Source organism: Salmo trutta, unplaced genomic scaffold (genome assembly GCF_901001165.1).
Source record: "Salmo trutta unplaced genomic scaffold, fSalTru1.1, whole genome shotgun sequence".
In the NCBI taxonomy this organism is placed as follows: Eukaryota; Metazoa; Chordata; class Actinopteri; order Salmoniformes; family Salmonidae; genus Salmo; species Salmo trutta.
In genome coordinates, this window is record NW_021822711.1 from 172,733 (window position 1) to 244,821 (window position 72,089).

The 72,089-nt window shown below is 46.3% G+C and overlaps 1 protein-coding gene across 1 annotated transcript; it reads right to left on the bottom strand.

The window, feature by feature from the left end:
- Positions 1-8,838: 8,838 nt before the first annotated feature.
- On the bottom strand, positions 8,839-58,459 carry gars1 (glycyl-tRNA synthetase 1). Its single transcript, XM_029744956.1, has 16 exons — positions 58,166-58,459; positions 50,160-50,261; positions 49,833-49,935; positions 22,275-22,416; positions 15,790-15,878; positions 14,820-14,896; positions 14,519-14,664; positions 14,211-14,360; positions 13,304-13,466; positions 13,063-13,227; positions 10,871-11,124; positions 10,651-10,736; positions 10,412-10,521; positions 10,216-10,309; positions 9,544-9,734; positions 8,839-9,438 (listed from the first exon to the last, which is right to left on the bottom strand). Exons 1-16 carry the CDS (start codon positions 58,412-58,414, stop codon positions 9,313-9,315), a joined length of 2,247 nt encoding a protein of 748 aa, XP_029600816.1. The 5' UTR covers positions 58,415-58,459; the 3' UTR covers positions 8,839-9,312.
- Between the last annotated feature and the right edge of the window lie 13,630 nt (positions 58,460-72,089).

The following is a 72,089-nucleotide window of genomic DNA, read 5'->3' on the forward strand; positions in this document are numbered from 1 at the left end:
ATATAAATACATTTGATTTGATGATTTGATTTGATTCTCAGGTTTTTGCCTGCCATATGAGTTTTGCTATACTCACAGACACCATTCAAACAGTTTTAGAAACTTTAGGGTGTTTTCTATCCAAAGCCAATAATTATATGCATATTCTAGTTACTGGGCAGGAGTAGTAACCAGATTAAATCGGGTACGTTTTTTATCCGGCCGTGCAAATACTGCCCCCTATCCCCAACAGGTAACCTGTTAGGGCTAGGGGGCAGTATTGACACGGCCGGATAAAAAAACGTACCCGAGTTAATCTGGTTACTACTCCTGCCCAGTAACTAGAATATGCATATAATTTTTGGCTTTGGATAGAAAACACCCTAAAGTTTCTAAAAAACTGTTTGAATGGTGTCTGTGAGTATAACAGAACTCATATGGCAGGCAAAACCCTGAGACAAATCCTGACAGGAAACTGAAATCTGATGTGTGGATATCACTTCAAACATTTGCCATTGAAACACACAGGGGCTTGTGGATCATTTAGCACTTCCTATGGCTTCCACTAGATGTCCCCAGTCTTTACAAAGTGGTTTGAGTCTCCTACTATCAAAATTGACTGAAAGAGAGCCTGTTTATCTTGGTCACAGGGGATGGGCCATTACCATTGTGACGTCGGCGCCCATGGGTACTCTCCCTTTTCGAAACGTTTTGAAAGACAATGCAACCGTCCCAATGGAATATTATTGAAGCCCTGGTTGAAAAAGCCCCTAAAGATTTATGTTATACAACGTTTGACATGTTTGAACGAACTTAAATATATATTTTTTGCTCATTCCTGATGACAAGTCAGACGCACACGGTACATTTTCACTAGCCTTCGGAGCGCACTAACACTATTGGGACATAAATTATTAACTTTTTTGAACAAAACTACATTTGTTATGGACCTGGGATCCCTAGAAGTGCCTTCTGATAAAGGTAATCAAAGGTATGGGATTATTTACAATAGTATTTTTGATGGTTGATCGTTCCAAGATGGCTTTTTTTCTGGGCATACCACATCGTTTATTGCAAAGTGTGATTTCCCAGTAAAGTTATTTTTAAATCTGGCAAAGAGATGGCATTCAAGACATGTTAATCTATAAGTCTTTGAATTACAATATACATTTTAACAATGTTTTCGAATAGTAATTTTGTAAATTGTAGCGCTAATAAACCGGAAGCATTTGAGGCAAAAGATTTTCTGAACGTCATGCGCCGATGTAAAATGCTGTTTTTATATATAAATATGAACTTTATCGAACAAAAAATGCATGTGTTGTGTAACATGATGTCCTAGGAGTGTCATCTGAGGTTGTCAAAGGTTAGTGCTGCATTTAGCTGTGTTTTGGGTATTTGTGATGCATGCTAGTTGCTTTGAAAATGGCTGTGTGATTATTTCTGGCTGGGTACTCTGCTGACATAATCTAATGTTTTGCTTTTGCTGTAAAGCCTTTTTGAAATCGGACAACATGGTTCGATTCAGGAGAGGTGCATCTATAAAACGGTGTAAAATAGTCACATGTTTGAGAAATTGAAGTTATAGCATTTATGAGGTTTTGCATTTAGCGCGACGCGATTCCACTGGCTGTTGATTAGGGTGGGACGCAAGCGTCCCACTGGCCCAGAGGTTAACTACAAAACTATTTGCCTAAGCATGCCTGATAGACAGACATGGCCATAGCTAGACACTGTCTACCTACCTAGGTACATTTGTACAATCTGGTCACTGCAAAGGTTGATGGTCATGCCATATTTATTTCTATTAGGCTAGATATTGTTCTAAATGTAATCTCATTGCTGTGTACATGTATGCATGTTCAACTATTCTAACCTAATGTTGATGTTATGCTGGCACAATTCAAGTGTCGTTCAAACTGTTCAATAGAGTAAATGTATCATTTTTTGTCTTCCAGACAATACTTTGTGGTGCCTGGGCTTCTTCCTGGAGTGGATTCTAGATACTGAAACAGAATTCCTTTGTGAGCGTGTGTCATTGTAGCAGAACTGTATCCAGTGAAGTGTATTCCTCTCGAGGGATTGGACATTATGCTGGATTTCAAGCAGATGACTCATGAGGAGCTCAATGGCAGTTTGATCATGACAACACTCCTCCCACAGCTCTGCAAGTATTCCCTGAACTTAGTGTGTTCCTTTGTGAATGGCAGTTTCATCATGACCACCTCTCCCATCATCTGCTGATCACCAGTTCTCTTAGCCACAGACTGTTACACCAGTTAGTGTGATTTAACCACAGATTGTTGGTCTCCATTACTGGAAGTTAAATGATAGGTACTGTTTGGTGTAGCATAGAGAATTTTCAACCAACCTCAGCAACGCAGTCTTCATCCTCGATATGTGGAAACAGGAGTCCAATAAAATGTCCATGTCCAGTTGCAGGGCATCAGTTTTAATTTAGAAAATGCTCTGTTATTATAATAAAAAATAATCGAGGAAGTAAACATACAACACTTTAGGATGGACGCCCTGTAATGAGGAACCATCATAACATCTAAACTCAGCAAAAAAAGAAACATCGCTTTTTCAGGACCCTGTCTTTCAAAGTTAATTCGTAAAAATCCAAATAACTTCACATATCTTCATTGTAAAGGGTTTAAACACTGTTTCCCATGCTTGTTCAATGAACCATAAACAATTAATGAACATGCACTTGTGGAATGGTCGTTAAGACACTAACAGCTTACAGACGGTAGGCAATTAAGGTCACAGCTATGAACTCTTAGGACACTAAAGAGGCCTTTCTACTGAGTCTGAAAAACACCAAAAGAAAGATGCCTAGGGTCCCTGCTCATCTGCGTGAATGTGCCTTAGGCATGAGGACTGCAGATGTGGCCAGGGCAATAAATTGCCATGTCTGTACTGTGAGACGCCTAAGACAGCGCTACAGGGAGACAGGACGGACAGCGGATCGTCCTCGCAGTGGCAGACCACGTGTAACAACACCTGCACAGGATCAGTACATCCGAACATCACACCCGAGGGACAGGTACAGGATGGCAACAACAACTGCCCGTGTTACACCAGGAACGCAAAATCCCTCCATCAGTGCTAAGGCTGTCCCCAATAGGCTGAGAGAGACTGGACTGAGGACTTGTAGGCCTGTTGTAAAGCAGGTACTCACCAGATATCACTGGCAACAACGTCACCTATGGGCACAAACCCACTGTCGCTGGACCAGACAGGACTGGCAAAAAGTGCTCTTCACTGGCGAGTCGCGGTTTTGTCTCACTAGGGGTGATGGTCAGATTCGCGTTTATCGTCAAAGGAATGAGCGTTACACCGAGGCCTGTACTCTGGAGCGGGATCGAGGTGGAGGGTCCGTCATGGTCTGGGGCGGTGTGTCACGACATCATCGGACTGAGCTTGTTGTCATTGCAGGCAATCTCAACATTGTACGTTACAGGGAAAACATCCACCTCCCTCACGTGGTACCCTTCCTGCAGGCTCATCCTGACATGACCCTCCATCATGACAATGCCACAAGCCATACTGCTCGTTTTGTGCGTGATTTCCTGCAAGACAGGAGTGTCAGTGTTCTGCCATGGCCAGCGAAGAGCCCGGATCTCAAACCCATTGAGCACATCTGGGACCTGTTGGATCGGAGGGTGAGGGCTAGGGCCATTCCTCCCAGAAATGTCCAGGAACTTGCAGGTGCTTGGTGGAAGAGTGGGGTAACATCTCACAGAAAGAACTGGCAAATCTGGTGCAGTCCATTAGGAGATGCACTGCAGTACTTAATGCAGCTGGTGGCCACACCCGATACTGACTGTTACTTTTGATTTTGTCCCCCCCCCCCTTTGTTCAGGGACACATTATTCAATTTCTGTTAGTCACATGTCTGTGGAACTTGTCTCAGTTGTTGAATCTTGTTATGGTCATACAAGTATTTACAAGTTTGCTGAAAACCAACGCAGTTGACAGTGAGAGGACGTTACTTGTTTTTGCTGAGTTTAGAAGCCCTGCCCAGTCTGATGACCATCAAAAGATCTAGAAGCCCTGTCCATGAGGACCATCAGATCTTCTAGAAGGCCTGCCCAGTCTGATGACCATCATAACATCTAGAAGCCCTGTCCATGAGGACCATCATAACATCTAGAAGCCCTGCCCATGAGGACCATCAGATCTTCTAGAAGCCCTGTCCATGAGGACCATCAGATCTTCTAGAAGCCCTGCCCAGTCTGATGACCATCATAACATCTAGAAGCCCTGCCCATGAGGACCATCAGAACTTCTAGAAACCCTGCCCATGAGGATCATCAGAACTTCTAGAAGCCCTGCGACTGTGTGGCTGAGGACAGCAATATTTTTCAGTCACACAAATAATAATTTGAAAGAACAATGACAGCTGCAAGGTCAAGGCTTTTCTGATTCCTTCCAGATCAGTTTGTCTTATGTCGCTCACTTCTAGATACAGTGCATTTGGAAAGTATTCAAACCCCTTCCCACATTTTGTTACGTTAAAGCCTTATTCTAAAATGAATTAAATCAATATTTTTCCTCATCAATCTACACACAGTACCCCATAATGACAAAGCAAAAACAGGGTTAGAATTAAAATGTATAAAAAACAGATACCTTATTTACGTAAGTATTCAGACCCTTTGCTATGAGACTCGAAATTGAGCTCAGGTGCATCCTGTTTCCATTGATCATCCTTGAGATGTTTCTACAACTTGATTGGAGTCCACCTGTGGTAAATTCAATTGATTGGACATGATTTGGAAAGGCACACACCTGTCTATATAAGGTCCCACAGTTGACTGTGCATGTCAGAGAAAGAACCAAGCCATGAGGTCGAAGGAATTGTCCGTAAAGCTCCGAGACATGATTGTGTTGAGGCACAGATCTGGGGAAGGGCACCAAAACATGCCTGCAGCAAGAACACAGTGGCCTCCATAATTCTAAACCTGTTTTCGCTAGTCTTCCCTGTGGCTCAGTTGGTAGAGCATGGTGTTTGCAACGCCAGCATGGTGTGTGCAATGCCAGGGTTGTGGGTTCGATTCCCACGGGGGGCCAGTACAATTTTTTTTTTAAATGTATGAAATGTATGCATTCACTACTGTAAGTCACTCTGGATAAGAGCGTCTGCTAAATGACTAAAATGTAAAATGATCATTCTTAAATGGAAGAAGTTTGGATGCACCAAGACACTTCCTAGAGCTGGCTGCCTGCCCAAACTGAACAATCGGGGGAGAAGGACCAAGAACCCGATGGTCACTCTGACAGAGGTTCAGAGTTCCTCTGTGGACATGGGAGAATCTTCCAGAAGGACAACCATCTCTGCAGCACTCCACCAATCAGGCCTTTATGGTACTGTTGCCAGACGGAAGCCACTCCTCAGTAAAAGACATGACAGTCCGCTTCAATTTTGCCAAAAGGCACCTAAAGGACTCTCAGACCATGAGAAATAAGATTATCTGGTATGATGAAACCAAGATTGAACTCTTTGGCCTGAATGTAAAGTGTAACGACTGGAGGAAACCTGGCACCATCCCTATGGTGAAGCATGGTGGAGGCGTGGGGATGTTTCTCAGCGGTAGGGACTGGGAGACTAGTCAGGATCGAGGGAAATATGAGCGGAGCAAAGTACAGAGAGATCCTTGATGAAAACCTGCTCCAGAAGGTTCACCTTCCAACAGGACAACGACTCTAAGCACACAGCCAAGACAATGTTGGAGTGGCTTCAGGACAAGTCTCTGTATGTCCTTGAGTGGCCCAGCCAGAGCCTGGACTTGAACCCAATCAAACATCTCTGGAGAGATCTGAAAATAGCTGTGCAGCAATGCTCCCCATCCAACCTGACAGAGCTTGAGAGGATCTGCAGAGAAGAAATTCCCCAAATACAAGCTTGTAGCGTCATACCCAAGAAGACTCCTCACACCATTAGCAGCTGGAATTGCTGCCAAAGGTGCTTCAACAAAGTACTGATTAAAGGGTGTGATTACTTATGTATATGTGATATCAGTTTTATTTTTAATACATTTGCAAAAATTTCTAAAAACCTGTTTTTGCTTCATCATTGTGGGGTATTGTGTGTCAATTGATTAGAGAAAAAAAACATTTAATACATTTTAGAATAAGGTTGTAACGTAACAAAAGGTGGGAAAAGGGATACTGAATACTTTCCGAATGCACTGTATGTTAGTTCACTGTTGAAATTGCCATGGACAACCATGTCACTTGTAAAGTATTTGACCAGAGTATTTAAGTGAGAATGAGTGCAGAGGTTGTTGCATTTCTATGAGACTGCACACAGCATTAGTGTCGCGTTCCCTTGCTCAGATGTTGTATGGAACGGTTGCGTGCCACGTCATGGACTGCAGTCGGGCACCAGACTGCTATAATATATGTGGTTAGCTGATACGTAGAGAATACCTTTCCCTGCCTTGTAAGATCAGGCGTCAGAAACGTCTGAGCATGGGAACATAACCAATGTAATGTCTCCTTCCCCACCCATAGTAATGGAACACAGACCACTAGAATAGTAGTGTCGTTTCCCTTTGGAGGGGAAATAGAAAATACCTAAATTACAGGGTGAACATGTCTCTTGTCTCGAGCACAAATTCATTTGTTGTAAAGAAAACTGTCATTCTGCCCTCTGGTGGACAGTTGTAATACAATATGAGTTCCAAAATCGCACCCTATTCACCATATAGTGTCTAGGGCAGTGGTTCTCAAACCGCTCCTCTGGGACCCCCAGACATTCCATGTACTTGATCTATTCCAGAGCCATCACACCTGGTCAACTAATCATCAATCCTTTGACTAGGTAAATCAGATGAGCTAGTTCAGGGCTACAATAAAAATGGTGAAACGTCTGGGGTTGACCAAGGAGAGGTTTGAGAAACACTGGTCTAGGACAATTTATTTTAACAAGGCAAGTCAGCTAGGGGCCTGGTCCAAAAGCAGTGAGGCTAGGGGCCTGGTCTAAAGCAGTGATGCTAGGGGCCTGGTCCTAAAGCAGTGAGGCTAGGGGCCTGGTCCTAAAGCAGTGAGGCTAGGGGCCTGGTCCTAAAGCAGTGAGGCTAGGGGCCTGGTCCTAAAGCAGTGAGGCTAGGGGCCTGGTCCTAAAGCAGTGAGGCTAGGGGCCTGGTCCTAAAGCAGTGAGGCTAGGGGCCTGGTCCTAAAGCAGTGAGGCTAGGGTCCTGGTCCTAAAGCAGTGACGCTAGGGGCCTGGTCCTAAAGCAGTGACGCTAGGGGCCTGGTCCTAAAGCAGTGACGCTAGGGGCCTGGTCCTAAAGCAGTGACGCTAGGGGCCTGGTCTAAAGCAGTGACGCTAGGGGCCTGGTCTAAAGCAGTGACGCTAGGGGCCTGGTCTAAAGCAGTGACGCTAGGGGCCTGGTCTAAAGCAGTGACGCTAGGGGCCTGGTCTAAAGCAGTGACGCTAGGGGCCTGGTCTAAAGCAGTGACGCTAGGGGCCTGGTCTAAAGCAGTGACGCTAGGGGCCTGGTCTAAAACAGTGACGCTAGGGGCCTGGTCTAAAGCAGTGACGCTAGGGGCCTGGTCTAAAGCAGTGACGCTAGGGGCCTGGTCTAAAGCAGTGACGCTAGGGGCCTGGTCTAAAGCAGTGACGCTAGGGGCCTGGTCTAAAGCAGTGACGCTAGGGGCCTGGTCCTAAAGTAATGCAGGCTAGGGGCCTGGTCTAAAGCAGTGATGCTAGGGGCCCGGTCTAAAGCAATGCAGGCTAGGGGCCCGGTCTAAAGCAATGCAGGCTAGGGGCCCGGTCTAAAGCAATGCAGGCTAGGGGCCTGGTCTAAAGCAATGCAGGCTAGGGGCCTGGTCTAAAGCAGTGATGCTAGGGGCCTGGTCTAAAGCAGTGAGGCTAGGGGCCTGGTCTAAAGCAGTCAGGCTAGGGGCCTGGTCTAAAGCAGTGACGCTAGGGGCCTGGTCTAAAGCAGTGAGGCTAGGGGCCTGGTCTAAAGCAGTGAGGCTAGGGGCCTGGTCTAAAGCAGTGAGGCTAGGGGCCTGGTCTAAAGCAGTGAGGCTAGGGGCCTGGTCTAAAGCAGTGAGGCTAGGGGCCTGGTCTAAAGCAGTGAGGCTAGGGGCCTGGTCTAAAGCAGTGAGGCTAGGGGCCTGGTCTAAAGCAGTGAGGCTAGGGGCCTGGTCTAAAGCAGTGAGGCTAGGGGCCTGGTCTAAAGCAGTGAGGCTAGGGGCCTGGTCTAAAGCAGTGACGCTAGGGGCCTGGTCTAAAGCAGTGACGCTAGGGGCCTGGTCTAAAGCAGTGACGCTAGGGGCCTGGTCTAAAGCAGTGACGCTAGGGGCCTGATCTAAAGCAGTGACGCTAGGGGCCTGGTCTAAAGCAGTGACGCTAGGGGCCTGGTCTAAAGCAGTGACGCTAGGGGCCTGGTCTAAAGCAGTGACGCTAGGGGCCTGGTCTAAAGTAATGCAGGCTAGGGGCCTGGTCTAAAGTAATGCAGGCTAGGGGCCTGGTCTAAAGCAGTGACGCTAGTGGCCTGGTCTAAAGTAATGCAGGCTAGGGGCCTGGTCTAAAGCAGTGACGCTAGGGGCCCGGTCTAAAGCAGTGACGCTAGGGGCCTGGTCTAAAGTAATGCAGGCTAGGGGCCTGGTCTAAAGTAATGCAGGCTAGGGGCCTGGTCTAAAGCAGTGATGCTAGGGGCCTGGTCTAAAGCAGTGATGCTAGGGGCCTGGTCTAAAGCAGTGATGCTAGGGGCCTGGTCTAAAGCAGTGATGCTAGGGGCCTGGTCTAAAGCAGTGATGCTAGGGGCCTGGTCCTAAAGTAGGGCAGCATAAAGGGAATCAGGTTATTTTTCAGTCATTGACACAGACACAGGCTGGTTCCAGTAAGAACAGGCTCACTTTATTGAACCAGAGACCTTTTCCATTTAATCAGTCCTGAAACTGGAAGCCTCTCTTCTCTTCCCACACAAGACTGACAACATCTCTCTTTTTATACCAGGCTGAGATCTCTCTTCCCCCCCTTTCTCCCTCACATCCCTCTCTTTCTCTCCACCCCATCCCCCTCTCCCCCCTCCAACTCTGAGCAGATTCCAGTACACAGGTGAATATTTACCAGAACAGGGTCAAATTATTACTCTGTCACCCTGTTTATAATTGTTCGGTACAATGATTATATAACATTTATTTAGAAGTTTAATTTAAGTGGTTGCAGTTGGGTGTTAGGACACCGTGAGGACTGACTGCTTCCCGAATTACAGTTGCAGTAAAATCGTCCCTATGGATGCAGAAATGTAAAAATGTCTGTGGGCGTTTCATAGGAGTGACTGACAGACATACTGAGTAAGATTAAGTTCATTCCTCGGACGTGTCCTTCTTGCTGGTCTCCTGTCCCTCAAAGATGGGGTACTTGCTTTCCACTTCGGCCCAAGTCATGACACCGTTTGCCAGATCACGGATGATTCCTGGCAACTCGCTAACCTGGAGAGGTAACAGGAAACAGTCCAGTTCATTAACATTACCTTTCAGTTCATCACTTCCAGTACAGAGCAGTACGTTGACATGTAGGAAGTAAAGATGTCGTACCTCGGCCCTGATCTGCCTCATGGAGTCGCGGTCCCTCAGAGTGGCGGTGTGAGGCGTCTTGTTCACCGTGTCAAAGTCGATGGTGATGCCGAACGCCACTCCGATCTCGTCTGTCCTGGCATAGCGCCTCCCAATGGATCCTGACGAGTCGTCCACCTTATGGGACACGCCCTGTTTGGTCATCGCTTCAGCTGCAGGGAGGGAGGAGAAAGGGTGGGGGGAGGGAGGAGAAAGGGTGGGGGAGGGAGGAGAAAGGGTGGGGGAGGGAGACGGGTAGGGGAGGAGAAAGGGTGGGGGAGGGAGGAGAAAGGGTGGGGGGAGGGAGGAGAAAGGGTGGGGGGAGGGAGGAGAAAGGGTGGGGGGAGGGAGGAGAAAGGGTGGGGGAGGGAGGAGAAAGGGTGGGGGAGGGAGGAGAAAGGGTGGGGGAGGGAGGAGAAAGGGTGGGGGGAGGGAGGAGAAAGGGTGGGGGGAGGGAGGAGAAAGGGTGGGGGAGGGAGGAGAAAGGGTGGGGGAGGGAGACGGGTGGGAGACGGGTAGGGGAGGAGAAAGGGTGGGGGAGGGAGACAGTACAAGTTAGTTAAATAACGTATGTAGCATCTGACAATGAACTGTCAAACGTTTGTTCTGAAATAATAAGACTTGTTTTAAATGGAGCGTGGAAGGAGAACTTACAGAGTTCCTTCACAAAAGGCATGAATTCCTGGTTTTGGCTCAAAGGAAGGACGGAGCATTTATATGGAGCTACAGTGGTAGGGAAGCTGAAGAACTGGAGACAGAGACATTTCAAAACCATTATTACACTGTAAAAACCATTCTAACAGCCCAGTCAGTGCATGTACAGTCGTTGTAACATCTGATGCCTCCATACCGTTCTCTGCTCGTCTCCCTCTCTGACTTGGAATGTGTGCTCGAAGATTGAGTACATGATTCTACCGATGCCAAAGGAGGGTTCGATGACGTTAGGGACCACCTCCTCCACTGTAGTGAAGCAGAAACACATTCTGAATCAGTTAAAGTACAGTTGTCTGCTGTCTTCCTGCATGGCTTCCATCCAGTAGAAAGAGGATGTCATTCAACAAGCTCCTCTAGCTGTCTAGGTTGTCTCACCATGCAGGGTCTTCTGAAACCGCTTCACGCTGACCATGTCCTTGGTGAGTTTAAAAGTCTTTCCCTCCGTCTCTATGGTGAACTCCCTGTGGGGGGGGGAAAGAGGTTACCATTAGGTTTAGCATTGTCAAAGAGACTGGAATAATGCGTAATATTACGGAGGCTAAAGTATTAAATCTATTAATTCTGTCACATATGACCTATGACCTTCACTACTTACCCGCTGCTGTTGAGTAGCATCTCCTGTTCAGTGATGAAACACTCGTCACAGACAGCTAGGTACTCCATCGCTAGTTTGGCGTCCTTCTTATAGGCTTTACCGATGGCTCCCTTACTGGGCTCAAACTGGACGATATCTACTACTTTGGGTTCTTTAAGAGGCTTCTCGGCCACTAGAGGGACCTTGGTAGCCCGGGCGTGGCACAGCAGGTCAAAACAGGAGCGGTCAGCACAGCCCACTATCTCGATCCAGCCCTGCAGGAAACAGAAGGAACAGAGGGTTATTATGGGGTTAAGGTTAAATCAACACAAGATAAGAACTTCAAATTGTAGACCCAGCTAGCAGTGGAGGGTGGGACCTAGGTAGGATGTTTTGGTCTCTGCATCCCAGCAGTCACAGGCATAGTGGGTTAACCTCTCTAGGGTAGGGGGCAGTATTTTCACGGCCGGATGAAAAACGTACCCAAATTAAATGGCCTACTACTCGGGCCCAGGACCTAGAATATGCATATTATTAGCATATTTGGATAGAAAACACTCTGAAGTTTCTAAAACTGTTTGAATGATGTCTGTGAGTATAACAGAACTCATATGGCAGGAAAAAACCTGAGAAAAAGCTAACCAGGAAGTGAGAATTCTGGTGCTTGTAGTCCTTTCAAGTCATTGCCAATCGAACACAGTGAGTTAGGGTTCATTTGACACTTCCTAAGGCTTCCACTAGATGTCTAGATGCTGCTCTGGCACCCCAATGGTGGAACAAGCTCCCTCACGACACCAGGACAGCGGAGTCAATCACCACCTTCCGGAGACACCTGAAACCCCACCTCTTTAAGGAATACCTGGGATAGGATAAAGTAATCCTTCTAACCCCCCCCCTAAAATACTTAGATGCACTATTGTAAAGTGGTTGTTCCACTGGATATTATAAGGTGAATGCACCAATTTGTAAGTCGCTCTGGATAAGAGCATCTGCTAAATGACTTAAATGTAAATGTTAAATGTAAATGTCAACAGTCTTTAGAAAGTTGTTTGAGGCGTCTATGATGAACAGAGACCGAACAAGAAGGCTGGGAAGTTGTAGACCCATCAGTTCATTGGTGCGCGTTCACGTGAGGAGGTAGCTGTGTTCCAAAACGTTTTTCAAGACACTGGAACCGTCCGGTTGGAATATTACTGAAGTTTCATGTTCTAAAGGCCCTAAAGACTGATGCTTTACAACGTTTGACATGTTTGAACGAACGTAAATATAACTTTCTTTTTTTTTTTACTTTTCTTCGTGACATTTTCGGCGCACTTCCTACATTTGGAGTAGCTGAACTGAACGCGCGAACAACAAGGAGCTATTTGGACATAAATTATGGACTTTATCGAACAAAACAACATTTATTGTGGACCTGGGATTCCTGGAAGTGCCTTCTGATGAAGATCATCAAAGGTAAGTGAATATTTCTAATGCTATTTAATATTTTAGATGACTCCAAAATGGCGGGTATCTGTATTGCCTAGTGTATTTTTCTGAGCGCAGTACTCAGATTATTGCAGTGTGCTTTCCCAGTAAAGTTATTTTGAAATCTTTCACAGTGTTAGCATAAAGGAGATGTTCATCTATAATGCTTTGAATGACAGTTTAATATTTTATCAACGTTTATGATGAATATTTTTGTAAATTGTAGTGCTGATTCCCTGGCAGTATTGGAGGCTAAATATTTTCTGAACGTCACGCGCCAATGTAAAATGGTGTTTTTAGATATAAATATGAACTTCATTGAACAAAACATGCATGTATTGTATAACAATGTCCTAGGAGTGTCATCTGATGAAGATCGTCAAAGGTTAGTGCTTCATTTAGCTGTGTTTTGGGTATTTGTGATGCATGCTAGTTGCTTTGAAAATGGCAGGTGATTATTTTTGGCTGGGTACTCTCCTAACATAATCTAATGTTTTGCTTTCGCTGTAAAGCCTTTTTGAAATCGGACAACGCGGTTCGATTCAGGAGAAGTGTATCTATAAAATGGTGTAAAATAGTCCTATGTTTGAGAACTTTGAATTATGACATTTTGTGGTTTTGAATTTGGCCTCCCCTAGAGAGGTTAAGGTTAGGGGTCATGGAGGACCTACATAGGATGTTTTGGTCTCTGCGTCCCAGCAGTCACAGGCATAGTGGGTTAAGGTTAGGGGTCATGGAGGACCTACGTAGGATGTTTTGGTCTCTGCGTCCCAGCAGTCACAGGCGTAGTGGGCCATCTCGTTGTCCATGTGCTGACGGAAGCGAAGCTTGTCTTTGGCCACACCCACTTTAGTGAGGTAGAGGTAGATTCTCCCAATGAAATATCCCAGGACGGAGTTATTGATCACCCCCTGAGAGAGACAAAGTTATCAATATGACTCTGGTATTGGTTACTTCCTCACTGAAGCTACTGCTATAGCATCCTACCTGCTCCACAGCATCCCCCAGCCTCATGATGTGAGCAGACTGGCCGCTGGTCTGGGCCTTGGAGGAGTACAGGATGATCTCCAGGTCAGCCACGTTAGGGAACTTGGGGTGGAACTTCTCAGTCGGGTCCACAAAGTGCTCAATCTCAGCCATGGTGAACTCTCTGGAAGCACCAGGACAACCATTACTCTCCCAACAGACCCTCTAACACCCCAGACTGACTGACAGGTAGAAACTAACACCCCAGACTGACTGACAGGTAGAAACTAACACCCCAGACTGACTGACAGGTAGAAACTAACACCCCAGACTGACTGACAGGTAGAAACTAACACCCCAGACAGACTGACAGGTAGAAACTAACACCCCAGACAGACTGACAGGTAGAAACTAACACCCCAGACAGACTGACAGGTAGAAACTAACACCACAGACAGACTGACAGGTAGAAACTAACACCACAGACAGACTGACAGGTAGAAACTAACACCCCAGACTGACTGACAGGTAGAAACTAACACCCCAGACTGACTGACAGGTAGAAACTAACACCCCAGACAGACTGACAGGTAGAAACTAACACCCCAGACAGACTGACAGGTAGAAACTAACACCCCAGACAGACTGACAGGTAGAAACTAACACCACAGACAGACTGACAGGTAGAAACTAACACCACAGACAGACTGACAGGTAGAAACTAACACCACAGACAGACTGACTGGTAGAAACTAACACCACAGACAGACTGACTGGTAGAAACTAACACCACAGACAGACTGACTGGTAGAAACTAACACCACAGACAGACAGGTAGAAACTAACACCACAGACAGACAGGTAGAAACTAACACCACAGACAGACTGGTAGACACTAACACAGCTTCATCTCCAGACTAGAACTCACCTGACACGGATGAGTCCTGAGCGAGGTGAGATCTCGTTCCTGAAGGAGTTGCCGATCTGAGCAGCGGCGAAGGGAAGCTTTCCCTGGTTGAATTCCAACAGACGCTTGAAGTTGAGGAAGATTCCCTGAGCAGTTTCAGGCCTCAAGTAGCTGCAGAACACAGACAGACTCAGTAAAACACTGGTACCGGTCCACAACTAACGGAGATAATCGGAACTCTGTTCAAAGGCAAAACTACCAATGGCAGCATTGGAAACCCCTACAGTACAACCAACATCTGGGTACAGAGTGAGTAATAACTTCATTACCCTGTCATGTTTCCCCCCGGTCCGATAGACGTCTGGAACATCAGGTTGAAGAGATGAGGGGCTGAAAGGTCATTTCCTGTGGTGGGGGACTTGACACTGTATTTCACAAAGAGGTCGGTCAACTCCTGTTGGGTGTAGTTGTCCATCTGGAGACCCATGAAAACACTTGTCAGTCTCTTGTTGACATAAACAACTTTGAGCTCCATTTCTGCAGTCTGGGATTGCTGAAGGTATAGTCTATATCTATTCTAGGTTATCTGCTGCATGTCTCTAAACCACCGTATGTCCATCACTTCCTAACCTGAGTGACCACTTCCTCCATCTCTGCCTTATTCTCCGCAGGACACTTCTTATCAGACATCAGCTTCTGGAGGTGAGCTGAGTGGGACAGAGAAACACAGGGTCACAGTCACATCTACTGGGACAGAGAAACACGGGGTCACATCTACTGGGACAGAGAAACACGGGGTCACATCTACTGGGACAGAGAAACACGGGGTCACATCTACTGGGACAGAGAAACACGGGGTCACATCTACTGGGACAGAGAAACACAGGGTCACAGTCACATCTACAGTACTGACAGGCCTCAGCCCACTGATGCAGAGGGACAGCGCGGTGCTGATGCAGAGGGACAGCGCGGTGCTGATGCAGAGGGACAGCGCGGTGCTGATGCAGAGGGACAGCGCGGTGCTGATGCAGAGGGACAGCGCGGTGCTGATGCAGAGGGACAGCGCGGTGCTGATGCAGAGGGACAGCGCGGTGCTGATGCAGAGGGACAGCGCGGTGCTGATGCAGAGGGACAGCGCGGTGCTGATGCAGAGGGACAGCACAGTGCTGATGCAGAGGGACAGCACAGTGCTGATGCAGAGGGACAGCACAGTGCTGATGCAGAGGGACAGCACAGTGCTGATGCAGAGGGACAGCACAGTGCTGATGCAGAGGGACAGCACAGTGCTGATGCAGAGGGACAGCACAGTGCTGATGCAGAGGGACAACACAGTGCTGATGCAGAGGGACAACACAGTGCTGATGCAGAGGGACAACACAGTACTGATGCAGAGGGACAACACAGTACTGATGCAGAGGGGACAACACAGTACTGATGCAGAGGGACAACACAGTACTGATGCAGAGGGACAACACAGTGCACTGAACAAAGGTTTGACCACTGTACTGTCAGGGCTCAATTCTATTACATTGATGCCGAGGGAAATACCAGTGGATCGGGCATTTCTCTTTTTCAAACCATGTCAAGAGTATAGACTAACCTTTGAGGAGGTGGTCTGCCCTGAAACACTCTCCATTCTTCACGTCTTTCACCATGTAGTCTGCAAACTTGTCCACGTGTCCAGACGTCCTGTAGACATAATAGCACATTATACCCAAATATTCTGATTGGAACAGAGCAGTCAGCTGTACTAAGACTCTAAGAACCACCAGGCAACCCCCGTCTGTCTGTCTGTAGGAACCCCCGTCTGTCCGTCCGTCTGTCTGTAGGAACCCCCGTCTGTCTGTCTGTCTGTAGGAACCCCCGTCTGTCTGTCTGTAGGAACCCCCGTCTGTCTGTCTGTCTGTAGGAACCCCCGTCTGTCTGTCTGTAGGAACCCCCGTCTGTCTGTCTGTAGGAACCCCCGTCTGTCTGTCTGTCTGTCTGTAGGAACCCCCGTCTGTCTGTCTGTCTGTAGGAACCCCCGTCTATCTGTCTGTCTGTCTGTCTGTCTGTAGGAACCCCCCGTCTGTCTGTCTGTCTGTCTGTCTGTAGGAACCCCCGTCTGTCTGTCTGTCTGTAGGAAACCCCCGTCTGTCTGTCTGTCTGTCTGTCTGTAGGAACCCCCGTCTGTCTGTCTGTCTGTCTGTAGGAACCCCCGTCTGTCTGTCTGTCTGTCTGTCTGTCTGTCTGTAGGAACCCCCGTCTGTCTGTCTGTCTGTCTGTCTGTCTGTCTGTCTGTCTGTAGGAACCCCCGTTTGTCTGTCTGTCTGTCTGTCTGTCTGTAGGAACCCCCCGTCAGTCTGTAGGAACCCCCGTCTGTCTGTCTGTAGGAACCCCCGTCTGTCTGTCTGTCTGTCTGTAGGAACCCCCGTCTGTCTGTCTGTCTGTAGGAACCCCCGTCTATCTGTCTGTCTGTCTGTCTGTCTGTCTGTAGGAACCCCCGTCTGTCTGTCTGTCTGTCTGTCTGTCTGTAGGAACCCCCGTCTGTCTGTCTGTCTGTAGGACCCCCCGTCTGTCTGTCTGTCTGTAGGAACCCCCGTCTGTCTGTCTGTCTGTAGGAACCCCCGTCTGTCTGTCTGTCTGTAGGAACCCCCGTCTGTCTGTCTGTCTGTCTGTCTGTCTGTCTGTAGGAACCCCCGTCTGTCTGTCTGTCTGTCTGTCTGTCTGTCTGTCTGTAGGAACCCCCGTCTGTCTGTCTGTCTGTCTGTGTCTGTAGGAACCCCCGTCTGTCTGTCTGTCTGTCTGTCTGTCTGTAGGAACCCCCGTCTGTCTGTCTGTCTGTAGGAACCCCCGTCTGTCTGTCTGTCTGTCTGTAGGAACCCCCTTCTGTCTGTCTGTCTGTAGGAACCCCCGTCTGTCTGTCTGTAGGAACCCCGTCTGTCTGTCTGTAGGAACCCCCGTCTGTCTGTCTGTCTGTCTGTCTGTCTGTAGGAACCCCCTGTCTGTCTGTCTGTCTGTCTGTCTGAAGGAACCCCCGTCTGTCTGTCTGTCTGTCTGTAGGAACCCCCGTCTGTCTGTCTGTCTGTCTGTAGGAACCCCCGTCTGTCTGTCTGTCTGTCTGTCTGTCTGTCTGTAGGAACCCCCGTCTGTCTGTCTGTCTCTGTCTGTCTGTCTGTCTGTCTGTAGGAACCCCCGTCTGTCTGTCTGTCTGTCTGTCTGTAGGAACCCCCGTCTGTCTGTCTGTCTGTCTGTCTGTCTGTAGGAACCCCCGTCTGTCTGTCTGTCTGTCTGTCTGTCTGTCTGTCTGTCTGTCTGTCTGTAGGAACCCCCCGTCTGTCTGTCTGTCTGTCTGTCTGTAGGAACCCCCGTCTGTCTGTCTGTAGGAACCCCCCGTCAGTCTGTAGGAACCCCCGTCTGTCTGTAGGAACCCCCGTCTGTCTGTAGGAACCCCCGTCTGTCTGTAGGAACCCCCGTCTGTCTGTAGGAACCCCCGTCTGTCTGTAGGAACCCCCGTCTGTCTGTAGGAACCCCCGTCTGTCTGTCTGTCTGTCTGTAGGAACCCCCGTCTGCCTGTCTGTCGGAACCCCCGTCTGTCTGTAGGAACCCCCGTCTGTCTGTCTGTCTGTAGGAACACCCGTCTGTCTGTCTGTCTGTAGGAACCCCCGTCTGTCTGTCTGTCTGTAGGAACCCCCGTCTGTCTGTCTGTCTGTAGGAACCCCCGTCTGTCTGTCTGTAGGAACCCCCGTCTGTCTGTCTGTCTGTCTGTCTGTCTGTCTGTCTGTCTGTCTGTAGGAACCCCCGTCTGTCTGTCTGTCTGTCTGTCTGTCTGTCTGTAGGAACCCCCGTCTGTCTGTCTGTCTGTCTGTCTGTAGGAACCCCCGTCTGTCTGTCTGTCTGTCTGTCTGTCTGTCTGTAGGAACCCCGTTTGTCTGTCTGTCTGTCTGTCTGTCTGTAGGAACCCCCCGTCAGTCTGTAGGAACCCCCGTCAGTCTGTAGGAACCCCCGTCTGTCTGTAGGAACCCCCGTCTGTCTGTCTGTCTGTCTGTAGGAACCCCCGTCTGCCTGTCTGTCGGAACCCCCGTCTGTCTGTAGGAACCCCCGTCTGTCTGTCTGTCTGTAGGAACACCCGTCTGTCTGTCTGTCTGTAGGAACCCCCGTCTGTCTGTCTGTCTGTAGGAACCCCGTCTGTCTGTCTGTCTGTAGGAACCCCCGTCTGTCTGTAGGAACCCCCGTCTGTCTGTCTGTAGGAACACCCGTCTGTCTGTCTGTCTGTCTGTAGGAACCCCCGTCTGTCTGTCTGTCTGTAGGAACCCCCGTCTGTCTGTCTGTCTGTAGGAATCCCCGTCTGTCTGTCTGTCTGTAGGAATCCCCGTCTGTCTGTCTGTCTGTAGGAATCCCCGTCTGTCTGTCTGTCTGTAGGAACCCCCGTCTGTCTGTCTGTCTGTAGGGAACCCCCGTCTGTCTGTCTGTAGGAACCCCCGTCTGTCTGTCTGTCTGTCTGTAGGAACCCCCGTCTGTCTGTCTGTAGGAACCCCGTCTGTCTGTCTGTCTGTAGGAACCCCCGTCTGTCTGTCTGTCTGTCTGTCGGAACCCCTGTCTGTCTGTCTGTCTGTCTGTCGGAACCCCTTTCTGTCTGTCTGTCTGTCTGTCTGTCTGTAGGAACCCCCGTCTGTCTGTCTGTCTGTAGGAACCCCCGTCTGTCTGTAGGAACCCCCGTCTGTCTGTAGGAACCCCCGTCTGTCTGTAGGAACCCCCGTCTGTCTGTAGGAACCCCCGTCTGTCTGTCTGTCTGTCTGTAGGAACCCCCGTCTGTCTGTCTGTCTGTCTGTAGGAACCCCCGTCTGTCTGTCTGTCTGTAGGAACCCCCGTCTGTCTGTAGGAACCCCCGTCTGTCTGTAGGACCCCTCTGTCTGTCTGTCTGTCTGTAGGAACCCCCGTCTGTCTGTCTGTCTGTCTGTAGGAACCCCCCGTCTGTCTGTCTGTCTGTCTGTAGGAACCCCCGTCTGTCTGTCGGTAGGAACCCCCGTCTGTCTGTCTGTAGGAACCCCCGTCTGTCTGTCTGTCTGTCTGTAGGAACCCCAATCTGTCTGTCTTTAGGAACCCCCGTCTGTCTGTCTGTAGGAACCCCCGTCTGTCTGTCTGTCTGTCTGTCTGTCTGTCTGTCTGTCTGTAGGAACCCCCCGTCTGTCTGTCTGTCTGTAGGAACCCCCGTCTGTCTGTCTGTAGGAACCCCCGTCTGTCTGTCTGTCTGTCTGTAGGAACCCCCGTCTGCCTGTCTGTCTGTAGGAACCCCCGTCTGTCTGCCTGTCTGTCTGTCGGAACCCCCGTCTGTCTGTAGGAACCCCCGTCTGTCTGTCTGTCTGTCTGTAGGAACCCCCGTCTGCCTGTCTGTCTGTCTGTAGGAACCCCCGTCTGCCTGTCTGTCTGTAGGAACCCCCGTCTGTCTGTCTGTCTGTCTGTCTGTAGGAACCCCCGTCTGTCTGTCTGTCTGTCTGTCTGTAGGAACCCCCGTCTGTCTGTCTGTCTGTCTGTCTGTAGGAACCCCCGTCTGTCTGTCTGTCTGTCTGTAGGAACCCCCGTCTGTCTGTCTGTCTGTCTGTAGGAACCCCCGTCTGTCTGTCTGTCTGTAGGAACCCCCGTCTGTCTGTCTGTCTGTAGGAACCCCCGTCTGTCTGTCTGTCTGTAGGAACCCCCGTCTGTCTGTCTGTCTGTCGGAACCCCCGTCTGTCTGTAGGAACCCCCGTCTGTCTGTCTGTCTGTCGGAACCCCCGTCTGTCTGTAGGAACCCCCGTCTGTCTGTCTGTCTGTCTGTCTGTCTGTAGGAACCCCCGTCTGCCTGTCTGTCTGTCTGTCTGTCTGTAGGAACCCCCGTCTGCCTGTCTGTCTGTCTGTCTTTCAGTTACTGGCCCAGCGCTCTAACCACAGTTTGAGCAGGCATTCTAGAGTTTGTAGCAGATATGCAACTTTTGAACATTATTTGATTAAAATCGTGATAATTATCGAATAAATAAATATATTAGAGGTCAACCGATTATGATTTTTCAACGCCGAGACCGATTATTGGAGGACCAAAAAAAGTCGATACCGATTAATCTGCTGATTTTTTATTGTAATAATAACAATTACAACAATACTGAATGAAGACTTATTTTAAGTTAATATAATACATAAATAAAATCAGTTTAGCCTCAAATAAATAATGAAACAATTTCAATTTGGTTTAAATAATGCAAAAACAAAGTGTTGGAGAAGAAAGTAAAAGTGCAATATGTGCCATGTAAAAAAGCTAACGTTTAAGTTCCTTGCTCAGAACATGAGAACATATGAAAGCTGGTGGTTCCTTTTAACATGAGTCTTCAATATTCCCAGGTAAGAAGTTTTAGGTTGTAGTTATTATAGGAATTGTAGGACTATTTCTCTCTATACGATTTGTATTTCATATACCTTTGACTATTGGATGTTCTTATAGGCACTTTGGTATTGCCAGTGTAACAGTATAGCTTCCGTCCCTCTCCTCGCTCCTACCTGGGCTCGAACCAGGAACACATCGACAACAGCCACCCTCGAAGCAGCGTTACCCATGTAGAGGAAGGGAAAAAACTACTCCAAGTCTCAGAGCGAGTGACGTTTGAAACGCTATTAGCGCGCACCCGCTAACTAGCTAGCCATTTCACATCGGTTACACCAGCCTCATCTTGGGAGTTGATAGGCTCTAAGTCATAAACAGCGCAATGCTTGAAGCACAGTGAGGAGCTGCTGGCAAAACGCACGAAAGTGCTGTTTGAATGAATGCTTACGAGCCTGCTGCTGCCTACCACCGCTCAGTCAGACTGCTCTATCAAATCATAGACTTAATTATATCATAATAACACACAGAAATACGAGCCTTTGGTCATTAATATGGTCGAATCAGGAAACTATCATCTCGAAAACAAAAAGATTTTCCTTTCAGTGAAATACGGAACCGTTCCGTATTTTATGTAACGGGTGTCATCCCTAAGTCTAAATATTCCTGTTACATTGCACAACCTTCAATGGTATGTCATAATTACGTAAAATTCTGTCAAATTAGTTCGCAACGAGCCAGGCAATGAACGCAAGAGCAGTGACACAATTTCATGTTAGCAGGCAATATTAACTAAATATGCAGGTTTAAAAATATATACTTGTGTATTGATTTTAAAGAAAGGCATTGATGTTTATGGTTAGGTACATTGGTGCAACGACAGTGCTTTTTTCGCAAATGCGCTTGTTAAATCATCACCCGTTTGTCGAAGTAGGCTGTGATTCGATGAGAAATTAACAGGCACCGCATCGATTATATGCAACGCAGGACACGTTAGATAAACTAGTAATATCAACCACCATGTGTAGTTAACTAGTGATTATGTTAAGATTGATAGTTTTTTATAAGTTTAATGCTAGCTAGCAACTTACCTTGGCTCCTCGCTGCCCTCGCGTAACAGGTAGTCAGCCTGCCATGCAGGCTCCTCGTGGAGTGCAATGTAAGGCAGGTGGTTAGAGCATTGGACTAGTAACAGAAGGTTGCAAAAACGAATCCCCGAACAAGGCAGTTAACCACCGTTCCTAGGCCGTCATTGAAAATAAGAATGTGTTCCTAATCTGACTTGCCTAGTTAAATAAAGGTGTAAAAAAAAAAAATTATAATAATAAAACATTTACAAATAAAAATCGGCGGCCAAAAATACCGATTACCGATTCATTCCTACTTAGATTTGTGTATATGTTGTGTAATTAGTTAGATATTACAGCACTGTCGGAGCTAGAAGCACAAGCATTTCACTACACCCACAATAACATCTGGTAATCACGTGTTTGTGAACAATAAAATGTGATTTGTCTGCCTCTAGGACCCACCAGGAACCCCCGTCTGAATGTAGGACCCACCAGGAACTCCCTTCCTATACAGATATCTAACCACATACCACTATATCAGCACTCCAACTCTACATGTCCATAGTGCAATAACAGAAGTCTGATGGACACTGGCTCCTACAGTCCAGTCCCTCCCTTTGTATCAGCACCCTGATAACCACCATGTTAGTAAAGCTAGGCTAATAGCAGTGTAGCATCAGGACCCACTTGAGAACGGGCTCCGGGGTGAGCATGGTGCAGTCGATCTCTAGGATCTGCTCCTCCTGGATGAAGTGCTGCCTCCAGGCCTGCAAGATGTTGTTCTTCAGGGCACAGCCCACAGGGCCAAAGTCATACAGACCACTCACACCTGTAGAGGGAACATTACAGACCACTCAAACCTGTAGAGGGAACGTTACAGACATACAGACCACTCACACCTGTAGAGGGAACGTTACAGACCACTCACACCTTTAGAGGGAACGTTACAGACATACAGACCACTTACACCTTTAGAGGGAACGTTACAGACCACTCACACAGGTAGAGGGAACATTACAGACATACAGACCACTCACACCTGTAGAGGGAACGTTACACACCACTCACACCTGTAGAGGGAACATTACAGACATACAGACCACTTACACCTGTAGAGGGAACGTTACAGACATACAGACCACTCACACCTGTAGAGGGAACATCACAGACCACTCACACCTGTAGAGGGAACGTTACAGACCACTCACACCTGTAGAGGGAACGTTACAGAAATACAGACCACTCACACCTGTAGAGGGAACATTACAGACCACTCACACCTGTAGAGGGAACATTACAGACATACAGACCACTCACACCTGTAGAGGGAACATTACAGTCATACAGACCACTCACACCTGTAGAGGGAACGTTACAGACATACAGACCACTCACACCTGTAGAGGGAACGTTACAGACATACAGACCACTCACACCTGTAGAGGGAACATTACAGACCTACAGACCACTCACACCTGTAGAGGGAACATTACAGACCACTCACACCTGTAGAGGGAACGTTACAGACCACTCACACCTGTAGAGGGAACATTACAGACATACAGACCACTCACACCTGTAGAGGGAACGTTACAGACATAGACCACTCACACCTGTAGAGGGAACATTACAGACCTACAGACCACTCACACCTGTAGAGGGAACATTACAGACCACTCACACCTGTAGAGGGAACGTTACAGACCACTCACACCTGTAGAGGGAACATTACAGACCACTCACACCTGTAGAGGGAACGTTACAGTCATACAGACCACTCACACCTGTAGAGGGAACATTACAGACCACTCACACCTGTAGAGGGAACATTACAGACATACAGACCACTCACACCTGTAGAGGGAACGTTACAGACATACAGACCACTCACACCTGTAGAGGGAACATTACAAACCACTCACACCTGTAGAGGGAACATTACAGTCATACAGACCACTCACACCTGTAGAGGGAACATTACAGACATACAGACCACTCACACCTGTAGAGGGAACGTTACAGACATACAGACCACTCACACCTGTAGAGGGAACATTACAGACCACTCACACCTGTAGAGGGAACGTTACAGACATACAGACCACTCACACCTGTAGAGGGAAAGTTACAGACCACTCACACCTGTAGAGGGAACGTTACAGACATACAGACCACTCACACCTGTAGAGGGAACATTACAGACCTACAGACCACTCACACCTGTAGAGGGAACATTACAGACCACTCACACCTGTAGAGGGAACGTTACAGACCACTCACACCTGTAGAGGGAACATTACAGACCACTCACACCTGTAGAGGGAACGTTACAGTCATACAGACCACTCACACCTGTAGAGGGAACATTACAGACCACTCACACCTGTAGAGGGAACATTACAGACATACAGACCACTCACACCTGTAGAGGGAACGTTACAGACATACAGACCAATCACACCTGTAGAGGGAACATTACAAACCACTCACACCTGTAGAGGGAACGTTACAGTCATACAGACCACTCACACCTGTAGAGGGAACATTACAGACCACTCACACAGGTAGAGGGAACATTACAGACATACAGACCACTCACACCTGTAGAGGGAACGTTACACACCACTCACACCTGTAGAGGGAACATTACAGACATACAGACCACTTACACCTGTAGAGGGAACGTTACAGACATACAGACCACTCACACCTGTAGAGGGAACATCACAGACATACAGACCACTCACACCTGTAGAGGGAACATTACAGACCACTCACACCTGTAGAGGGAACGTTACAGACCACTCACACCTGTAGAGGGAACGTTACAGAAATACAGACCACTCACACCTGTAGAGGGAACATTACAGACATACAGACCACTCACACCTGTAGAGGGAACATTACAGACTACTCACACCTGTAGAGGGAACGTTACAGACCACTCACACCTGTAGAGGGAACGTTACAGACATACAGACCACTCACACCTGTAGAGGGAACATTACAGACCACTCACACCTGTAGAGGGAACATTACAGACATACAGACCACTCACACCTGTAGAGGGAACATTACAGTCATACAGACCACTCACACCTGTAGAGGGAACATTACAGACATACAGACCACTCACACCTGTAGAGGGAACGTTACAGACATACAGACCATTCACACCTGTAGAGGGAACATTACAGACCACTCACACCTGTAGAGGGAACGTTACAGACCACTCACACCTGTAGAGGGAACATTACAGACCACTCACACAGGTAGAGGGAACATTACAGACATACAGACCACTCACACCTGTAGAGGGAACGTTACACACCACTCACACCTGTAGAGGGAACATTACAGACATACAGACCACTTACACCTGTAGAGGGAACGTTACAGACATACAGACCACTCACACCTGTAGAGGGAACATTACAGACCACTCACACCTGTAGAGGGAACGTTACAGACCACTCACACCTGTAGAGGGAACGTTACAGAAATACAGACTACTCACACCTGTAGAGGGAACGTTACAGACATACAGACCACTCACACCTGTAGAGGGAACATTACAGACCACTCACACCTGTAGAGGGAACATTACAGACATACAGACCACTCACACCTGTAGACGGAACGTTACAGACCACTCACACCTGTAGAGGGAACGTTACAGACATACAGACCACTCACACCTGTAGACGGAACGTTACAGTCATACAGACCACTCACACCTGTAGAGGGAACATTACAGACATACAGACCACTCACACCTGTAGAGGGAACGTTACAGACATACAGACCACTCACACCTGTAGAGGGAACATTACAGACCACTCACACCTGTAGAGGGAACGTTACAGACATACAGACCACTCACACCTGTAGACGGAACGTTACAGACCACTCACACCTGTAGAGGGAACGTTACAGACATACAGACCACTCACACCTGTAGAGGGAACGTTACAGTCATACAGACCACTCACACCTGTAGAGGGAACATTACAGACCACTCACACCTGTAGAGGGAACATTACAGACATACAGACCACTCACACCTGTAGAGGGAAGGTTACAGACATAAAGACCACTAACACCTGTAGAGGGAACATCACAGACATACAGACCACTCACACCTGTAGAGGGAACATTACAGACCACTCACACCTGTAGAGGGAACGTTACAGACCACTCACACCTGTAGAGGGAACGTTACAGACATACAGACCACTCACACCTGTAGAGGGAACATTACAGACCTACAGACCACTCACACCTGTAGAGGGAACATTACAGACCACTCACACCTGTAGAGGGAACGTTACAGACCACTCACACCTGTAGAGGGAACATTACAGACCACTCACACCTGTAGAGGGAACGTTACAGTCATACAGACCACTCACACCTGTAGAGGGAACATTACAGACCACTCACACCTGTAGAGGGAACATTACAGACATACAGACCACTCACACCTGTAGAGGGAACGTTACAGACATACAGACCACTCACACCTGTAGAGGGAACATTACAAACCACTCACACCTGTAGAGGGAACGTTACAGTCATACAGACCACTCACACCTGTAGAGGGAACATTACAGACCACTCACACAGGTAGAGGGAACATTACAGACATACAGACCACTCACACCTGTAGAGGGAACGTTACACACCACTCACACCTGTAGAGGGAACATTACAGACATACAGACCACTTACACCTGTAGAGGGAACGTTACAGACATACAGACCACTCACACCTGTAGAGGGAACATCACAGACATACAGACCACTCACACCTGTAGAGGGAACATTACAGACCACTCACACCTGTAGAGGGAACGTTACAGAAATACAGACCACTCACACCTGTAGAGGGAACATTACAGACATACAGACCACTCACACCTGTAGAGGGAACATTACAGACTACTCACACCTGTAGAGGGAACGTTACAGACCACTCACACCTGTAGAGGGAACGTTACAGACATACAGACCACTCACACCTGTAGAGGGAACATTACAGACCACTCACACCTGTAGAGGGAACATTACAGACATACAGACCACTCACACCTGTAGAGGGAACATTACAGTCATACAGACCACTCACACCTGTAGAGGGAACATTACAGACATACAGACCACTCACACCTGTAGAGGGAACGTTACAGACATACAGACCACTCACACCTGTAGAGGGAACATTACAGACCACTCACACCTGTAGAGGGAACGTTACAGACATACAGACCACTCACACCTGTAGAGGGAACGTTACAGACCACTCACACCTGTAGAGGGAACGTTACAGACATACAGACCACTCACACCGGACCACTACCTGTAGAGGAACATTACAGACCTACAGACCACTCACACCTGTAGAGGGAACATTACAGACCACTCACACCTGTAGAGGGAACGTTACAGACCACACACCTGTAGAGGGAACATTACAGACCACTCACACCTGTAGAGGGAACGTTACAGACCACACACCTGTAGAGGGAACATTACAGACCACTCACACCTGTAGAAGGAACGTTACAGTCATACAGACCACTCACACCTGTAGAGGGAACATTACAGACCACTCACACCTGTAGAGGGAACATTACAGACATACAGACCACTCACACCTGTAGAGGGAACGTTACAGACATACAGACCACTCACACCTGTAGAGGGAACGTTACAGTCATACAGACCACTCACACCTGTAGAGGGAACATTACAGACCACTCACACCTGTAGAGGGAACATTACAGACATACAGACCACTCACACCTGTAGAGGGAACGTTACAGACATACAGACCACTAACACCTGTAGAGGGAACATCACAGACATACAGACCACTCACACCTGTAGAGGGAACATTACAGACCACTCACACCTGTAGAGGGAACGTTACAGACCACTCACACCTGTAGAGGGAACGTTACAGAAATACAGACCACTCACACCTGTAGAGGGAACATTACAGACATACAGACCACTCACACCTGTAGAGGGAACATTACAGACCACTCACACCTGTAGAGGGAACGTTACAGACCACTCACACCTGTAGAGGGAACGTTACAGACATACAGACCACTCACACCTGTAGAGGGAACATCACAGACATACAGACCACTCACACCTGTAGAGGCTCTTCAGTAGGTCCTATGATTAAGTATAGTCTGGCCCAGGAGTGTGAAGGTGAACGGAAAGGCTGGAGCAACGAACCGCCCTTGCTGTCTCTGCCTTGTCGGTTCCCCTCTTCCCACTGGGATTCTCTGCCTCTAACCCTTTTACAGGGGCTGAGTCACTGACTTACTGGTGTTCTTCCATGCCGTCCATGGGAGGGGTGCGTCACTTGAGTAGGTTGAGCCACTGACGTGGTCTTCCTGTCTGGGTTGGCGCCCCCCCCTTGGGTTGTGCCGTGGCGGACATCTTTGTGGGCTATACTCGGCCTTGTCTTCGGACGGTAAGTTGGTGGTTGTAGATATCCCTCTAGTGGTGTGGGGGCTGTGCTTTGGCAAAGTGGGTGGGGTTATATCCTGCCTGTTTGGCCCTGTCCGGGGGTATCATCGGATGGGGCCACAGTGTCTTCTGATCCCTCCTGTCTCAGCCTCCAGTATTTATGCTGCAGTAGTTTATGTGTCGGGGGGCTAGGGTCAGTCTGTTACATCTGGAGTATTCTCTTGTCTTATCCGGTGTCCTGTGTGAATGTAAATATGCTCTCTCTAATTCTCTCTTTCTTTCTTTCTTTCTCTCGGAGGACCTGAGCCCTAGGACTACCTGGCATGATGACTCCTTGCTGTCCCCAGTCCACCTGGCCATGCTGCTGCTCCAGTTTCAACTGTTCTGCCTGCGGCTACGGAACCCTGACCTGTTCACCGGACGTGCTTGTTGCACCCTCGACAATTACTATGATTATTATTATTTGACCATGCTGGTCATTTACGAACATTTTAACATCTTGACCATGTTCTGTTATAATATCCACCCGGCACAGCCAGAAGAGGACTGGCCACCCCTCATAGCCTGGTTCCTCTCTAGGTTTCTTCCTAGGTTTTTGGCCTTTCTCAGGAGTTTTTCCTAGGGAGTTTTTCCCAGCCACCGTGCTTCTTTCACATGCATTGCTTGCTGTTTGGGGTTTTAGGCTGGGTTTCTGTACAGCACTTTGAGATTTCAGCTGATGTACGAAGGGCTATATAAATAAATTTGATTTGATTTGATTTGATTTAGAGGGAACGTTACAGACCACTCACACCTGTAGAGGGAACGTTACAGAAATACAGACCACTCACACCTGTAGAGGGAACATCACAGACATACAGACCACTCACACCTGTAGAGGAAACATTACAGACCACTCACACCTGTAGAGGGAACGTTACAGACCACTCACACCTGTAGAGGGAACGTTACAGAAATACAGACCACTCACACCTGTAGAGGGAACATTACAGTCATACAGACCACTCACACCTGTAGAGGGAACATTACAGACCACTCACACCTGTAGAGGGAACATTACAGACATACAGACCACTCACACCTGTAGAGGGAACATTACAGACATACAGACCACTCACACCTGTAGAGGGAACATTACAAACCACTCACACCTGTAGAGGGAACGTTACAGTCATACAGACCACTCACACCTGTAGAGGGAACATTACAGACCACTCACACCTGTAGAGGGAACATTACAGACATACAGACCACTCACACCTGTAGAGGGAACGTTACAGACATACAGACCACTAACACCTGTAGAGGGAACATCACAGACATACAGACCACTCACACCTGTAGAGGGAACATTACAGACCACTCACACCTGTAGAGGGAACGTTACAGACCACTCACACCTGTAGAGGGAACGTTACAGAAATACAGACCACTCACACCTGTAGAGGGAACATTACAGACATACAGACCACTCACACCTGTAGAGGGAACATTACAGACCACTCACACCTGTAGAGGGAACGTTACAGACCACTCACACCTGTAGAGGGAACGTTACAGACATACAGACCACTCACACCTGTAGAGGGAACATCACAGACATACAGACCACTCACACCTGTAGAGGGAACATTACAGACCACTCACACCTGTAGAGGGAACGTTACAGAAATACAGACCACTCACACCTGTAGAGGGAACATTACAGACCACTCACACCTGTAGAGGGAACATTACAGACATACAGACCACTCACACCTGTAGAGGGAACATTACAGTCATACAGACCACTCACACCTGTAGAGGGAACATTACAGACATACAGACCACTCACACCTGTAGAGGGAACGTTACAGACATACAGACCACTCACACCTGTAGAGGGAACGTTACAGACCACTCACACCTGTAGAGGGAACGTTACAGACATACAGACCACTCACACCTGTAGAGGGAACGTTACAGACCTACAGACCACTCACACCTGTAGAGGGAACATTACAGACCTACAGACCACTCACACCTGTAGAGGGAACATTACAGACCACTCACACCTGTAGAGGGAACGTTACAGACCACTCACACCTGTAGAGGGAACATTACAGACCACTCACACCTGTAGAGGGAACATTACAGACATACAGACCACTCACACCTGTAGAGGGAACATTACAGACCACTCACACCTGTAGAGGGAACGTTACAGACCACTCACACCTGTAGAGGGAACGTTACAGACATACAGACCACTCACACCTGTAGAGGGAACATTACAGACCACTCACACCTGTAGAGGGAACATTACAGACATACAGACCACTCACACCTGTAGAGGGAACATTACAGACATACAGACCACTCACACCTGTAGAGGGAACATTAATGACCACTCACACCTGTAGAGGGAACATTACAGACATACAGACCACTCACACCTGTAGAGGGAACATTACAGACCACTCACACCTGTAGAGGGAACGTTACAGACATACAGACCACTCACACCTGTAGAGGGAACGTTACAGACATACAGACCACTCACACCTGTAGAGGGAACATTACAGACCACTCACACCTGTAGAGGGAACGTTACAGACCACTCACACCTGTAGAGGGAACATTACAGACCACTCACACCTGTAGAGGGAACGTTACAGTCATACAGACCACTCACACCTGTAGAGGGAACATTACAGACCACTCACACCTGTAGAGGGAACATTACAGACATACAGACCACTCACACGTGTAGAGGGAACGTTACAGACATACAGACCACTCACACCTGTAGAGGGAACGTTACAGACCACTCACACCTGTAGAGGGAACGTTACAGACATACAGACCACTCACACCTGTAGAGGGAACATTACAGACCACTCACACCTGTAGAGGGAACGTTACAGACCACTCACACCTGTAGAGGGAACGTTACAGACCACTCACACCTGTAGAGGGAACGTTACAGAAATACAGACCACTCACACCTGTAGAGGGAACATTACAGACATACAGACCACTCACACCTGTAGAGGGAACATTACAGACCACTCACACCTGTAGAGGGAACGTTACAGACCACTCACACCTGTAGAGGGAACGTTACAGACATACAGACCACTCACACCTGTAGAGGGAACATCACAGACATACAGACCACTCACACCTGTAGAGGGAACGTTACAGACCACTCACACCTGTAGAGGGAACGTTACAGAAATACAGACCACTCACACCTGTAGAGGGAACATTACAGACCACTCACACCTGTAGAGGGAACGTTACAGACCACTCACACCTGTAGAGGGAACGTTACAGAAATACAGACCACTCACACCTGTAGAGGGAACATTACAGACCACTCACACCTGTAGAGGGAACGTTACAGACCACTCACACCTGTAGAGGGAACGTTACAGTCATACAGACCACTCACACCTGTAGAGGGAACATTACAGACATACAGACCACTCACACCTGTAGAGGGAACGTTACAGACATACAGACCACTCACACCTGTAGAGGGAACATTACAGACCACTCACACCTGTAGAGGGAACGTTACAGACATACAGACCACTCACACCTGTAGAGGGAACGTTACAGACCACTCACACCTGTAGAGGGAACGTTACAGACATACTGACCACTCACACCTGTAGAGGGAACATTACAGACCTACAGACCACTCAAACCTGTAGAGGGAACATTACAGACCACTCACACCTGTAGAGGGAACATTACAGACCACTCACACCTGTAGAGGGAACGTTACAGTCATACAGACCACTCACACCTGTAGAGGGAACGTTACAGACCACTCACACCTGTAGAGGGAACATTACAGACATACAGACCACTCACACCTGTAGAGGGAACGTTACAGACATACAGACCACTCACACCTGTAGAGGGAACATTACAAACCACTCACACCTGTAGAGGGAACGTTACAGTCATACAGACCACTCACACCTGTAGAGGGAACGTTACACACCACTCACACCTGTAGAGGGAACATTACAGACATACAGACAACTTACACCTGTAGAGGGAACGTTACAGACATACAGACCACTCACACCTGTAGAGGGAACGTTACAGACCACTCACACCTGTAGAGGGAACGTTACAGAAATACAGACCACTCACACCTGTAGAGGGAACGTTACAGACCACTCACACCTGTAGAGGGAACGTTACAGAAATACAGACCACTCACACCTGTAGAGGGAACATTACAGACATACAGACCACTCACACCTGTAGAGGGAACATTACAGACCACTCACACCTGTAGAGGGAATGTTACAGACCACTCACACCTGTAGAGGGAACGTTACAGACATACAGACCACTCACACCTGTAGAGGGAACATTACAGACATACAGACCACTCACACCTGTAGAGGGAACATTACAGACATACAGACCACTCACACCTGTAGAGGGAACATTACAGACCACTCACACCTGTAGAGGGAACATTACAGACATACAGACCACTCACACCTGTAGAGGGAACATTACAAACCACTCACACCTGTAGAGGGAACATTACAGACATACAGACCACTCACACCTGTAGAGGGAACGTTACAGACATACAGACCACTCACACCTGTAGAGGGAACATTACAGACCACTCACACCTGTAGAGGGAACATTACAGACCACTCACACCTGTAGAGGGAACGTTACAGACCACTCACACCTGTAGAGGGAACGTTACAGACCACTCACACCTGTAGAGGGAACGTTACAGACATACAGACCACTCACACCTGTAGAGGGAACGTTACAGACCACTCACACCTGTAGAGGGAACATTACAGACCACTCACACCTGTAGAGGGAACATTACAGACCACTCACACCTGTAGAGGTAACATTACAGACCACTCACACCTGTAGAGGGAACATTACAGACCACTCACACCTGTAGAGGGAACATTACAGACCACTCACACCTGTAGAGGGAACATTACAGACCACTCACACCTGTAGAGGGAACAATACAGACCACTCACACCTGTAGAGGGAACATTACAGACATACAGACCACTCACACCTGTAGAGGGAACGTTACAGACCACTCACACCTGTAGAGGGAACGTTACAGAAATACAGACCACTCACACCTGTAGAGGGAACGTTACAGACCACTCACACCTGTAGAGGGAACGTTACAGAAATACAGACCACTCACACCTGTAGAGGGAACATTACAGACATACAGACCACTCACACCTGTAGAGGGAACATTACAGACCACTCACACCTGTAGAGGGAATGTTACAGACCACTCACACCTGTAGAGGGAACGTTACAGACATACAGACCACTCACACCTGTAGAGGGAACATTACAGACATACAGACCACTCACACCTGTAGAGGGAACATTACAGACATACAGACCACTCACACCTGTAGAGGGAACATTACAGTCATACAGACCACTCACACCTGTAGAGGGAACATTACAGACCACTCACACCTGTAGAGGGAACATTACAGACATACAGACCACTCACACCTGTAGAGGGAACATTACAAACCACTCACACCTGTAGAGGGAACATTACAGACATACAGACCACTCACACCTGTAGAGGGAACGTTACAGACATACAGACCACTCACACCTGTAGAGGGAACATTACAGACCACTCACACCTGTAGAGGGAACATTACAGACCACTCACACCTGTAGAGGGAACGTTACAGACCACTCACACCTGTAGAGGGAACGTTACAGACCACTCACACCTGTAGAGGGAACGTTACAGACATACAGACCACTCACACCTGTAGAGGGAACGTTACAGACCACTCACACCTGTAGAGGGAACATTACAGACCACTCACACCTGTAGAGGGAACATTACAGACCACTCACACCTGTAGAGGTAACATTACAGACCACTCACACCTGTAGAGGGAACATTACAGACCACTCACACCTGTAGAGGGAACATTACAGACCACTCACACCTGTAGAGGGAACATTACAGACCACTCACACCTGTAGAGGGAACAATACAGACCACTCACACCTGTAGAGGGAACATTACAGACATACAGACCACTCACAGCTGTAGAGGGAACATTACAGACATACAGACAACTCACACCTGTAGAGGGAACGTTACAGACCACTCACACCTGTAGAGGGAACGTTACAGACCACTCACACCTGTAGAGGGAACGTTACAGACCACTCACACCTGTAGAGGGAACGTTACAGACATACAGACCACTCACACCTGTAGAGGGAACGTTACAGACATACAGACCACTCACACCTGTAGAGGGAACGTTACAGACCACTCACACCTGTAGAGGGAACGTTACAGACCACTCACACCTGTAGAGGGAACGTTACAGACCACTCACACCTGTAGAGGGAACGTTACAGACCACTCACACCTGTAGAGGGAACGTTACAGACCACTCACACCTGTAGAGGGAACGTTACAGACCACTCACACCTGTAGAGGGAACGTTACAGACCACTCACACCTGTAGAAGGAACATTACAGACCACTCACACCTGTAGAGGGAACATTACAGACCACTCACACCTGTAGAGGGAACGTTACAGTCATACAGACCACTCACACCTGTAGAGGGAACGTTACAGTCATACAGACCTCTCACACCTGTAGAGGGAACATTACAGACCACTCACACCTGTAGAGGGAACATTACAGACATACAGACCACTCACACCTGTAGAGGGAACGTTACAGACATACAGACCACTCACACCTGTAGAGGGAACGTTACAGACATACAGACCACTCACACCTGTAGAGGGAACGTTACAGACATACAGACCACTCACACCTGTAGAGGGAACGTTACAGTCATACAGACCACTCACACCTGTAGAGGGAACATTACAGACCACTCACACCTGTAGAGGGAACATTACAGACATACAGACCACTCACACCTGTAGAGGGAACATTACAGACATACAGACCACTCACACCTGTAGAGGGAACATTACAGACCACTCACACCTGTAGAGGGAACGTTACAGACCACTCACACCTGTAGAGGGAACGTTACAGACATACAGACCACTCACACCTGTAGAGGGAACATTACAGACCACTCACACCTGTAGAGGGAACATTACAGACATACAGACCACTCACACCTGTAGAGGGAACGTTACAGACATACAGACCACTCACACCTGTAGAGGGAACGTTACAGACATACAGACCACTCACACCTGTAGAGGGAACATTACAGACATACAGACCACTCACACCTGTAGAGGGAACGTTACAGACATACAGACCACTCACACCTGTAGAGGGAACGTTACAGACATACAGACCACTCACACCTGTAGAGGGAACGTTACAGACATACAGACCACTCACACCTGTAGAGGGAACGTTACAGACATACAGACCACTCACACCTGTAGAGGGAACGTTACAGACATACAGACCACTCACACCTGTAGAGGGAACATTACAGACCACTCACACCTGTAGAGGGAACATTACAGACCACTCACACCTGTAGAGGGAACAATACAGACCACTCACACCTGTAGAGGGAACATTACAGACATACAGACCACTCACAGCTGTAGAGGGAACATTACAGACCACTCACACCTGTAGAGGGAACATTACAGACATACAGACAACTCACACCTGTAGAGGGAACGTTACAGACCACTCACACCTGTAGAGTGAACGTTACAGACCACTCACACCTGTAGAGGGAACGTTACAGACCACTCACACCTGTAGAGGGAACGTTACAGACCACTCACACCTGTAGAGGGAACGTTACAGACATACAAACCACTCACACCTGTAGAGGGAACGTTACAGACATACAGACCACTCACACCTGTAGAGGGAACGTTACAGACCACTCACACCTGTAGAGGGAACGTTACAGACCACTCACACCTGTAGAGGGAACGTTACAGACCACTCACACCTGTAGAGGGAACGTTACAGACCACTCACACCTGTAGAGGGAACATTACAGACCACTCACACCTGTAGAAGGAACATTACAGACCACTCACACCTGTAGAGGGAACATTACAGACCACTCACACCTGTAGAGGGAACGTTACAGTCATACAGACCTCTCACACCTGTAGAGGGAACATTACAGACCACTCACACCTGTAGAGGGAACATTACAGACATACAGACCACTCACACCTGTAGAGGGAACGTTACAGACATACAGACCACTCATACCTGTAGAGGGAACGTTACAGACATACAGACCACTCACACCTGTAGAGGGAACATTACAGACCACTCACACCTGTAGAGGGAACGTTACAGTCATACAGACCACTCACACCTGTAGAGGGAACATTACAGACCACTCACACCTGTAGAGGGAACATTACAGACATACAGACCACTCACACCTGTAGAGGGAACATTACAGACATACAGACCACTCACACCTGTAGAGGGAACATTACAGACCACTCACACCTGTAGAGGGAACGTTACAGACCACTCACACCTGTAGAGGGAACGTTACAGACATACAGACCACTCACACCTGTAGAGGGAACATTACAGACATACAGACCACTCACACCTGTAGAGGGAACATTACAGACATACAGACCACTCACACCTGTAGAGGGAACGTTACAGACATACAGACCACTCACACCTGTAGAGGGAACGTTACAGACATACAGACCACTCACACCTGTAGAGGGAACGTTACAGACATACAGACCACTCACACCTGTAGAGGGAACGTTACAGACATACAGACCACTCACACCTGTAGAGGGAACGTTACAGACATACAGACCACTCACACCTGTAGAGGGAACATTACAGACCACTCACACCTGTAGAGGGAACATTACAGACCACTCACACCTGTAGAGGGAACGTTACAGACCACTCACACCTGTAGAGGGAACGTTACAGACCACTCACACCTGTAGAGGGAACATTACAGACCACTCACACCTGTAGAGGGAACATTACAGACCACTCACACCTGTAGAGGGAACGTTACAGACCACTCACACCTGTAGAGGGAACGTTACAGACCACTCACACCTGTAGAGGGAACGTTACAGACCACTCACACCTGTAGAGGGAACGTTACAGACCACTCACACCTGTAGAGGGAACGTTACAGACCACTCACACCTGTAGAGGGAACATTACAGACCACTCACACCTGTAGAGGGAACGTTACAGACCACTCACACCTGTAGAGGGAACGTTACAGACCACTCACACCTGTAGAGGGAACGTTACAGACCACTCACACCTGTAGAGGGAACATTACAGACCACTCACACCTGTAGAGGGAACATTACAGACCACTCACACCTGTAGAGGGAACATTACAGACCACTCACACCTGTAGAGGGAACATTACAGACCACTCACACCTGTAGAGGGAACATTACAGACCACTCACACCTGTAGAGGGAACATTACAGACCACTCACACCTGTAGAGGGAACATTACAGACCACTCACACCTGTAGAGGGAACATTACAGACCACTCACACCTGTAGAGGGAACATTACAGACCACTCACACCTGTAGAGGGAACATTACAGACCACTCACACCTGTAGAGGGAACATTACAGACCACTCACACCTGTAGAGGGCACAATACAGACCACTCACACCTGTAGAGGGAACATTACAGACCACTCACACCTGTAGAGGGAACATTACAGACATACAGACCACTCACACCTGTAGAGGGAACGTTACAGACATACAGACCACTCACAGCTGTAGAGGGAACATTACAGACCACTCACACCTGTAGAGGGAACATTACAGACATACAGACCACTCACACCTGTAGAGGGAACATTACAGACCACTCACACCTGTAGAGGGAACGTTACAGACCACTCACACCTGTAGAGGGAACGTTACAGACCACTTACACCTGTAGAGGGAACGTTACAGACCACTTACACCTGTAGAGGGAACGTTACAGACCACTTACACCTGTAGAGGGAACGTTACAGACAACTCACACCTGTAGAGGGAACGTTACAGACCACTCACACCTGTAGAGGGAACGTTACAGACCACTCACACCTGTAGAGGGAACATTACAGACATACAGACCACTCACACCTGTAGAGGGAACATTACAGACATACAGACCACTCACACCTGTAGAGGGAACATTACAGACCACTCACACCTGTAGAGGGAACGTTACAGACCACTCACACCTGTAGAGGGAACGTTACAGACCACTCACACCTGTAGAGGGAACATTACAGACCACTCACACCTGTAGAGGGAACGTTACAGACCACTCACACCTGTAGAGGGAACGTTACAGACCACTCACACCTGTAGAGGGAACGTTACAGACCACTCACACCTGTAGAGGGAACGTTACAGACCACTCACACCTGTAGAGGGAACATTACAGACCACTCACACCTGTAGAGGGAACATTACAGACCACTCACACCTGTAGAGGGAACATTACAGACCACTCACACCTGTAGAGGGAACATTACAGACCACTCACACCTGTAGAGGGAACGTTACAGTCATACAGACCACTCACACCTGTAGAGGGAACGTTACAGTCATACAGACCTCTCACACCTGTAGAGGGAACATTACAGACCACTCACACCTGTAGAGGGAACATTACAGACATACAGACCACTCACACCTATAGAGGGAACGTTACAGACATACAGACCACTCACACCTGTAGAGGGAACGTTACAGACATACAGACCACTCACACCTGTAGAGGGAACGTTACAGACCACTCACACCTGTAGAGGGAACGTTACAGACATACAGACCACTCACACCTGTAGAGGGAACATTACAGACATACAGACCACTCACACCTGTAGAGGGAACATTACAGACCACTCACACCTGTAGAGGGAACATTACAGACATACAGACCACTCACACCTGTAGAGGGAACGTTACAGACATACAGACCACTCACACCTGTAGAGGGAACATTACAGACCACTCACACCTGTAGAGGGAACGTTACAGACCACTCACACCTGTATAGGGAACGTTACAGACCACTCACACCTGTAGAGGGAACATTACAGACCACTCACACCTGTAGAGGGAACGTTACAGACCACTCACACCTGTAGAGGGAACGTTACAGACCACTCACACCTGTAGAGGGAACGTTACAGACATACAGACCACTCACACCTGTAGAGGGAACGTTACAGACATACAGACCACTCACACCTGTAGAGGGAACATTACAAACCACTCACACCTGTAGAGGGAACGTTACAGACATACAGACCACTCACACCTGTAGAGGGAACGTTACAGACATACAGACCACTCACACCTGTAGAGGGAACGTTACAGACCACTCACACCTGTAGAGGGAACATTACAGACCACTCACACCTGTAGAGGGAACGTTACAGACCACTCACACCTGTAGAGGGAACGTTACAGACCACTCACACCTGTAGAGGGAACGTTACAGACCACTCACACCTGTAGAGGGAACGTTACAGACCACTCACACCTGTAGAGGGAACGTTACAGACCACTCACACCTGTAGAGGGAACATTACAGACATACAGACCACTCACACCTGTAGAGGGAACGTTACAGACATACAGACCACTCAAACCTGTAGAGGGAACGTTACAGACATACAGACCACTCACACCTGTAGAGGGAACATTACAGACCACTCACACCTGTAGAGGGAACATTACAGACCACTCACACCTGTAGAGGGAACATTACAGACCACTCACACCTGTAGAGGGAACGTTACAGACCACTCACACCTGTAGAGGGAACGTTACAGACCACTCACACCTGTAGAGGGAACGTTACAGACCACTCACACCTGTAGAGGGAACATTACAGACATACAGACCACTCACACCTGTAGAGGGAACGTTACAGACATACAGACCACTCACACCTGTAGAGGGAACATTACAGACCACTCACACCTGTAGAGGGAACATTACAGACCACTCACACCTGTAGAGGGAACATTACAGACCACTCACACCTGTAGAGGGAACATTACAGACCACTCACACCTGTAGAGGGAACATTACAGACCACTCACACCTGTAGAGGGAACATTACAGACCACTCACACCTGTAGAGGGAACATTACAGACCACTCACACCTGTAGAGGGAACATTACAGACCACTCACACCTGTAGAGGGAACATTACAGACCACTCACACCTGTAGAGGGAACATTACAGACCACTCACACCTGTAGAGGGAACATTACAGACCACTCACACCTGTAGAGGGAACATTACAGACCACTCACACCTGTAGAGTGAACATTACAGACCACTCACACCTGTAGAGGGAACAATACAGACCACTCACACCTGTAGAGGGAACAATACAGACCACTCACACCTGTAGAGGGAACATTACAGACCACTCACACCTGTAGAGGGAACATTACAGACATACAGACCACTCACACCTGTAGAGGGAACGTTACAGACATACAGACCACTCACAGCTGTAGAGGGAACATTACAGACCACTCACACCTGTAGAGGGAACATTACAGACATACAGACCACTCACACCTGTAGAGGGAACATTACAGACCACTCACACCTGTAGAGGGAACGTTACAGACCACTCACACCTGTAGAGGGAACGTTACAGACCACTTACACCTGTAGAGGGAACGTTACAGACCACTTACACCTGTAGAGGGAACGTTACAGACAACTCACACCTGTAGAGGGAACGTTACAGTCATACAGACCACTCACACCTGTAGAGGGAACATTACAGACCACTCACACCTGTAGAGGGAACATTACAGACATACAGACCACTCACACCTGTAGAGGGAACGTTACAGACATACAGACCACTCACACCTGTAGAGGGAACGTTACAGACATACAGACCACTCACACCTGTAGAGGGAACATTACAGACACCTCACACCTGTAGAGGGAACATTACAGACCACTCACACCTGTAGAGGGAACATTACAGACCACTCACACCTGTAGAGGGAACATTACAGACCACTCACACCTGTAGAGGGAACATTACAGACATACAGACCACTCACACCTGTAGAGGGAACATTACAGACCACTCACACCTGTAGAGGGAACGTTACAGACCACTCACACCTGTAGAGGGAACGTTACAGACCACTCACACCTGTAGAGGGAACGTTACAGACCACTCACACCTGTAGAGGGAACATTACAGACATACAGACCACTCACACCTGTAGAGGGAACATTACAGACCACTCGCACCTGTAGAGGGAACGTTACAGACATACAGACCACTCACACCTGTAGAGGGAACATTACAGACCACTCACACCTGTAGAGGGAACATTACAGACCACTCACACCTGTAGAGGGAACATTACAGACCACTCACACCTGTAGAGGGAACGTTACAGACCACTCACACCTGTAGAGGGAACATTACAGAGCACTCACACCTGTAGAGAGAACATTACAGACATACAGACCACTCACACCTGTAGAGGGAACGTTACAGACATACAGACCACTCACACCTGTAGAGGGAACATTACAGACCACTCACACCTGTAGAGGGAACATTACAGACCACTCACACCTGTGGAGGGAACATTACAGACCACTCACACCTGTAGAGGGAACATTACAGACATACAGACGACTCACACCTGTAGAGGGAACAATACAGACCACTCACACCTGTAGAGGGAACATTACAGACCACTCACACTTGTAGAGGGAACATTACAGACATACAGACCACTCACACCTGTAGAGGGAACATTACAGACCACTCACACCTGTAGAGTGAACATTACAGACATACAGACCACTCACACCTGTAGAGGGAACGTTACAGACATACAGACCACTCACACCTGTAGAGGGAACGTTACAGACATACAGACCACTCACACCTGTAGAGGGAACGTTACAGACATACAGACCACTCACACCTGTAGAGGGAACAATACAGACCACTCACACCTGTAGAGGGAACATTACAGACCGCTCACACCTGTAGAGGGAACATTACAGACCACTCACACCTGTAGAGGGAACATTACAGACCACTCACACCTGTAGAGGGAACAATACAGACCACTCACACCTGTAGAGGGAACAATACAGACCACTCACACCTGTAGAGGGAACATTACAGACATACAGACCACTCACACCTGTAGAGGGAACATTACAGACCACTCACACCTGTAGAGGGAACGTTACAGACCACTCACACCTGTAGAGGGAACATTACAGACCACTCACACCTGTAGAGGGAACGTTACAGACATACAGACCACTCACACCTGTAGAGGGAACATTACAGACCACTCACACCTGTAGAGGGAACGTTACAGACCACTCACACCTGTAGAGGGAACGTTACAGACATACAGACCACTCACCTGTAGAGGGAACATTACAGACCACTCACACCTGTAGAGGGAACGTTACAGACATACAGACCACTCACACCTGTAGAGGGAACATTACAGACCACTCACACCTGTAGAGGGAACATTACAGACCACTCACACCTGTAGAGGGAACATTACAGACCACTCACACCTGTAGAGGGAACATTACAGACCACTCACACCTGTAGAGGGAACAATACAGACCACTCACACCTGTAGAGGGAACAATACAGACCACTCACACCTGTAGAGGGAACAATACAGACCACTCACACCTGTAGAGGGAACATTACAGACATACAGACCACTCACACCTGTAGAGGGAACGTTACAGACCACTCACACCTGTAGAGGGAACGTTACAGACCACTCACACCTGTAGAGGGAACGTTACAGACCACTCACACCTGTAGAGGGAACGTTACAGACCACTCACACCTGTAGAGGGAACGTTACAGACCACTCACACCTGTAGAGGGAACGTTACAGACCACTCACACCTGTAGAGGGAACGTTACAGACCACTCACACCTGTAGAGGGAACATTACAGACCACTCACACCTGTAGAGGGAACATTACAGACCACTCACACCTGTAGAGGGAACATTACAGACCACTCACACCTGTAGAGGGAACATTACAGACCACTCACACCTGTAGAGGGAACATTACAGACCACTCACACCTGTAGAGGGAACAATACAGACCACTCACACCTGTAGAGGGAACAATACAGACCACTCACACCTGTAGAGGGAACAATACAGACCACTCACACCTGTAGAGGGAACATTACAGACATACAGACCACTCACACCTGTAGAGGGAACATTACAGACATACAGACCACTCACACCTGTAGAGGGAACATTACAGACCACTCACACCTGTAGAGGGAACGTTACAGACCACTCACACCTGTAGAGGGAACGTTACAGACCACTCACACCTGTAGAGGGAACGTTACAGACCACTCACACTTGTAGAGGGAACGTTACAGACCACTCACACCTGTAGAGGGAACGTTACAGACCACTCACACCTGTAGAGGGAACATTACAGACCACTCACACCTGTAGAGGGAACGTTACAGACATACAGACCACTCACACCTGTAGAGGGAACATTACAGACCACTCACACCTGTAGAGGGAACGTTACAGACCACTTACACCTGTAGAGGGAACGTTACAGACCACTTACACCTGTAGAGGGAACGTTACAGACCACTTACACCTGTAGAGGGAACGTTACAGACAACTCACACCTGTAGAGGGAACGTTACAGACCACTCACACCTGTAGAGGGAACGTTACAGACCACTCACACCTGTAGAGGGAACATTACAGACATACAGACCACTCACACCTGTAGAGGGAACATTACAGACATACAGACCACTCACACCTGTAGAGGGAACATTACAGACCACTCACACCTGTAGAGGGAACGTTACAGACCACTCACACCTGTAGAGGGAACGTTACAGACCACTCACACCTGTAGAGGGAACATTACAGACCACTCACACCTGTAGAGGGAACGTTACAGACCACTCACACCTGTAGAGGGAACGTTACAGACCACTCACACCTGTAGAGGGAACGTTACAGACCACTCACACCTGTAGAGGGAACGTTACAGACCACTCACACCTGTAGAGGGAACATTACAGACCACTCACACCTGTAGAGGGAACATTACAGACCACTCACACCTGTAGAGGGAACATTACAGACCACTCACACCTGTAGAGGGAACGTTACAGTCATACAGACCACTCACACCTGTAGAGGGAACGTTACAGTCATACAGACCTCTCACACCTGTAGAGGGAACATTACAGACCACTCACACCTGTAGAGGGAACATTACAGACATACAGACCACTCACACCTATAGAGGGAACGTTACAGACATACAGACCACTCACACCTGTAGAGGGAACGTTACAGACATACAGACCACTCACACCTGTAGAGGGAACGTTACAGACCACTCACACCTGTAGAGGGAACGTTACAGACATACAGACCACTCACACCTGTAGAGGGAACATTACAGACATACAGACCACTCACACCTGTAGAGGGAACATTACAGACCACTCACACCTGTAGAGGGAACATTACAGACATACAGACCACTCACACCTGTAGAGGGAACGTTACAGACATACAGACCACTCACACCTGTAGAGGGAACATTACAGACCACTCACACCTGTAGAGGGAACGTTACAGACCACTCACACCTGTATAGGGAACGTTACAGACCACTCACACCTGTAGAGGGAACATTACAGACCACTCACACCTGTAGAGGGAACGTTACAGACCACTCACACCTGTAGAGGGAACGTTACAGACCACTCACACCTGTAGAGGGAACGTTACAGACATACAGACCACTCACACCTGTAGAGGGAACGTTACAGACATACAGACCACTCACACCTGTAGAGGGAACATTACAAACCACTCACACCTGTAGAGGGAACGTTACAGACATACAGACCACTCACACCTGTAGAGGGAACGTTACAGACATACAGACCACTCACACCTGTAGAGGGAACGTTACAGACCACTCACACCTGTAGAGGGAACATTACAGACCACTCACACCTGTAGAGGGAACGTTACAGACCACTCACACCTGTAGAGGGAACGTTACAGACCACTCACACCTGTAGAGGGAACGTTACAGACCACTCACACCTGTAGAGGGAACGTTACAGACCACTCACACCTGTAGAGGGAACGTTACAGACCACTCACACCTGTAGAGGGAACATTACAGACATACAGACCACTCACACCTGTAGAGGGAACGTTACAGACATACAGACCACTCAAACCTGTAGAGGGAACGTTACAGACATACAGACCACTCACACCTGTAGAGGGAACATACAGACCACTCACACCTGTAGAGGGAACATTACAGACCACTCACACCTGTAGAGGGAACATTACAGACCACTCACACCTGTAGAGGGAACGTTACAGACCACTCACACCTGTAGAGGGAACGTTACAGACCACTCACACCTGTAGAGGGAACGTTACAGACCACTCACACCTGTAGAGGGAACATTACAGACATACAGACCACTCACACCTGTAGAGGGAACGTTACAGACATACAGACCACTCACACCTGTAGAGGGAACATTACAGACCACTCACACCTGTAGAGGGAACATTACAGACCACTCACACCTGTAGAGGGAACATTACAGACCACTCACACCTGTAGAGGGAACATTACAGACCACTCACACCTGTAGAGGGAACATTACAGACCACTCACACCTGTAGAGGGAACATTACAGACCACTCACACCTGTAGAGGGAACATTACAGACCACTCACACCTGTAGAGGGAACATTACAGACCACTCACACCTGTAGAGGGAACATTACAGACCACTCACACCTGTAGAGGGAACATTACAGACCACTCACACCTGTAGAGGGAACATTACAGACCACTCACACCTGTAGAGTGAACATTACAGACCACTCACACCTGTAGAGGGAACAATACAGACCACTCACACCTGTAGAGGGAACAATACAGACCACTCACACCTGTAGAGGGAACATTACAGACCACTCACACCTGTAGAGGGAACATTACAGACATACAGACCACTCACACCTGTAGAGGGAACGTTACAGACATACAGACCACTCACAGCTGTAGAGGGAACATTACAGACCACTCACACCTGTAGAGGGAACATTACAGACATACAGACCACTCACACCTGTAGAGGGAACATTACAGACCACTCACACCTGTAGAGGGAACGTTACAGACCACTCACACCTGTAGAGGGAACGTTACAGACCACTTACACCTGTAGAGGGAACGTTACAGACCACTTACACCTGTAGAGGGAACGTTACAGACAACTCACACCTGTAGAGGGAACGTTACAGTCATACAGACCACTCACACCTGTAGAGGGAACATTACAGACCACTCACACCTGTAGAGGGAACATTACAGACATACAGACCACTCACACCTGTAGAGGGAACGTTACAGACATACAGACCACTCACACCTGTAGAGGGAACGTTACAGACATACAGACCACTCACACCTGTAGAGGGAACATTACAGACACCTCACACCTGTAGAGGGAACATTACAGACCACTCACACCTGTAGAGGGAACATTACAGACCACTCACACCTGTAGAGGGAACATTACAGACCACTCACACCTGTAGAGGGAACATTACAGACATACAGACCACTCACACCTGTAGAGGGAACATTACAGACCACTCACACCTGTAGAGGGAACGTTACAGACCACTCACACCTGTAGAGGGAACGTTACAGACCACTCACACCTGTAGAGGGAACGTTACAGACCACTCACACCTGTAGAGGGAACATTACAGACATACAGACCACTCACACCTGTAGAGGGAACATTACAGACCACTCGCACCTGTAGAGGGAACGTTACAGACATACAGACCACTCACACCTGTAGAGGGAACATTACAGACCACTCACACCTGTAGAGGGAACATTACAGACCACTCACACCTGTAGAGGGAACATTACAGACCACTCACACCTGTAGAGGGAACGTTACAGACCACTCACACCTGTAGAGGGAACATTACAGAGCACTCACACCTGTAGAGAGAACATTACAGACATACAGACCACTCACACCTGTAGAGGGAACGTTACAGACATACAGACCACTCACACCTGTAGAGGGAACATTACAGACCACTCACACCTGTAGAGGGAACATTACAGACCACTCACACCTGTGGAGGGAACATTACAGACCACTCACACCTGTAGAGGGAACATTACAGACATACAGACGACTCACACCTGTAGAGGGAACAATACAGACCACTCACACCTGTAGAGGGAACATTACAGACCACTCACACTTGTAGAGGGAACATTACAGACATACAGACCACTCACACCTGTAGAGGGAACATTACAGACCACTCACACCTGTAGAGTGAACATTACAGACATACAGACCACTCACACCTGTAGAGGGAACGTTACAGACATACAGACCACTCACACCTGTAGAGGGAACGTTACAGACATACAGACCACTCACACCTGTAGAGGGAACAATACAGACCACTCACACCTGTAGAGGGAACATTACAGACCGCTCACACCTGTAGAGGGAACATTACAGACCACTCACACCTGTAGAGGGAACATTACAGACCACTCACACCTGTAGAGGGAACAATACAGACCACTCACACCTGTAGAGGGAACAATACAGACCACTCACACCTGTAGAGGGAACATTACAGACATACAGACCACTCACACCTGTAGAGGGAACATTACAGACCACTCACACCTGTAGAGGGAACGTTACAGACCACTCACACCTGTAGAGGGAACATTACAGACCACTCACACCTGTAGAGGGAACGTTACAGACATACAGACCACTCACACCTGTAGAGGGAACATTACAGACCACTCACACCTGTAGAGGGAACGTTACAGACCACTCACACCTGTAGAGGGAACGTTACAGACATACAGACCACTCACCTGTAGAGGGAACATTACAGACCACTCACACCTGTAGAGGGAACGTTACAGACATACAGACCACTCACACCTGTAGAGGGAACATTACAGACCACTCACACCTGTAGAGGGAACATTACAGACCACTCACACCTGTAGAGGGAACATTACAGACCACTCACACCTGTAGAGGGAACATTACAGACCACTCACACCTGTAGAGGGAACAATACAGACCACTCACACCTGTAGAGGGAACAATACAGACCACTCACACCTGTAGAGGGAACAATACAGACCACTCACACCTGTAGAGGGAACATTACAGACATACAGACCACTCACACCTGTAGAGGGAACATTACAGACATACAGACCACTCACACCTGTAGAGGGAACGTTACAGACCACTCACACCTGTAGAGGGAACGTTACAGACCACTCACACCTGTAGAGGGAACGTTACAGACCACTCACACCTGTAGAGGGAACGTTACAGACCACTCACACCTGTAGAGGGAACGTTACAGACCACTCACACCTGTAGAGGGAACGTTACAGACCACTCACACCTGTAGAGGGAACATTACAGACCACTCACACCTGTAGAGGGAACATTACAGACCACTCACACCTGTAGAGGGAACATTACAGACCACTCACACCTGTAGAGGGAACATTACAGACCACTCACACCTGTAGAGGGAACATTACAGACCACTCACACCTGTAGAGGGAACAATACAGACCACTCACACCTGTAGAGGGAACAATACAGACCACTCACACCTGTAGAGGGAACAATACAGACCACTCACACCTGTAGAGGGAACATTACAGACATACAGACCACTCACACCTGTAGAGGGAACATTACAGACATACAGACCACTCACACCTGTAGAGGGAACATTACAGACCACTCACACCTGTAGAGGGAACGTTACAGACCACTCACACCTGTAGAGGGAACGTTACAGACCACTCACACCTGTAGAGGGAACGTTACAGACCACTCACACTTGTAGAGGGAACGTTACAGACCACTCACACCTGTAGAGGGAACGTTACAGACCACTCACACCTGTAGAGGGAACATTACAGACCACTCACACCTGTAGAGGGAACGTTACAGACATACAGACCACTCACACCTGTAGAGGGAACATTACAGACCACTCACACCTGTAGAGGGAACATTACAGACATACAGACCACTCACACCTGTAGAGGGAACATTAGACCACTCACACCTGTAGAGGGAACGTTACAGACCACTCACACCTGTAGAGGGAACGTTACAGACCACTCACACCTGTAGAGGGAACGTTACAGACCACTCACACCTGTAGAGGGAACATTACAGACCACTCACACCTGTAGAGGGAACATTACAGACCACTCACACCTGTAGAGGGAACATTACAGACCACTCACACCTGTAGAGGGAACATTACAGACCACTCACACCTGTAGAGGGAACATTACAGACCACTCACACCTGTAGAGGGAACATTACAGACCACTCACACCTGTAGAGGGAACATTACAGACCACTCACACCTGTAGAGGGAACATTACAGACATTCAGACAACTCACACAAATAAAATGTGATTGTCGTTGTCAGTGTACGCCCTCAGTGTACGCCCTCAGTGTACGCCCTCAGTGTACGCCCTCAGCGTACGCCTCCAACCATAACTAGGTGTTACATAGATCTCACCTCCATAGATAGCGAAGGCCTGGTCGTAGAAGAATCTCCTCTTCAACGTGTCCTCCATCTTGGTTCTGTCAACTATGTCATCTTTGGGCTGCAGAGACAGTTCCTGAAATGCAAACAGTAGTGTGGTGATTAACAGTTTGAGAAGACACAAAACACTACAGATCTAAGGTAGTGCATACCTACCAAAGCTGATTTCAGCTTTTAAAAGACGGCTGATTGTGAAGTTATTGGAAAGATTAAACCATTGCTTCAATCAGAAAAGTATTTGGTGCGATTCTGGCATACTGTAGTAGGCTATACTATAGGAGATGCTGTAACAGAGCTCACCTTAGTTTCCAGAGTTCTCTTCCTAGCTTTCAGTTCAGCCACAGCTTTAAGGACGTCAACATCAGGGGCACCATCCTGTTTCATCTGACGCACCAACTCACCCTGTAACGTGACAATTACACCTAGAGCTGACAGAATACTACTACTTCCCACACTTGACTGAACGTTTCTGCTGTCGTTAGGAGACCTTCATGGTAAACTGTAAATGAGAATTTGTTCTTAACTGACTTGCCTAGTTAAAAAAAAAATATATATATATATATATATATATATATATATATATATATATATCTCTAGAGTTCCTGCAAATGCTAAAGATCCATATATAGATGGCAGAGAGGACTGACTCCAACCTGCCCACCCAGTGTTTCCCCTAGATTTATTTAGCAGTTGCAGGCCACCACTAAATCGTTGCCGGCATTCCTCAGAAATAGGATGTGGGGAAAAATAGGTGTTCCTAATGTTTTGTACATTGTAATATTGAGCCCCCCACACACACCTTGTGTTTTGTTCAGTGTGTGTAAGTGGTGGTCCCATGATTCATGAGCTGAAATAAAAGATCCCAGAAATGTTCCATACGTACAAAATTTGACACACCTACAGTGGTTCTTCCTGTAAAAGTTACATCATACTGCAGCTCACCTTGCGGGCTGCCGCAGAATTCTCTGCCGCGTTATTTAATTGTCAGCCATTGTTACCATGAATGCTAGTTAGACCACCAGAGGGAACCTTTGAGGAGCATTTGATAGTCTTTAATACTGGCTGTACTAGAGAATGTAAACCATTTTTGTAAGAATATAGTATATGGGATTTATTAAGAAATGTAGCTGAATATGATTAATATTATGGTGTTTCTATTCCAAGAAAAACGAAACCCTCAGGGTTTCCGTTAGGAAAATATGGCGCTGTACAACGTGACCTTTATTTAACTAGGCAAGTCAGTTAAGAACAAATAATCTTATTTACAATGAACCTCTCGCTCTCTCTCCAAAATGGAAATAAAAATAAATGTACATACAGTACTAGTCAAAAGTTTGGACACCTACTCATTCAAGAATTTGTATTTATTTTTACTATTTTATACATTGTAGAATAATAGGGAAGACATCAAAACTTTGAAACACATGGAATCATGTAGTAACCAAGTGTCAAATTAAAATATATTTTATATTTGAGATTCTTCAAAGTAGCCAACATTTTCCATGATGACAGCTTTGCACACTCTTGGCATTCTGTCAACCAGCTTCACCTGGAATGCTTTTCCAACAGTTTAGAAGGCATTCCCACATATGCTGAGCACTTGTTGGCTGCTTTTCCTTCACTCTGTGGTCCAACACATCCCAAACCATCTCAATTGGGTTGAGGTCAGGTGATTGTGGAGGTCAGGTCATCTGATGCAGCACTCCATCACTCTCCTTGGTCAAATAGCCCTTACACAGTCTGGAGGTGTGATGGGTCATTGTCCTGTTGAAAAACAAATGATAGTGGGACTAATCCCAAACCAGATGGGATGGCGTATCGCTGCAGAATGCTGTGGTAGCCATGCTGGTTAAGTGTGCCTTGAATTAGAAATAAATCAGACAGTGTCACCAGCAAATCACCCCACACCATAACACCTCCTCCTCCATGCTTCACGGTGGGAACATGCAGAGATCATCCATTCACCTGCTCCGCGTCTCACAAAGACACAGTAGTTGGAACCAAAAACCTAAAATTTGGACTCATCAGACCAAAAGGACAAATTTCCACCGGTCTATTGTTTGTGTTTCTTGGCCCAAGCAAGTCTCTTCTTATTGGTGTCCTTTTTTAGTGGTTTCTTTGCAGCAATTTGACCATGAAGGTCTGATTCATGCAGTCTCCTCTGAACAGTTGATGTTGAGATGTGTCTGTTACTTGAACTCTGTGAAGCATTTATTTGGGCTGCAGTCTGAGGTTGGTAACTCTAATGAACGTATCCTCTGCAGCAGAGGTAACTCTGGGTCTTCCTTTCCTGTGGCGGTTCTCATGAGAGCCAGTTTCATCATAGCGCTTGATGGTTTTTGCAACTGCACTTGAAGAAACATTCAAAGTTCTTGAAATTTTCCGCATTGTCTCACCATTTCTTAAAGTAATGATGGACTGTTGTTTCTCTTTGCTGATTTGAGCCGTTCTTGCCATAATATGGACTTGGTCTTTTACTAAATAGGGCTGGGTGGTATTCCGTATTTTATGATATACTGGTATTGATGCAGGGATAGATTTGGGTTTTTACTTTACCTTCTAAAATGGTATTTGAATGTTCTGTTTGTTCAATGTGATACGCCATGTGTAACGTAAATTTGTATAGTTTACTTCGCTACTTGAGTCATCTCTCTCTGCTCTTTCTCTCCGTGCCACTTTCCACACAGACCTAGCCACGCCCCGTCACTCAAGGAGAGCATTTGTTGTTCCTCAACCACCAGACGCTTGCGTTCAGTCTGCATGGTCAATGCAGCAATGTTCATGACAACAATGCTGTTTTCACTTTGCTTCTTAATATAAATCCACTAGCGTTCTATAAATGACACTATTAGTTTGTGTTTCTTACATCAGCAAACAGCTAGTTTGTATTTTCTTAGCAAGTTGCCCTAAATCTTGTGAGACATATAGAGAATTTTCTAGACCATGTGTGTTAATTATTAATTGCAGAAGAGCTAGTAAGATGGGTGAACTCTATATGTTCTCTGGGTCATTAGACACCATTAGACATGCACTTGTCTGGGGTGTGGACACGACTGGTTATTCCTGTAACTGTGTTACGGCCTAATATGTACTATTGCTATGGTTACACCTCTAGGGACTTTTCCAGAACATGGGTGTTCCTTTCAGAGGAGCTAGAAGGATGACATGTCTGGTTATTTCTGTGCAACGGAATGCAACGGAATGTTGCTATGAACCTACATGCATGCACCGGTCTTAGTCCAGAACATGTGTGTATTTTTTAACTATTGATGTGGCTCTACAGTTTCTATGCCCTAATATGACACCAAACTAAAATGCGTGCAAGGCAATAAGGTAACGGTGGCTAAATGGCAGAAGGGATGAGTCATTAAGCAGAGTTACTATGTAAATAACTCTAAAGTTAGTTGTTTTCATGAACCAGCTCGGCTTGTATTACAACATAATACAAGTCTATTTGAACTCACAGGCTCCGGTATATGAGAAATATGATTGACTGAATATTTCCATGACAGACGCTAATTGTTAGCCGCTAATGCTAATAGCTAGCTAATAAATGTACTGAGTAAGAGCAAGCGTAGCTAGCTAATACAGCCTGATAATACCAGTGATGGTGTAGACCTAAATCAGCATGTTGTTTGTGCAACAGTATCTTCTAAATCAAAGACGAATATGCAAAGGAAGAATATGTTAGCTACATGAAGTAGCTAAGAGGACATGCAATGTAGCCAAAGCTTATAGAGTCCCCTAGGAAACACTTACCAACACTTTAGTTCCTACCCTGTCACAATAACTTCTCCCTGGCATTTTAATTCGTTGTCATCTCAAACACAGTATTCAAAGTGCCCACTATTATAATCTAACTATAGAATAGTCATTATATTTCCATGATTCCAACAGTTTTGCTCTAATTCACAAGTCAAATATTTTGGTTAAAAAAAAGTACAATTCTTTTGGGGTATCTGTACTTTACTCTTTTTGACAACTGTTACTTCACTACATTCCTAATGAAAATACTTTTTACTCCATACATTTTCCCTGACACCTAAAAGTACTCGTTACATTTTGAATGCTTGGCAGGACAGGAAAATGGTCCAATTCATGCACTTTTCAAGAGGAGATCCCTGGTCATCTACTGCCTCTGATCTGGAGGACTCACTAAACACAAATGCTTTGTTTGTAAATCATGTCTTGAGTGTTGGAGTGTTCCCCAGGCTATCCGTAAATAAAAAGAAAATTGTGCCATCTGGTTTGCGTAATATAAGGAATTTGAAATGATTTGATACTTAAGTACATTTGATCAATGACATTTACTTTTTTTTAGTCCCGTGTGGCTCAGTTGGTAGAGCATGGTGTTTGCAACGCCAGGGTTGTGGGTTCGATTCCCACGGGGGACCAGTACGGAGAAAAAAATTTATGCATTCACTACTGTAAGTCGCTCTGGATAAGAACGTCTGCTAAATGACTAAAATGTAAATGTTTTGATATTTAAGTACATCTAAAACCAAAACACTTTTGGACTTTTACTCAAGTTGTATTTTACTGGGTGACTTTCACTTTTCTATTAAGGTACCTTTACTTTTACTCAAGTATGACAAATTGTGTACTTTTTCCACCACTGCAATTGAGTGCAGGAAATACAGAAATGATAAAAGTGCTGAAATTTGTTTTGGTTGAAGTTAAATTGAAGTGCATAAAATAATAATAATGGAGAAACATTCTAAGTGATTTCAATGAGTCTATGTGTTGCCACCCTAGGATCACTCACTACTCTTAATGTAGAGCTTTTATTATTCAAAAACAAATACCGTCCATTTTCATTTTTTAAATACCATGATATAATATTTTGGCCATATCACCCAGCCCTACCGTCTTCTGTATGCCACCCCTACCTGGTCACAAAACAAATGATTGGCTCAAAACACATTAAGGAAAGAAACTCCACAAATGAACTTTTAACAAGGCACACCTGCTAATTGAAATGCATTCCAGGTGATTACCTCATGAAGCTGGTTGAGAGAATGCCAAGAGTGTGCAAAGCTGTCATCAAGGCAAATGGTGGCTACTTTGAAAAATATATTTTGATTTGTTTAACACTTTTGTTGACTACATGCTTCCATATTTGTTATTTCATAGTTTTGATGTCTTCGTTATTGGTCTACCATGTATAAAATAGTATAAATAAAGAAATCATTGAATAGGTAGGTGTCCAAACTTTTGACTGGTACTGTATACACACATTTTCAGGATGGTAAATCATTTTCAGTGTAAATTTAAAACAACTAAACCCTGATATAAAAGTCTGTAGTAAAAGGAGCTACATATTTAACAAAAAAAATATAATAAATAATAATCTTTTAAAACTGGTGGCAGAATCGTGCTGATATAGTATAAGAGGTCACAATAAGTTTTGTAACGATTCCTATGTTGTTGATGTAAATAATATTTGTTGGTTTGTGGTGTCTAATGAGGAGCAAACAGACACTGCTCTTGAAGCAGAAGCAAAACATTACTGAACATTAACGCGCCAATGTAAACTGATTTTTGGATATAAATATGAACTTTATCGAACAAAACATACAAAATATTGTGTAACATGAAGTCCTATGAGTGCCATCTGATGAAGATCAAAGGTTAGTGATTCATTTTCTCTCTATTTCTGCTTTCTGTGACTCCTCTCTGGCTGGAAAATGGCTGTTATTTGTGACTAGGCGCTGACCTAACAGAATCGCATGGTATGCTTTCACCGTAAAGCCTTTTTGAAATCGGACACTGTGGTTGGATTAACAAGAAGTTTATCTTTAAAATGGTGTTTAATACTTGTATGTTTGAGGAATTTTAATTATGCGATTTCTGTTGTTTGAATTTGGCGCCCTGCACTTTCACTGGCTGTTGTCAAATCAATCTCTAAGAAGTTAACAAAGAGCTGCAGTTAGTTTCAGAGTGGGTGGCAAGGAATAAGTTAGTCCTAAATATTTCTAAAACCATTGTATTTGGGGCAAATCATTCACTAAACATTGTAATGAATAATGTGGTAATTGAGCAAGAACTACTTGGAGTAACCCTGGATTGTAAACTGTCAACGGCGCTACTCTAACTTCTTAACATCCCTTTCAACAAGGCAGGTCCTACAGGCCCTAGTTTCTACCTTCTTAACAACACTATCAACAAGGCAGGTCCTACAGGCCCTAGTTTCTACCTTCTTAACAACACTATCAACAAGGCAGGTCCTACAGGCCCTAGTTTCTACCTTCTTAACAACACTATCAACAAGGCAGGTCCTACAGGCCCTAATATCTACCTTCTTAACAGCACTATCAACAAGGCAGGTCCTACAGGCCCTAATATCTAGCTTCTTAACAGCACTATCAACAAGGCAGGTCCTACAGGCCCTAGTTTCTAGCTTCTTAACAGCACTATCAACAAGGCAGGTCCTACAGGCCCTAGTTTCTAGCTTCTTAACAGCACTATCAACAAGGCAGGTCCTACAGGCCCTAGTTTCTAGCTTCTTAACAACACTATCAACAAGGCAGGTCCTACAGGCCCTAGTTTCTAGCTTCTTAACAACACTATCAACAAGGCAGGTCCTACAGGCCCTAGTTTCTAGCTTCTTAACAACACTATCAACAAGGCAGGTCCTACAGGCCCTAGTTTCTAGCTTCTTAACAACACTATCAACAAGGCAGGTCCTACAGGCCCTAGTTTTGTCGCACCTGGACTACTGTTCAGTCGTGTGGTCAGGTGCCACAAAGAGGGACTTAGGAAAATTGCAATTGGCTCAGAACAGGGCAGCACGGCTGGTCCATGGATGTACAGGGGGCTAACATTAGTAAGTCAGTCAATTTCTCCTGGTTCAAAGTGGAGGAGAGGTTGACTTCATCACTACTTGTATTTATGAGAGGTATTGACATGTTGAATGCACAGAGCTGTCCGTTTGAACTACTGGCACACAGCTCAGACACCCATGCATACCCCACAAGACATGCCACCAGAGGTCTGTTTAAACTACTGGCACACAGCTCAGACACCCATGCATACCCCACAAGACATACCACCAGAGGTCTGTTTAAACTACTTGCACACAGCTCAGACACCCATACATACCCCACAAGACATGCCACCAGAGGTCTCTTCACAGTCCCCAAGTCCAGAACAGACTATGGGAGGCTCACAGTACTACATAGAGCCATGACTACATGGAACTCTATTCCACATCAAGTAACTGATGCAGCAGTAGAATCAGAATTATTATTTTTTAAACATAAAAAATACATTGTGAAACAGCAGGGACTATGTAAGCAACACAACATAAGCACAGACACATGCATACAAACACACACATACGTACACATGGATGTTGTGTTGTAGATATGTGTTAGTAGAGTAGGGGCCAGAGGGCACACCGGGTGTTGTGAATGTATTGTATTGTTTTTAAAAATGTATAACAGCCTTCATTTTGATGGACCCCAGGAAGAGTAGCTGCTGACTTGGCATAAATACAAACTCACAATCACCAATAAAAACAAGAGTCAATTTTTTATTCCAAAAATGTCATGGGGACCACATTGATTTTGTTATAATGTTTAAGTCACTCAGTAAGAACTCGGCATCAGCCAAGGCAAAATGTCTAATTACAGGAAATAGCTTTGAAACTGCACATTTTCTCTCAGTCCCATGACAAAATGTGCAGAATTGCAGGTAATTTGCTTTAAAACAGCACAATGTTAGCTTTGTGGCCAAGATGAGGGCTTTTAAAAGCATTGGTCGGGGAGACCTCACAATTGGCTAGCCACTACCTCGCCCCTCAACGCTAACTTTGACACAACCGCAAAAAAAAAAAATACTAGGGGAAACACTGCCACCCAAATATCAGTGAATCAGCTCTGGGCTGAAACGTGGCATGGGGGGAAATAAGTCGCAGGGCGCAGGCATGGATTTAATACAATTATTTATCATATCCAAGCTAGCTGGTACAACTGTCAACAGAATATAGCTGTATTAAATCAGTTATTTACTGCTCTACAGATCTCCAACTAACAGGCACATTTTCTTTAAATCAGTTAGCATGCTAGCTACCGGTAGCTATGGGGCTACCGGTTCGTTAGCTAGCTACATGGCTATGCTACATTCAAAGATCTCTGCTAACGTTGTATGTAAATGTTAGCTAGCAAAATAAACAGCTACAGCAGCTTTGTTTGAGCTGTCATTTCTGGGAGATAACTAATGAATGCATGGATGATGTGGGGATGTTTGGAGTGGATAAAAAAAAGGTTTTAGCTTAATTCCCGTGGCTTTAAATGGCAATTTACCTGTTCTTTCACTGCCAGCCTCAGTGGGGCGAGGATTTCTTCAATATTGCCACTCATTTTGTGTCCTTCGGAAAGCTCCAGCCAAAGACTTTTCTTCTTCTTCCACAAGCAGACCGACAGAGATAACGACCTGTTTTGGGTCGGACAGCGCAGCAGCGACTGTAGAAACCGGCAGACCCTCGGCACCGAGCGAAGAGTGTGAATCTCAGTGCTGGTCCTCAGCAGTGCTGATGTTGCTCTACGAAGCATGGACCGCGGGCGGAGCGACAATGTGGATGGAACAGAATGATGAAATCTCAGAAAACAAGTAAATTAATGCTTCCGTTATCAAGTGGCAGTTTCAACATGTTCCCTAGAAAATTTGATAAATACACTTGGTGCAGATTCGACAAAGTATTCCAGCTTTCACCAGCAGATGAAGCTGTTACTGAGGAAGAGCAAAATGGTAAACTGAATCTTTCATAAACTCATTCATGGCCCGGTTGCATAAAACACCTTGTTTCCCATAAAGGTTTAGCTTATTGTCCCTTACCTAAAGGAATTGTTTATGGGCGTTGCATAGAGCCCTTCAAATATTTCCTTAGGTAGGGGCTTTAAGGTAGTTTAAAGGCATGTATGACAGGAGGAGTATCTGGTTACCATGGAGACGGTCTGATTAAATGACTAAGGGTGCGTTCGTAAATTATCTCTATTTACTCATCCAATATAAATGCAATCAGTCGATATAATCGAAAACTATCATCAGAAAATAAACCGATATGAATCAGACAGTGGGGCGCCGCCTGACCCACTAGTTGGCCAGAAGGTTTAAAATCAACATTTCATATCGTGTTGTAGATATACTGTATTGACAATAACGCAAGATCACATTTCCTGCATGTGAGCATTGCATTTGCAGCTCCTAAATTAATAAAACATTTAAAACGCAGTTTTAAACATCTCCTCTGAACGAACTCCGGCAACTCGTAACCCAGTAGCTTTACTGACAACCTGCGGGCGTGTTCCAGGTTGCAGATTGACACGGTTGAGTTCCTTGCTGGGCTGCGGTTGCTTTGCGGGCGTGTCACAGGTCGACACGGGTGTGTTCCAGGTGGACTTCATTGCTTCTTAATTTATGGGTGTATTACAACGGATAGTTAACATAACAGATTAGCATAATTGGTTCAGATTATCTGATGATTTATTTGCCTCTCCCATATCACTATTGCAGGGCTAACCATCTCTGTTCCTGGAGAGCTACCATCCTGTAGGTCTTCGCTTCAAACCCAGTAGTAACTAATGTGATTACATGTATCAAGCAGTTAGTTAGGTGCACTAGATAAGGGTTTGAACAAAAACTTACACTCTCATTCAAACCCAGAATCTTATATTGGATTTCTCCAGACTAACAAGATATGGAAGGATAGCCACGCGAGGCTAGTGTTGAACATATCACCTAACCACATAGTGGTGGTGTTCCTGCCTGATTACGTTGAAGACGTTGCATTGCATCAACCAACGGTTGTGCACCACGTCATAGACTGTCGGGCATTATATGGCTATATCATATGATGTAGTTAGCTGATATGTTAAACACCTATCCAAGCTTTGAGAGATCTGGCAGGTGTCTGCAATGTTGTCAGGCAGGAATGCAACCCATATGATATAGCGGTATAGCAATCTAATGCTCGACTGCGCAGTCGATGACATGCTATACAACTATTGGTTGATGCTATGCATTATCTGCAATTTGGTCAGGGCCTGGAACATGACCCTTAACTAGCTGAATCAGGTATGTTAGGGTTGGACTGAATACCCACAGGATGGTAGATCTCCAGGAAGAGCGTTAGGTAGATCTGTTGTAACATATGTGATTACTAGGTTGTATTTATTGGTGCGGACCTTAGCAGAATTCCCTTTTCAATGGAAAACTAAAAACAAGCCTTTCTTATAGGACAAGTTCAGGTAGTCCCTTGCAGTTTTAGTCCATTTTCATTCTGTTTGGTTCCTATTTAATATGACCCTGTACTGCCTCCAACCAAGTCCCAGGCTTTTGTAGGCACACTGCCCCACGACGGCTCATTTGCACATCTATAGTTTCAGTTTTGGTCGTTGAGTGATGGCCGACCCAGATTCTACTTTATGAATTCAGAAAGACTGCCACTGCTCACGGAAAAGATCAAATGGAATGATGTGACGGACTGGTCGTGGTCTCCCATCTGATCAAATCAAATCAAATGTATTTATATAGCCCTTCTTACATCAGCTGATATCTCAAAGTGCTGTACAGAAACCCAGCCTAAAACCCCAAACGGCAAACAATGCAGGTGTAGAAGCACGGTGGCTAGGAAAAACTCCATAGAAAGGCCAAAACCTAGGAAGAAACCTAGAAAGGAACCAGGCTATGGAGGGGTGGCCAGTCCTCTTCTGGCTGTGCCAGGTGGAGATTATAACAGCACATGGCCAAGATGTTCAAATGTTCATAAATGACCAGCATGGTCAAATAATAATAATCATAGTAGTTGTCGAGGGTGCAACAAGTCAGTAACACAAGAGTAAGTGTCAGTTGGCTTTTTCATAGCCGATCTTTGAGAGTATCTCTACCTCTCCTGCTGTCGCTAGGTAGTTGAAAACAGCAGGTCTGGGACAGGTAGCACGTCCGGTGAACAGGTCAGGGTTCCAGCAGGTCTGGGACAGCAGGTCTGGGACAGGTAGCACGTCCGGTGAACAGGTCAGGGTTCCATAGCCGCAGGCAGAACAGTTGGAACTGGAGCAGCAGCACGGCCAGGTGGACTGGGGACAGCAAGGAGTCATCAAGCCAGGTAGTCCTGAGGCATGGTCCTAGGGCTCAGGTCCTCCGAGAGAGAGAAAGAGGGAATTAGAGAGAGCATATTTAAATTCACACAGGACACCGGAAAAGACTTGAGAAATACTCCAGATGTGACAGACTGACCCTAGCCCCCGACACATAAACTATTGCAGCATAAATACTGGAGGCTGAGACAGGAGGGGTCAGGAGACACTGTGGCCCCATCCGATGAAACCCCCGGACAGGGCCAAACAGGTAGGATTTAACCCCACCCACTTTGCCAAAACACAGCCCCACGCCACTGGGATGAGGTTTGAATGTTGGTGTGCTGTGCCTTTTTTCTCCACACATAGTGTTGTGTTCCTTCCAAACAACTCAACTGTAATTTCATCTGTCCACAGAATATTTTGCCACTAGTGCTGTGGAACACTCAGGTGCACTTTTAACTTCAGACATGCAGCAATGTTTTTTTTGGACAGCAGTGGCTTCTTCCTTGGTGTTCTCCAATGAACAGCATTCTTTTTTTGTGTGTTTTTACATATCGTAGACTCGTCAGAGATGTTAGCATGTTCCAGAAATGTCTGTAAGTCTTTAGCTGACACTCTTGGATTCTTCTTAACATCATTGAGCATTCTGCGCTGTGCTCTTGCAGTCATCTTTGCAGGACGTATACTCCTTAGGAGAGTAGCAACAGTGCTGAACTTTCTCCATTCGTAGACAGTTTGTCTTACCGTGGACTGATGAACATCAAGGCTTTTAGAGATACTTTTGCAACCCTTTCCAGCTTTATGTAAGTCAACAATTCATAATCTTACATCTTCTGAGATCTCTTTTGCTCGAGGCATGGTTCACATCAGGCAATGCTTCTTGTGAATAGCAAACTCAATTTTGTGAGTGTTATTTATAGGGAAAGGCAGCTCAAACCAACATCTTCAATCTCATCTCATTGATTGGACTCCAGGTTAGCGGACTCCTGACTCCAATTAGCTTTTGGAGAAATCATTAGCCTAGGGGTTCACATACTTTTTCCAACCTACGCTGTGAATGTTTAAATGATGTATGCAATATAGACAAGAAAAATACAAGAATTTGTGTTATTAGTTTAAAACTTCTTCAGGATTGGTGGGTCTCCTGCGGGACGGTAGAGCAAACTTAGGCTAATACGATTAGCATGAGGTTGTAAGTAACAAGAACATTTCCCAGAACATAGACATATCTGATATTGGCAGAAAGCTTAGATTAACAAGAATTTAACTGCACTGTCCAATTTACAGTAACTATTACAGTGAAATAATGCCATGCTATTGTTTGAGGAGAGTGCACAGTTTTGAACATAAAAAGTTATTAATCAACAAATTATGCACATTTGGGCAGTCTTGACACATTTTGAAGAGAAATGCAATGGTTCATTGGATCAGCCTAAAACTTTGCGCATGTACTGCTGCCATCTAGTGGCCAAAATCTAAATTACAACTGGGCTGGAATAATACGTTATGGCCGTTCTCTTGCATTTCAAACATGATGGTACAAAAAACGTTAGTTTTTTTCTTTGTATTATCTTTTACCTTATCTAATGTGTTATTCTCCTACATTCCTTTCACATTTGCACAAACTTCAAAGTGTTTTCTTTCAAATGGTACCAAGAAAATGCATATCCTTGCTTCAGGGCCTGAGCTACAGGCAGTTAGATTTGAGTATGTCATTTTAGGCGAAAATTGAAAAAAAGGGGCCAATCCTTAAGAGGTTTTTAAGCACACTATGTTTGTCTATTGTTGTGACTTAGATGAATATCAGATCAAATCAAATTTGATGACAATTTATGCAGAAATCCAAGTAATTCCAAAGGGTTCACATACTTTTTCTTGCCACTGTAGGTTCAGCCGTTTTGTGAAATAGCACAGTTACAAATAGATTGTGTCTGTAAAATGTGTATAATATGTATAAACTGAAGTTAGAAGCCTAAGTGTTATTAGTTTACTCCAATTGGGGGAAGGGTGGTAGGGTTTGGGGAATAATAAAGGTATATTCAAAAAAAAGTATATTAGTTTGTATATACAGTTGAAGTCGGAATTTACATACACCTTAGCCAAATACATTTAACTCCGTTTATTTTAAGAATGTGGAATGTCAGAATAATAGTAGTGAGAATGATTTATTTCAGATTTTATTTCTTTCATCACATTCCCAGTGAATCAGAAGTTTACATACACTCAATTAGTATTTCTGGTAGCCTCCCACAAGCTTCCCACAATAAGTTGGGTGAATTTTGGCCCATACCTCCTGACAGAGCTTGTGTAACTGAGTCAGGTTTGTAGGCCTCCTAGCTCGCACACGCTTTTTCAGTTCTGCCTACAAATTTTCTATAGGATTGAGGTCAGGGCTTTGTGATGGCCACTCCAATACCTTGACTTTGACTTTGTTTGCTGAAGACAGTGTTATGTTTGGTGCAAATTCAATACAGCACATTACTGAGTACCACTCTCCAAATTGTCAAGCATAGTGGTGGCCACATAATGCTATGGGTATGCTTGTAATCGTTAAAGGAATGGGGAGTTTATCAGGATAAAATAGAAACGAAATGGAGCTAAGCACATGTAAAATCCGAGAGGAAAACCTGGTTCAGTTTGCTTTCCACCAGAAACTTGGAGATGAATTTACCTTTCAGTGGGACAATAACCTAAAAAACAAGGCCAAATCTCCTCTGGAGTTGCTTACCAAGTAGACAGTAAATGTCTCTGAGTGGTCGAGTCAAAGTTTTGACTAAAATCTACCTGAAAATCTATGGCAGGACATTATGCCGGAGGAAAAACCTGAGTGCCCTGCCTAAGGCTGATGCATCAGCTGAGACGGCATCAATTAGAGGCTTGTAACAATCACGCCTTCTATATTGGCTATCTATTTAAGCCCACCGGGTCTGCTGCTTCCTGCTACTGCTTCCTGCCACTATGCGCTGGCTTCTTTTTCTGAAATGATGCTGCTGTGTAACTAGATGTTTCTCTCTATGCTGCTGTGTAACTAGATGTTTCTCTCCATGCAGCTGTGTAACTAGATGTTAATCTCCGTGCTGCTGTGTAACTAGATGTTTCTCTATGTGCTGCTGTGTAACTAGATGTTTCTCTATGTGCTGCTGTGTAACTAGATGTTTCTATGCTGCTGTGTAACTAGATGTTTCTATGCTGCTGTGTAACTAGATGTTTCTATGCTGCTGTGTAACTAGATGTGTCTCTCTATGCTGCTGTGTAACTAGATGTGTCTCTCTATGCTGCTGTGTAACTAGATGTGTCTCTCTATGCTGCTGTGTAACTAGATGTGTCTCTCTATGCTGCTGTGTAACTAGATGTTTCTCTCTATGCTGCTGTGTAACTAGATGTTTCTCTATGTGCTGCTGTGTAACTAGATGTTTCTCTCCGTGCTGCTGTGTAACTAGATGTTTCTCTCCATGCTGCTGTGTAACTAGATGTTTCTCTCCATGCTGCTGTGTAACTAGATGTGTATCTCCATGCTGCTGTGTAACTAGATGTGTATCTCTATGCTGCTGTGTAACTAGATGTTTCTCTCTATGCTGCTGTGTAACTAGATGTTTCTCTCTATGCTGCTGTGTAACTAGATGTTTCTCTCTATGCTGCTGTGTAACTAGATGTTTCTCTCTATGCTGCTGTGTAACTAGATGTTTCTCTCTATGCTGCTGTGTAACTAGATGTTTCTCTCTATGCTGCTGTGTAACTAGATGTTTCTCTCTATGCTGCTGTGTAACTAGATGTTTCTCTCTATGCTGCTGTGTAACTAGATGTTTCTCTCTATTCTGCTGAGTAACTAGATGTTTCTCACTATGCTGCTGTGTAACTAGATGTTTCTCTCTATACTGCTGTGTAACTTGATGTTTCTATGCTGCTGTGTAACTAGATGTTTCTCTCTATGCTGCTGTGTAACTAGATGTTTCTCTCTATGCTGCTGTGTAACTAGATGTTTCTATGCTGCTGAGTAACTAAAATGTTTCTCTCTATGCTGCTGTGTAACTAGATGTTTCTCTCTATGCTGCTGTGTAACTAGATGTTTCTCTCTATGCTGCTGTGTAACTAGATGTTTCTCTATGTGCTGCTGTGTAACTAGATGTTTCTCTCTGTGCTGCTGTGTAACTAGATGTTTCTATGCTGCTGTGTAACTAGATGTTTCTCTATGCTGCTGTGTAACTAGATGTTTCTCTCTATGCTGCTGTGTAACTAGATGTTTCTCTCTATGCTGCTGTGTAACTAGATGTTTCTCTCTATGCTGCTGTGTAACTAGATGTTTCTATGCTGCTGTGTAATAGATGTTTCTCTCTATGCTGCTGTGTAACTAGATGTTTATGTGCTGCTGTGTAACTAGATGTTTCTATGCTGCTGAGTAACTAGATGTTTCTCTCTATGCTGCTGTGTAACTAGATGTTTCTCTCTATGCTGCTGTGTAACTAGATGTTTCTCTCTATGCTGCTGTGTAACTAGATGTTTCTCTCTATGCTGCTGTGTAACTAGATGTTCCTCTCTATGCTGCTGTGTAACTAGATGTTCCTCTCTATGCTGCTGTGTAACTAGATGTTTCTCTCTATGCTGCTGTGTAACTAGATGTTTCTCTCTATGCTGCTGAGTAACTAGATGTTTCTTTCTATGCTGCTGTGTAACTAGATGTTTCTCTCTATGCTGCTGTGTAACTAGATGTTTCTCTCTATGCTGCTGTGTAACTAGATGTCTCTCTATGCTGCTGTGTAACTAGATGTCTCTCTATGCTGCTGTGTAACTCCCCTTTTATCCAAGATGGCATAGCAGTCAGATGTCCTTTTATGTTCCTCTTGTCGTGTCCCGTGTATATATACACACATTTACATTTTTTCTTTTTCTAAAAACTCAACCTCAAAACACTCTCCTGCAACCCGCCTCAGCAATTAAAAAAATAAGTATTATTTACCTCAAATCTGAAATCCACAACAGAAGCTAGCCAGAGGTTAGCCGGAGGTTGGCCAGTTCACTGGCTAACGTTGGAGTTCAGCTAGCCACAGTTGGCGGTCATCAGTTATCCCTTAGCTCGAAAACCTATCGCCAGTTTTGTACAGCGCAACTCAGACCAGAGCATACCGGACCTATTTTTCTCTCCACATCCCCGGATTTCTACCGCAGGCTCTGGACATTTACACCTGGATCTTGCAGCTAGCTAGCTGCTACCCAAGTGACTATTGGCTAACGTCGGTCCCGGAGCTAACATCAATTACTCCAGAGCTAGCCAGCTGAAGAATTCCATCAGCCACTCCTGGGCTACAATCACCTACCGGACCCGTTTTACTGCCGATGCGGAGCGCCATCGGGCCTTCACGACTGAACTACCAACGCTATCTGCCGAGGGAGTTATCCAACTGGCCCCTCCGTCGCGACGTAACCTGAATGCCCATCTGCGGCCCGCTAATCGTTAGCTGTCTTATCGGCTGCTATCTTAATATGTCTATCTGAGAATTTTCTTGGGCCACTATAACTATTTTGCCAATTGGACTGGTCCCCCCACCACACGAACCCCACTAATCTACAGACGGAAACACACGAGGTGGCTAAAAACAGACCTCCCTCCATCTTCTGCCAGCTTGCTACCTATGGCCCGGCTAGCTGTCTGAATCTCACTTGGACATTTATGATCACTCGGCTAAGCATGCCTCTCCTTAATGTCAATATGCCTTGTCCATTGCTGTTCTGGTTAGTGTTTATTGGCTTATTTCACTGTAGAGCCTCTAGCCCTGCTCATTATACCTTATCCAACCTTTCAGTTCCACCACCCACACATGCTATGACATCTTCTGGATTCAATGATGTTTCTAGAGACATTATCTCTCACATCATCACCCATTGCCTATGTTTACCTCGACTGTTTTCACATCCTACCATACATACCTTTGTCTGTACATTATACCTTGAAGCTATTTTATCGCCCCCAGAAACCTGCTCCTTTTACTCTCTATTCCGGACGTCATAAACAACCAATTCTCATAGTTTTTAGCCGTACCCTTACCCTACTCCTCCTCTGTTCCTCTGGTGATGTAGAGGTGAATCCAGGCCCTGCAGTGCCTAGCTCCACTCCTATTCCCCAGGCGCTCTCTTTTGATGACTTCTGTAACCGTAATAGCCTTGGTTTCATGCATGTTAACATTAGAAGCCTCCTCCCTAAGTTTGTTTTATTCACTGCTTTAGCACACTCTGCCAACCCGGATGTCCTAGCCGTGTCTGAATCCTGGCTTAGGAAGTCCACCAAAAACTCTGAAATCTTCATCCCTAACTACAACATTTTCAGACAAGACAATCTACTGCAGAGATAGCCTGCAGAGTTCTGTCCTACAATCCAGGTCTGTACCCAAACAATTTGAACTTCTACTTTTAAAAATCCATCTCTCTAAAAAACAAGTCTCTCACCATTGCCGCCTGCGATAGATCACCCTCTGCCCCCAGCTGTGCTCTGGACACCATATGTGAACTGATTGCCCCCCATCTATCTTCAGAGCTCGTGCTGCTAGGTGGCCGAAATTGGGACATGCTTAACACCCCAGCCATCCTACAATCTAAGCTTGATGCCCTCAATCTCACACAAATTATCAATGAACCTACCAGGTACCACCACAAAGCCGTAAACACGGGCACCCTCATAGATATCATCCTGACCAACCTCCCCATTAAATTCACCTCTGCTGTTTTCAACCAAGATCTTAGCGATCACTGCCTCATTGCCTGCATCCGTAATGGGTCAGCGGTCAAACGACCTCCACTCATCACTGTCAAACGCTCCGCGAAACATTTCAGTGAGCAAGCCTTTCTAATCGACCTGGCCCGGGTATCCTGGAAGGATATTGACCTCATCCCGTCAGTAGAGGATGCCTGGTTATTAAAAAAAAAATGCCTTCCTCACCATCTTAAATAAGCATGCCCCATTCAAGAAATTTAGAACCAGGAACAGATATAGCCCTTGGTTCTCTCCAGACCTGACTGCCCTTAACCAACACAAAAACATCCTGTGGCGTTCTGCATTAGCATCGAACAGCCCCCGTGATATGCAACTTTTCAGGGAAGTTAGAAAAGCCAAGGCTAGCTTTTTCAAGCAGAAATTTGCTTCCTGCAACACGAACTCAAAAAAGTTCTGGGACACTGTAAAGTCCATGGAGAATAAGAACACCTCCTCCCAGCTGCCCACTGCACTGAGGATAGGAAACTCTCACCTCTGATAAATCCACTATAATTGAGAATTTCAATAAGCATTTTTCTACGGCTGGCCATGCTTTCCACCTGGCTACGCCTACCCCGGTCAACAGCACTGCACCCCCCACAGCTACTCGCCCAAGCCTTCCCCATTTCTCCTTCTCCCAAATCCAGTCAGCTGATGTTCTGAAAGAGCTGCAAAATCTGGACCCCTACAAATCAGCCGGGCTAGACAATCTGGACCCTTTCTTTCTAAAAGTATCTGCCGAAATTGTTGCAACCCCTATTACTAGCCTGTTCAACCTCTCTTTCGTGTCGTCTGAGATTCCCATAGATTGGAAAGCAGCTGCTGTCATCCCCCTCTTCAAAGGAGGGGACACTCTTGACCCAAACTGCTACAGACCTATATCTATCCACCCTGCCTTTCTAAGGTCTTCGAAAGCCAAGTCAACAAACAGATTACCGACCATTTCGAATCCCACCGCACCTTCTCCGCTATGCAATCTGGTTTCAGAGCTGGTCATGGGTGCACCTAAGCCACCCTCAAGGTCCTAAACGATATCGTAACCGCCATCGATAAGAAACAATACTGTGCTGCCGTATTCATTGACCTGGCCAAGGCTTTCGACTCTGCCAATCACCACATCCTCATCGGCAGACTCAATAGCCTTGGTTTCTCAAATGATTGCCTCGCCTGGTTAACCAACTACTTCTCTGATAGAGTTTAATGTGTCAAATCGGATGGCCTGTTGTCCGGGCCTCTGGTAGTCTATGGGGGTGCCACAGGGTTCAATTCTTGGGCCAACTCTCTTCTCTGTATACATCAATGATGTCGCTCTTGCTGCTGGCGAGTCTCTGATCCACCTCTATGCAGACGACACCATTCTGTATACTTCTGACCCTTCTTTGGACACTGTGTTAACAACCCTCCAGACGAGCTTCAATGCCATACAACTCTCCTTCCGTGGCCTCCAACTGCTCTTAAATATAAGTAAAACTAAACGCATGTTCTTCAACCGATCGCTGCCCGCACCTGCCCGCCCGTCCAGCATCACTACTCTGGACGGTTCTGACTTAGAATATGTGGACAACTACAAATACCTAGGTGTCTGGATAGACTGTAATCTCTCCTTCCAGACTCACAAACATCTCCAATCCAAAGTTAAATCTAGAATTGGCTTCCTATTTCGCAACAAAGCATCCTTCACTCATGCTGCCAAACATACCCTCATAAAACTGACCATCCTACCGATCCTCGACGATGTCATTTACAAAATAACCTCCAATACCCTACTCAATAAACTGTATGCAGTCTATCACAGTGCCATCCGTTTTGTCACCAAAGCCCCATATACTACCCACCACTGCGACCTGTACGCTCTCGTTGGCTGGCCCTCGCTTCATACTCGTCGCCAAACCCACTGGCTCCAGGTCATCTACAAGACCCTGCTAGGTAAAGTCCCCCCTTATCTCTGCTCACTGGTCACCATAGCAGCACCCACCTGTAGCACGCACTCCAGCAGGTATATCTCTCTGGTCACCCCCAAAGCCAATTCCTCCTTTGGTCGTCTCCCCTTCTAGTTCTCTGCTGCCAATGACTGGAATGAACTTCAAAAATCTCTGAAACTGGAAACACTTATCTCCCTCACTAGCTTTAAGCACCAGCTGTCAGAGCAGCTCACAGATCACTGCACCTGTACATAGCCCATCTATAATTTAGCCTAAACAACTACCTCTTCCCCTACTGTATTTATTTATTTAGCTCCTTTGCACCCCATTATTCCCTACTTTGTACTTTCTTCCACTGCAAATCTACCATTCCAGTGTTTTACTTGCTATATTGTATTTACTTTGCCACCATAGCCTTTTTTGTCTTTACCTCCCTTATCTCACCTCATTTGCTCACATTGTATACAGACGTATTTTTCTTCTGTATTATTGACTGTATGTTTGTTTTACTCCATGTGTAACTCTGTGTTGTTGTATGTGTCGAACTGCTTTGCTTTATCTTGGCCAGGTCGCAATTGTAAATGAGAACTTGTTCTCAACTTGCCTACCTGGTTAAATAAAGGTTAAATAAAAAAACTAGATATTTCGCAGTATTTTGCTGTGTAGCTATATGCTTCTCTCTGCTGCTGTGTAACTAGATGTTTCTATGCTGCTGTGTAACTAGATGTTTCTATGCTGCTGTGTAACTAGATGTGTCTCTCTATGCTGCTGTGTAACTAGATGTTTCTATGCTGCTGTGTAACTAGATGTTTCTCTCTATGCTGCTGAGTAACTAGATGTTTCTCTCTATGCTGCTGTGTAACTAGATGTTTCTCTCTATGCTGCTGAGTAACTAGATGTTTCTATGCTGCTGTGTAACTAGATGTTTCTCTCTATGCTGCTGAGTAACTAGATGTTTCTATACTGCTGTGTAACTAGATGTTTCTCTCTATGTTGCTGTGTAACTAGATGTTTCTCTCTATGCTGCTGTGTAACTAGATGTTTCTCTCTGTGCTGCTGTGTAACTAGATGTTTCTATGCTGCTGTGTAACTAGATGTTTCTCTCTATGCTGCTGTGTAACTAGATGTCTCTCTCTATGCTGCTGTGTAACTAGATGTCTCTCTCTATGCTGCTGTGTAACTAGATGTTTCTCTCTATGCTGCTGTGTAACTAGATGTTTCTCTCTATGCTGCTGTGTAACTAGATGTTTCTCTCTATGCTGCTGTGTAACTAGATGTTTCTCTCTATGCTGCTGTGTAACTAGATGTTTCTCTATGCTGCTGTGTAACTAGATGTTTCTCTCTATGCTGCTGTGTAACTAGATGTTTCTCTCTATGCTGCTGTGTAACTAGATGTTTCTCTCTATGCTGCTGTGTAACTAGATGTTTCTCTCTCTGCTGCTGTGTAATAGATGTTTCTCTCTATGCTGCTGTGTAACTAGATGTTTCTCTCTATGCTGCTGTGTAACTAGATGTTTCTCTCTGTGCTGCTGAGTAACTAGATGTTTCTCTATGTGCTGCTGTGTAACTAGATGTTTCTCTCTGTGCTGCTGTGTAACTAGATGTTTCTCTCCATGCTGCTGTGTAACTAGATGTTTCTCTCCATGCTGCTGTGTAACTAGATGTGTATCTCCATGCTGCTGTGTAACTAGATGTTTCTCTCTATACTGCTGTGTAACTTGATGTTTCTATGCTGCTGTGTAACTAGATGTTTCTCTCTATGCTGCTGTGTAACTAGATGTTTCTCTCTATGCTGCTGTGTAACTAGATGTTTCTATGCTGCTGAGTAACTAGATGTTTCTCTCTATGCTGCTGTGTAACTAGATGTTTCTCTCTATGCTGCTGTGTAACTAGATGTTTCTCTCTATGCTGCTGTGTAACTAGATGTTTCTCTCTATGCTGCTGTGTAACTAGATGTTTCTATGCTGCTGTGTAATAGATGTTTCTCTCTATGCTGCTGTGTAACTAGATGTTTATGTGCTGCTGTGTAACTAGATGTTTCTATGCTGCTGAGTAACTAGATGTTTCTCTCTATGCTGCTGTGTAACTAGATGTTTCTCTCTATGCTGCTGTGTAACTAGATGTTTCTCTCTATGCTGCTGTGTAACTAGATGTTTCTCTCTATGCTGCTGTGTAACTAGATGTTCCTCTCTATGCTGCTGTGTAACTAGATGTTCCTCTCTATGCTGCTGTGTAACTAGATGTTTCTCTCTATGCTGCTGTGTAACTAGATGTTTCTCTCTATGCTGCTGAGTAACTAGATGTTTCTTTCTATGCTGCTGTGTAACTAGATGTTTCTCTCTATGCTGCTGTGTAACTAGATGTTTCTCTCTATGCTGCTGTGTAACTAGATGTCTCTCTATGCTGCTGTGTAACTAGATGTCTCTCTATGCTGCTGTGTAACTCCCCTTTTATCCAAGATGGCATAGCAGTCAGATGTCCTTTT

What these genes read in the sequence shown, in the direction of transcription:
- gars1 (XM_029744956.1), bottom strand. Translation starts at nt 58,414, where the DNA reads ATGCTTCGTAGAGCAACATCAGCACTGCTGAGGACCAGCACTGAGATT. An exon ending in ATGCTACTCAACAGCAGCGG is followed by an intron (nt 10,737 to 10,870) that starts GTAAGTAGTGAA and finishes CCCCCCCCACAG; the next exon opens with GGAGTTCACCATAGAGACGG. An exon ending in GCCTTTTGTGAAGGAACTCT is followed by an intron (nt 9,735 to 10,215) that starts GTAAGTTCTCCT and finishes CCCTCCCTGCAG; the next exon opens with CTGAAGCGATGACCAAACAG.